The 57,502-nt window shown below is 45.3% G+C and overlaps 1 protein-coding gene across 13 annotated transcripts; it reads right to left on the bottom strand.

Annotated features, from left to right (window-relative positions):
* Positions 1 to 5,501: 5,501 nt before the first annotated feature.
* Positions 5,502 to 56,432, bottom strand: Ppp4r1 (protein phosphatase 4 regulatory subunit 1). Of its 13 annotated transcripts, none has more exons than XM_078030457.1 (20): positions 56,281 to 56,369; positions 55,663 to 55,707; positions 39,698 to 39,833; positions 38,822 to 38,928; positions 34,657 to 34,799; positions 34,064 to 34,210; positions 31,681 to 31,788; positions 31,475 to 31,540; positions 30,679 to 30,837; positions 28,038 to 28,165; positions 20,742 to 21,259; positions 15,491 to 15,663; positions 13,851 to 13,946; positions 13,124 to 13,309; positions 12,048 to 12,209; positions 9,871 to 9,971; positions 8,207 to 8,327; positions 7,989 to 8,123; positions 7,571 to 7,712; positions 5,502 to 6,401 (listed from the first exon to the last, which is right to left on the bottom strand). In XM_078030457.1, the coding sequence occupies exons 3-20, from the start codon at positions 39,754 to 39,756 to the stop codon at positions 6,238 to 6,240; spliced, it is 2,715 nt and encodes a 904-aa protein (XP_077886583.1). In that variant the 5' UTR covers positions 39,757 to 39,833; positions 55,663 to 55,707; positions 56,281 to 56,369; the 3' UTR covers positions 5,502 to 6,237. The 13 variants fall into 13 exon arrangements, with proteins under 13 accessions (XP_077886583.1, XP_077886584.1, XP_077886579.1 ...); XM_078030458.1 differs by having other exon boundaries at positions 39,698 to 39,782; positions 56,281 to 56,366; XM_078030453.1 differs by lacking the exon at positions 56,281 to 56,369 and adding an exon at positions 55,793 to 56,177.
* Between the last annotated feature and the right edge of the window lie 1,070 nt (positions 56,433 to 57,502).

Genomic DNA, 57,502 nt, shown 5'->3' with positions numbered 1-57,502 from the left:
GGCTCTGCCGCTGAGCCCAGCCCAGCCCAAGATTCCCCTTACTCTTAACAGCCTCAGCGTTACCCCAATGTCAAATCCCAAACCTCCTCAGACTCAAACTCTCAGCAGGAGCCTCTTTAAAAGTTGAAGGACAAGTCACATGTGCCTAATATACAAAGGCATAGAGTAAACCTCCATCCCGAAGGGGAGAAGCCAAGCATGGGGGGCTGGGATGGGACGAAGATTGAAACCAGCTGGCAAGCAAGTGTAGGGACAGCTGCACACCAGCCGGCTTCGCACCTGTGACCTGCTCCACTTCTCTCCAAGGTCGTGGGGTTTGTCCCTGTGGCCTTGGTGGTGGCCTGTGTGACCTATTTCCAGGTGGTTCCACAGCTTTGGTTTCCCTCCCACGTGTCCATGCATTGCCCTGTCAGCAGCAGCCACAGGACTCCAGCCCTCTGTGCCCTGCCTGGCCCCAGGCCTTCCTCTGAAGCTTGGTGGGAGCCTCCAGGACCCCTGCATCCAGCACCCTGTTTTCTTGCAGAACCAGCCACATGGTTGAGGCCACATGCTGCTGTGTGGAGCAGTAGCCGGGACCCAGCTGCAGTGCCTGAGCACCTGGTGGCTGAGCATTGTGAGACACTTTCCTAGCTGCTCTGCAAGCAGGGCACCCCGCTGGTCTTTTCTCAAAGGAACTTTTACTTTCACACCTTTGAGCCTGAGGTGGATGTGGTCTTGCCACTTTCTGCCTGATGTTTCTGGGTGAAGTGCTCAGCTTCTCTGTAACCCCTCTAATGACCATAACAACTACATCTTCCTCAGCCCAATTTTACTTGCACTTTTCTGGTCAAACTGCAAGTTTCTAAAACCCTTCTGCTCCTGATGACTGCAGTAAACATGGTTAAAAGTCACCAGCAATATCCAAGCCACCCCCTGAATGCTGAGCTACCTTGAAATTTCCTCTGTTAGTTCATCACTTTTTTTTTTTAATACCAAGGATTGAACCCAGGGGCATCCAATCACCTAACCACATCTCCAACCTTTTTTTTTTTTTTTTTTTTTTTCCATTTAGAGACAGGTTCTTGCTAACTTGCTTAGGGCCCTGCTAAGTTTCTGGGGCTGGCTTTGAATTTGCGATCTTCCTGCCTCAGCCTCCTGAGCCACTGGGATGACAGGTATGTGCCACCACGTGTCAGTCCATCACTTTTAAATTCAATCTCACAGAAAGTTGGACACAAAATGTAGACAACTTCTTTGCTAGAACATAATAGAGCTGTCCTCCTCTGAAACCTCATGAGCCCAGTCTTTACTGTCCATAGTCCTGTTGGCACTCTAATTTCTGAGCTTCCACCGGAATCACCCGTTAAGCTCTGCGTATAGCATTCCAAGATGGGACCTAGTGCCTGTGTGACTTTTTTTTCACTGCAACTTCTTCTCTGCTGTAGAATACATTTCTTTTTATTTGACAGTCTTTATTGAATCAGCACCAGGTACAATGAATACTAGAATACCTTAAAAGTAAACCCACCTTTGGAGCGTAGCCAGGCTGACCAGGCAGCAGAGACTTCAAAGCAAAGAAAAAGAGAAAGCAAAGACTTCAAAACAAAGTAGATGGACATTGTCCCAGCACGTATGATGAGAAACTTCTGTGAAGTGCCAGGAAGGGACCTGAAGGAGTCCTTAAGTCTTGTCCACGGCTCCTTTAGTGGAGCATAAAGACAGAGCTGCTGCTGTATTCCTCCCTCCCCCACACGCCTGCAACTTGATGGCTTCTCCCTCTTTAGTTTGGGGACTTCGCTGTTACATTAGCATGACACAAAAGAAGGTTTTCTAGTACAGCAGAGGCTGGAGGAGCATCAGGTGTATCCACAGTATCAAAGTCACATCTGCTGTCTATTGCGTCCTCTGGCGTCCCTGAATTTGCTGTGCCCACAGGCCCCAGGCATCCGTCCCGCCCCTCTTGGCTCCCACAGTGCTTGACTTGGGTGGCTGAGCCGACACTTGGCAGTGCTGCTAAGAGGCACTGAGCTGTGGGCAGTCTTCTGCCAGCAAATGGCTTCCAGAGAAGGGCCGCGTGTACGGCAGAGCCTGGGCCTTACGGGAACCATGTGCCCACCCTTCACAACCTCCCCAGCTGTTTAACAGGGCAGAGGTGTACACGTGTGTCCCCAGCGCAGGTTGTCGGCATTATCCTCAAGTCGTCCCCTGCGAGATGAGATGTCTGACTTATCACTGTATCACAATGTCTCAGAGCCAGTCAGAGAGAACAAGATGATGGTTCATTTGTCAGCCGCACCCAGGACAGCATGGCAGGGACACTGATGGCCTGCCATGGGCCATGGCCATCTCTGCAGTCACCACTAGCCATGAGGTCAGAGCAGGGAGATGGACAGGGATGACTGAATGCCAGCTATAAGCGGAGAGGGCCAGGGCCTCCTCTTTGAAAGGCTACCTTTCTGGAAAGCCCAGCCAACTCTGCTTCCCTCGTAGGGACTTTTAAAAACCTTGCCCCACATGACCGCCTGTGGTCAGGCCTTAGGGTGAAGAGAGGCTGCACAGCAGGCGCCGTCTGCTCTGGAGAGGAGGCTGGGAGGCGAGGCTGGTGACCCTGCAGGCTCAGCTAGGCCGTCCTGGGTGTCTGCCCCCTGGAGGGCCCCCGAGGAGGGCGTGGGGCGGGTTCTGGGCCTGAGCCTGCTCACCACGTCGCCCTTCCTAGGGGTGACCTGTCATGTGGATGCCCTGCACTGTGTTGGCATCTGCTGGGGACAAGTCTGACTCGAGGATCTCTGTTAAGAACTGTGAACTGTGCCCTATTTTCTCATGAACAGGTCAAAATGCTACTCGCAGCTGCCTGGCAGCCAATTAGTGACAATTACTGACATCCAGTGTGGAACAGTCACACAGCACAGGAACTGACTGAAGCTGGGGGTGGGTGGCGCACACCTGGGATCCCAGTGATTCTGAGGCCAAGGAAGGGGGATCTCAAGTTCAAGGCCAGCCTCAGCAACTCAGTGAGACCCCGTCTCAAAATTAAGGAAGGGGGCTGGGGTAGTGGCCCAGTGTGTGGCACTGGGATCCATTCTTAGCACTACATAAAACTAGCTAAATAAAGGTGCTATGTCCATCTACAACTAAAAATCATCAAAAAGAATTAAGAGGTGGCTCACTGAGAAGCCACCCCCAAACCCACGTTGAGCTTGGAGTTGCTCTTTTCCTCCCTTGCCTCATCATCAGTTCCATCCTGAACTGTCCACAGAAGCAGCCCTGCGCACCAGGGGCTGGGCCTGCCCGTGTTATCTCTCCTCAGCGGTCAGCACAGTCTTGATGAACACGCAGCCCCTGAACTGTTTGGGGACTTTTGCCCCGACCTTCCCAGGCCAGGCACAACCCGCTCCCCTGGACATAGACTGGCCCAATGTCAACCAAGAGAAGGGAGCAGTTGTCACACCAATGTCCAGAGAGGATGACAAGCCCCAAGGAGGCGTCCCTGCCCTGTGGCTGCAGACCCCCGAGGCAGGCATCCCTGCCAGAGGCAGGCACACTGACCACTGTACCACTCAGGCGTGGCTGACCCTGAGAGTCAGAGGGTTCTAGAAGAACCGCTGGGACTTCAGGACATAGCTCACGTGCCCCTCAAGCAGCCGAGCAGGTAGCCTGGCTTCCTGGGGGAGTCGGCAAGGGCCACAGGGAACCCGTCCAGGTGGACACACTTCCTCCTCCCAAACAAGGGGAGGGCAGGCGGGTGCTGCCAGGGGAGGCTGGGGGTGGGAAACTGCAGTCACACCAGTTCCTGGGGGACTGAAAGATGTGGCTGTCCTCTCCATCCCCAGAGTTTCTCAAAAGCCCCCAGTGGCTCAGGACGGTCTCAGATTAGCTCCCGCATTAGACCCTATTACGCATTCATTCCCATCTGTATTATTTACATGCTGGGTTTTTTTTTGGGGGGGTGGGGGTGACCCGGAGATTAAACCCAGAGCCCTCGACCCCTACACCCCAGCCCTGTTTTGGATTTGATTTAGAGACAGGCCCTCACTGAGTTGCTTAGGCCTCACTGTTGCTGAGGCTGGCTTTGAACTTGCCATGTTCCTGCCTCAGCCTCCCAAGTCCTGGGGTGACAGGCGTGGGCCACTGTGCCCGGGACTACATGCTATGTTTGTTGTCCTTGGTACTGGGGAGAGAACCCCGGGCCCTTTACCACTGAGCTACCACCCAGCCCGTATTTGAGACAGGGGCTGACTAGGCTGCCCAGACTGGCCTACAATTCGCTCTCCTGCCTTGGCCAAGTGGCTGTGATGACAAGTGTGGCCAAGTGGCTGTGATGACAGGTGTGGCCACCATGCCAGCGCAGACAACTGTTATGGGAATGTCACCTTTTTATGTTTGCTGGTTTTTCTGCATCCTGGATGAAGATTTCATGAGCTCTGGACACAGGTCCCCTCTCTGCACGGTTCCATGCTGCTTAGATGCCCAGTTTTCTCTCAGTAGAGCCTGTGCAGTGAGGGCTGCACAGTGGACAGGACCCAGCGCCCCTTCGTGAAGGAAGGCCATCCCTCAGCTCACCATGCACACCACAGCCACCAGCAGACGAGGGGAGGCCAGAGAGGGGCTCATCAGCTGGCCCAGCATGGGAGAACCTGGGACGCGCTGATGGGAGCTGCTAAATGATGCGGTGCCTGTGTCCACTCACGTGGGAACTGAGGTCACACGGGGAAACCAAGAGGGGACTGGAGGGCAGCAGCACCAAGCTAGAGAACCGGCCTGGGCACTCAGACACCCCAGGCATGAGCTCTCCACACAAGAGCACGTCCCCACTGCCACCTTCTAAAAGGCAGCTGTGCAGGACACAGTGCAGTGCACAGGGCCGAGTCCTGAGGGAAGAGGGCATCACGGTGGGAATAGCAGGAAGCCCGTACCTCGGATCTCGGCTAAGGGACATTGGGAGGCCCCACTGCGCTCTTGCTCTGACGCCCGCCCTGGGACCCAGTGGGACCCATCTGCTGGTTGGCATTCGCCTGGACGCCCCCCACCCCAAGGCCCATGATGCAAGAACAAACCAAGGCTGGTCACACAGGAGGCAGCCAGTACCTCCCCACCCCACCCAGGGTCCACTTCCTGGAGTCCCCACCGTGCGTAAGCAGCACTACTACCAGGGAGTGCTGGGCTTTCACCCTGGGCTCGGGGGACGCCAGGTATATACACGGCACCTTCTAGAAGCACCTCTGATGGCCTCCTGTGGGAAGGGCGGGTACTGACCCTACTTTATAGACGAGGCCGAGACGCCCGGGTTAGCATCCTGTTCTGGTCACCTGAGGCTGCGGAAGGAAGCTCAGGAGGCCTGGCCTCTGCCAAGAGGACACTCGAGCAGACAACACAGGCAGAGTCCAGACAGACCACCGCGCTATTTAAAAGACCAATATTTTAATCTAGTTTCCCCATTTATACTAAATCATTAATACAGGTCACAAATTGCATTTATTTGTAGATATCTAGAAAACAATCCAAAGTGTAAACGCCTCTCTGTATAGATCTTATTAATAAACTTTATTTGGACAAGAAACTTGTGCCTCGACAGTTCCAACAGCATGATTAAGACTGCAGCACTCCCAAGAGTGGTCACAGGTATGTACAGCATGTGAAGAAAAGTCGCCCCTCGGAGCTGACCATGATCAAGTTAAAAACCCCGACGTAACAATATGCGTGCTAAGAAATCTCCTTCAGTCATGACCAGCATGAGAAACTCCAGGACAGAGACATCAGCAAACGTCTGTAAGTGTGCACAGCAATATGCTGCATCTGAGTTAAAATCAGACTCCACTGCAGTGTCAGCCTCAGCCCTCGGGAGACCCGCCCACAGCCTCCTCCTCCTGCGCCCAGCGGGACTCTTGGCCCAGCGGCAGACAGCAATGCTGAAGGTCTTCCGCCTGGATGCGCGTGGCCTCTGGCTCCGAGGATCTCAGTGACCAGGGAGAGAGCAGCGCAGCTCTGGGGGAGCCAGTCCCGGCCACAGGGGAGATGCCTGTGGTTCAAGTGTCGTCAGTCAGGAAGACGAAGGAGTTAAGGCTTCGGTGACAGTTATAATCCTCTGAGAAGTTACTTCCCTTGAAGTCAAGATAGTCGTGTCTACTGGACTGCTCTTGACTCACCCTGCTCTCGGTGTGGGCCAGGCGCCTGCGGTGGAGTCTGCAAGGGGAGGGTCCATCCTCCCTCCCTCTGCCCCGCCCAGGGCGCAGCCTCGGGGAGGCAGGAGGACTCGGGCACCTAGTAGGTCGAGGAGGCTGTGCTCGCGGCATCTTGGGAGACTTTGGTAGTGGCAGGGTGGGTGCTGGCAAAGTACTTGACGTCGCTGTCCTGGTCCATCTGCAGGGCCATGATGGTCTGCTCCACCGCTTCCTGGTAGCAGCTGGCAGAGGCCAGGAAGTACTCTGCAAGGACAGGCGGGCATCGTGAGCCACCATCAGCAAGGAGGAAGTCCAGCTACCACCAACAGGGCCTGCCTACCAGTGTCGCACAGGCCGTGCCCGGTCACGCACGGCACTCACATGTCCTTATGACATGGGGCATCTCATTTAGAGCAGCTGGGGAGGATGGGGCAGAGAGAAGTGAAGGGAGGGGGTCCAGGGGTAGGAAGGACAGCAGAGTGAATCAGACATTGGCACCTGTGTTCACACTGACCACATGACCTGTGTGACTCTATAGCATGTTCCACCACAAGAAGGAGAAGCTATACTCCATGTACGTACAATGTGTCAAAATGCAGTCTACTGCCGGTTATGACTAATGACAACAAATTAGGGAAAAAAGGAGAAAAAGAACAGCTAAGGAATATGAAAACTAAGAAAGACATGAACACAATATACTCTTTGTAATCCCAGCAGCTCAGGAGGCTGACGCAGGAGGATCTCAAGTTCAAAGCCAACCTTAGCAAAAGTGAGGCCCTAAACAACTCAGTGAGACCATCTCTAAATCAAATCCAAAATAGGGCTGGGGAGGTGGCTCAGGGGTCAAGTGCCCTTGAGTTCAATTCCCTCCCCCACCGCCCAAAAAACTGCTTTTTAGCTATTAAAACACTGCCAACACGCCCCCCCCCAACACACACACATACATTCTCTCTAAAAACCAAGCCAAACCCTTCTTCTCTAGCCATTTTATCCTTTTACATTTTTATGTGTGTGTGTGGGGGGCGGGGTGCAATGTGTGGTACTGGGATTGAACCCAGGGGTGCTCTACACTAAGCTACATTCTCAACCCTTTTTTAAAAATTTTAATTTTTGAGACAGGGCCTGAGTTACTGGATTACAGGCGTGCACCACTGCATCCAGCTAGCCTGGCCCCACAGCCACACGGTGTGCACAGGCAGCAACTGGCACACAGCCACATGCCAGCACCCGCCCCCATCATTGTTTTCAGCTGTAAAAATGGTAAGTGCCCAAGATTTAAAAAAAAAAAAAAAAAAAAAAAAAAGCACAGAGCACTAATGAGGAGCCCGTTATGGCTGCGCCCCGTGCCTTGCTACCAGAGCACTCCTATACACGTGGGGCTCCTGGCCATCCTGAGCCTGTTCCCGCTGCACGCTCCAGCCCTCTCCACCTACCCTTCTCCAGCAGAGTCTGTCTCAGGGTCTTGGCGAGCAGCACTCGGACGTTGGGGACCCTGTCGTTCGCCAGGGTTAGCAAGTGTGGCATCAGGTGCACAGCAAACTGCTCCATGGGGAGGCAGTCGTCCTCGATGACAGTCTGGAGGAGGGCACAGGAGGGAGTCGGGGCAGGCTCTGGCGCACAGGGTGTGTGGGAGCACATGGACGTGGAGTGGCCCACGGCGCAACAGCGTGCGTACTATCATCAGGGAAGGTGCCCAGTTGGCAGGGAGGGAAGGACTGGCGGAGACCAGGAGCCACATAGAGGCCACTGGTGGGCTCTGTCCCCAGCAGTGAGGAGGCAGGGGTGAGGAAGATGGGGGTGGCCAGCTAGGGCGCCAGGCCGATCCCCAGGGGCACCCCTGGGCCTGCTCACCTGGCAGACGAAGACAAAGGCTTGTCGCCCAGACCATTTGGGGCACCTGCCAAAATTCTCCACCAGCTCATTGATGAGGTCCACGCCGAAGGTCGGGGGTGTGGCCATATGCAGCTTCTTCACCATCTCGCTGACCTGCAGGAAGCACGGACAGTGAGGCCAGCCTCTGCTGAGAGCCGGGGAGCGGAATCTGCCAGGAAGCCAGGGCGTGCACCCACCAGCTTGTAGGAGATCCAGCGGACCGAGGAGACCTTGTCCGCGCACAGACTCAGGGCTATAGGACGCAGGTAGTCGTAGACATCCCGGGGGCTGTACAGCTCCAGGAGCAAGGTCAGCTGCCTACAAAGATGGACACCAGGACATCAAGAGCCAGCCAATGTCCAGACACAGATGGCAAGTAAACACAGGCCACTCATCTCAGACTACACCACGGGACAGAGCCACGTGGGACACAGCAGGCCTCCCCACCCAGACCACCACAGCCTGCGGTCGCCAGGACGCACACTCCACACCGCGTAGACACACAAAATGCCAGGAGCACAAAGCAGTGGAATTCTGGGCCCTCTGTCCTGTGGCTTGTTCCCATAGGTCCACACTGGAAGCATGGCCCCTAAGTGACAGTGATGAGGTGGCGGCACCTCTGGGAGGTGGCACCAGGGGCAGGTGACCAGATCATGGTGCGCTGCCCCCACCAGTGGAGGCCCAATGTCTTGTGGGAATGGCCAGGTCTCCCTGGCCTGGTGAATTCCCAGAGGGTGGTCATCACAGGAGTGAGCCTGGCCCCTTGGCCTCTGGCTCAAATGGTGGCTCATTCCCTTGCTGTTCAGTGCCACGATGTGACAGAGCCAGGCAGCAGCACCTACCATTTACACTGACCAGCCTCCAGAATTCTGAGCACATAAACTCTCCTTTACATACTGGCCAGAATCCCATGTTTTGTGACAGCTACACAGGACAGACTAAGGCACTGAGAAAGCGCAAAGCCCTTCCCGGAGTATTCAGCTGGAGCCTGGCACATTTCCCACAGGACGAGCTGAGAAACCCGTTGGCAAACATGTGTGCTCAGTAGGAAGTTCAGCAGAACAGGGGGTCTATTGTGCTCCTGTCACAACAGGGGGCCACTATGCACCTGTTGGGACTCCAGCAGCCTCCAGGGATGACCGCAGAGGACCCCCCCCCCCGAAACTGCATATCTTGTCTGGGGGAACCTGAGGACCTCTAGGACATCAAAGAGCATTACTTCCCAGAATGACAAGTGGGACACACCAATAGTCTGGCCTGCGTAACGTGTGGGTGGAAGAGGTGCCTGCTGCCACAGGTGAGACGAAGCCACCGGAAAGGCAGCCGGCTTCCCAGGCCAGGTGTGGGCTTGCACAGTGGCTGGAAGGTGCCGGACACAGGTGCTTGCCTACTTGTAAACTGTCGCCTACAGGGTCCTCTCCCCTGGGTCAGGAGGGAGGTCCCTCAGGTGTCAACAACACTGGGTGGCATAGGGCACTCCAGGGCCTTTTCTCACATGTAGGGAAAGCCCCAGGCCCCTGAGGGAGGCCATGGGCATAGGCTTACAGGAAGCGCTAGGGAGGGCGGGCACATGCTGCAACCCAGTGGGGGTGGGAAGCCTTCCTGAGCAAAGGCCCCTGGCTCACGTCCAGCCAACGTCGCCTGCTGCAGGGAGAAGCCCCAGTTACCATGGGGTGGGGGTGGCATGCTAGCAAGAGAGGCCAACGCCACGGAAGGGTGACATGCCACAGCGAGCCTGGGGGCCAGGGCAGCTCGCACCTCTCTCACAGCAGATGGAGCCCTGCACCCTAAGAAGTGCCCAAGGAACTGCCAGAGACCTGGCCCTGCTCCAAGCGGGAGAGAGGAGGGCAGTCCGACTTACTCAGCCAGCTCCGCACGGAAGCGCCAGTTCCTGCTGTTGTCGGTCACCAGGAACTCCTGCAGCTGGTACAGGTACTCTCTCCTCTTGTCAATGTGAAGGAGCTGCGCACAAAACACAGCGTCTCACTCACCAGGATGAGGAGAGGTGCCGCCCCTGGCCTGCTGCAGAGTGGACTCGAGTGTGGCTGCCCAGTGGTCTAGAGATGCAGGGCTCACTGGCAGCGTGTAGCAGAGGTCCTCGACTCGATTTCCCAAGTGACCCACTTGGCCTACAGAGCCACTGTTGCTCTCGAAGAAGTCTTGGCTCCCTTGAGGCTGCGGCAGGCCTATACTACCCTTGGGCTCCCCTCACATGCACCCCGAAACAGTGACTGCCCCCACGTGTGCGACAAGGCCAGTGAATGCCCTGTCGCACAGAGTAGGTGCTTAATGAAGATTTGAGCAAAAAGATAAATGCACCCGACAACTGCTCTGCCCGTGTCTACGGGCCGACTAAGCACAGACACCTGCCCCACAGGGGCAAAGCTGGAGGACAGGTGGAGCCCGAGGAAACGCTGACGACACCTGTGGGCGTTGCTAGAGCCCCCTGACCAGGAGTCATTCCCAAACTATCCCACGAGTGTTGTAGGACACCGGAGCGACCAGCTGTCAGCATTGCACAGAATGAGCCTTCATGCCAGCCGAGGAAGCGATGTGGAAGTGGGAGAAGAAGGGCCAGAGCCAGGCCAAGCAGCTCTCCACCACCTTCCACATTTACAAGTACTGGACAATTCACTTCAATTTCAAAAGCAAACTCAATAATTCAGAGCAAAACAACTTCTTGGCTCCTGTCTCCTGAAAAAGCCCGACAGACAGGTGCCCAGGAGCACAGTGCACGGTGGGCTCGACGTACAGGCCTGCCCACAGACAGCTCCACACTCCGGCCCCCACTGCCCAGGCTCAGACAGACAAGGGCAACGAGACTCCGAGTAAGTGAATTCTAAGTCCGCGGCCACACTGGAGAGGGAGATGAAAGGGAGATGAAAGGACCGCGCATCTTTTCTAGGGAAAAAGATGTCAAGACTTCAACAGCATCCGCTCAGCAATTTCTTGCTGATCCCAAGGGTGAAAGGTTCATAATGCAGGAATCGAACCGATGCCATGACCAGACACGTCACCAGCAATACAATGCCTGTGAAAGCCCCGGCTTAATCAGAATCAAGCTGCATGGCAACACCTAGACAAATCCAAACCAGGGGGTAACATGCAGAACACCCAGCTGGACTCTCACAAAATGTCAGTGGCACTGAGAAGTCATGTGACCAGGCACAGAGGCATCCACCTGTCATCCAAGCAGCTGGGGGGGGGGGGGGCAAGGCAAGAGGATTCCAAGTTCAAGATCAGCCTCAGCAACTTAGCAAGGCCCTAAACAATTTCTCAAGACCTTCTCTCAAAATATAAATAAATAAATGGCTGGGTTTGTGGCTAAATGCCCCTGGGTGCAACCCTGGTACCCCACCAAAAAACAAAACAAAAAAATAGGGAAAATGTTTTGAGGAAGAGCTAAAACATTTAAGTTCAACATGTGCTTTCTAGTTGGACTTTGAATTAAAGGGATAAAAGCTATAAGGGACATTATTGAAACAAAAAAATTTCAGTCTGCTCTGTATAAAATAGTCTAACAAAGTCAGTTTTTCCCCCCCAAAAGCAGGATTATAATTTCTTCCATATACAATTACTTTTCTAATTCAAACTACTTTAAGATGGGTGGTGGCAGAGAGGCTAGCCCTGGGTTCCATCCCCAGGACAACTAGTTCAAGGTGACAGTCTGAGAAGCAGGCCATCTGTGAACCCAGGCCCTGGAAGGCCACAGAACACAAGCCCACGGTTCCTAAGAGGTTAAACGTTTATCTTATTCTACAATGCCAAAAAAGAAAATGGTACATGTTTGTACACATTTGTTTAAAAATGAATGTTGGCATAAATTTGAATGAAAAAAATTAAATGACACGAGCAAACTTTATCAGAATGAGGCTTTTTTTCCCCCTCAAGTCACATCTTACCACCAACTCAGGGGTATATTTCCTTATAAAGGAACACACAGAAATCCTGCTGATCACCAAAGACACAAAACATAAACAAAATTTTAGATTTATATTGGAATTTCATTATGTTTTATGTGAAAAGTTTTAAAGTTACCTTCAGAAAATCATGCAAGTGTTTAAGGACACCTATCCTGACTTCATCGAGGTCTTTTAAAAATCCATTAAAAATTGGAACCAGATCCGCAGCTGTCAACTGATCCCCAAGAATAACCGCAAGTTCATGGATGGAGAATGCTAAGGTTCTTCGGACTTTCCACTGCAGAACAAAAGCTACGTTAGCAAGTTAAATACAAGTGCACAGTACTTTGAATATTAATCTCAAAATATAAGAGCAAACACATAATAGTAGAAATAATGGATTCTAAATTTTAAACGTCTATTATGAGAATTAAAAAAAATATATATATTTTTGCTTTCCATTTCCCTTTCATTTATGAAGAAAACGATGCTTGGGGGAATCCCTAATGGACCAGTTTTGCCACTCTATGACCATTAGGTCCCTGATTTTCTGATGTCCACAGGACTCAAAGGCTACCTGGCTCCATCCCACTTGAATCTTCAGAAGTTGTTTCAAGTCTTAGATAAAAACCAATAAAATTTGTTTGTATGGAACTGACAACTTAAATACAAGAATAGGAAAATCTTTTGTGTACAGCCCTTGGAAAAGAACTCAACAGAAATCTCATTTGCTAGGAAACTAAGTTAAAAACATCTTTTCCTCCACATGGCCTTAATTTAAAAACTGACACTGTGACTTAAAACTTCACCTACAGAAGCATTTCCACCAATAGCTTCACAGCAGCCCCTACACTTGACTTATACCCATTCGCTCAGGTTCACACATAACAGGTGGAGACAGAGATGTCTGATGAGGAGAGGGGACAGGCGGGCACAGGAGCCCCGAGAATGTTGTGGAATGGAGACCATCAACTCCAAGGCAGAGGACCTAGTACTCTATGGAGATGGGGCCCCTGTGGTTCCATTCAAATGAAGACCTGCGATACACTCCAGAGGCCAGACGCTGGAATCCTGATGCAAAACACTCTCTGACATGACCTTTAAGCTCACTCATATAAGATTGACTGAAACAGAAACTCTCTAGGCTTTAAAAGCCAAAAAATGTGGGCCTTGTGTGTATAGGGTGCCTGGTCCCACCTCAGCCTCACCCACCTGCATGTCCGAGGCCAGGGTCTCATAGGTCTCTCGCAGGCAGTGCCAGTTCTGCCGGCCGAGGGTCAGGGCCACGCCCGGGAGGCTGTACGCACAGTGCTTAGCAATCTCAGTGTCAACCGTCTGTGCACGAGAGGGGTCCGTCATAGACAGATACTGATCTAGCAAAGCCTGAGGCACAACATCCTAATGAATAAAGAGGACAGTAACACATTTTGAGCAGTTTAGATATAAATCAGGTAAAAATTACTTATTTTTTTTAAAGTACTTTTTTGGTTGTCAACAGACCTTTATTTTATATGTGGTGTAGAGAATCAAACCTAGGACCTCACGTGTTAGGCAAGTGTTCTACCACGTCACTTTTAAACACCTGGATTTTAATGTTGAATTTTAGGCTATTAATAATTGCAAAGAGACAAGAAACACATACTAAGGAAAACATGTGTGTGTACAAAGCAAAACTAGAGCTAATTAAGATCTTAAACAATAAACAGCATAAAGACCAGTTAGAATTAATTACTAAATTTAAAAGCTAAGTTACAGATAAGGCCACACTGTGGTGGCCTGGGATGATCCTGCTTCTCTTGAGAGGTGAAAAGGGGTACCCGTGTGCTCACAGACCTGTGAAGGTCTGTGAGGGAACCTGGCGGGGATGGCCCTGGGCGAGGTTCCCTGCTGCGTGTCCTCGCCCAGCATGATCCCCCCAATCCCACCCAGCGGGGCTCACCTGCACTTTGGCCCGCCTCTCCTCCTCAGGGCTGAAGCCACTGCTGGTGCTCATGTCCGAGTCGTCATGGGCATAGTGAGGAGTGGAGTCCACGCCCTGTTGGGAAACAGACATGCTTAGAGAGCCCTTCTCCTCCAAGTTGTCCTCATTAAAACCATTTTACTAGGCTACTTACCTCTCAAGGCTGCCATACAGATAGGAACACATATCAACTCTTGAGGTTTTTAAGAGTCTCTACACACATGGCCTTGGGCTGGGTGCAGCTCAGCTCCGTGCAGAGCGCTTGCCTCGCACACCCAAGGCCCTGCTTGATCCCCAGCACCATGAGCACACACAAGCCCAGCCCCAGGCCCGTGAGAACCTCCTCTGCTTTAAAAGCAAGCTTGCTAAGAAGCTGTTCAATCTGTGAATGTTCACTCCAGGAAAATGAGAGTGATTAAAAAGTCCATCTGAGGGGCTGGGGCTGGGCTCAGTGGTAGAGCACTCTACCTAGCTTGTGTGAGGCACTGGGTTCCCTCCTCGGGATCACATTGAAAAAAATCAATAAACAAATAAAATAAAGGTATTGTGTCCATCTACAACTAAAAAAAAAATACTTTTTAAAGAAGCAGATTTGAAAATAGTTTTGCAATGGACTAAATATTTTGAATTAGCTCATTCATAAAACAGTACTCCGAGGCTTCTTTCAGTCAACTGTTCAAGAGGCCACTGGGTGTCATACACAGTGTCTCTTCTGTTTGTTCTTGGCTCTTTAATATCTAATTCAGAAACATCTACTTTTAACCACAGAACTCCTCTTCACACAAAGCCAACAAATAAAAAACCATCTAAAATGCAGATATAGCACAGCAGTCAAAACTCCAACAAACAGTTGGCATTTCCCTCCAGAGCACTGGTGTTCTGCAGATCTCTGACACAACAGACGTCACCCGACAAACACTAAAGCAAATGCACCAGAGCTCCAAGAACCTGCCGTCCCCAAAGAGTAAGAGCGCGCTTTCCTGAGCTTATCACTCGAGCCACTAGGACCTGGGGCCACTGGATTCTGGCAATGAGTGGCATGTTCCCTCTCTGCCTTTAAACCACCCAGGGAGAAGGGACAGAGCAACTGCCGCTGGCTGCTGGGGCTGTCGTGGGAGACCAGGGAAGGACCATGTGGATTCACAAGAGCGCAGTGACGACGAGGCTCGTAACAGTACCCACCCTCACACTCGAGTCCAGACAATGCCACTGGCCCTCCGCAACGTGGCCTCAAGTCCCGATCTTCTCAGAACACTGTGTTGCTTGCTGCAGTGAAATGGTCCGACCAGAAACAAAGCACCTCTCCAAAAAGAAAAGGGAAGAGTTAATTATTCTTAATAAAGGGCTTTGTTTCCAGTAAGACTATTTCACTGCAGTGAGCTACGTTAGCATGAAGCCCACCATATGGCCCCAGGCAGGACTGGGGCACTCCCCAGGCATTCACTACGGCACAGCGTCACAAGGACAGGACGTGGACAGTCGCTTTTACTCTGTGCAAGAGGACGTGGTAAACCGGCAGCCCCAGAACGTGCTAACTAGACGTGATTAGCCACAGCCATCCCCACCAAGGCCGCTGAGGCAAACCGCTGTCGCGCGGTCAACACCTCGTGGTTCGTTACCTCAACGGCATCGCAGATTAAAGGCACAGAATCATCTTGAGTTAGTTTACAATTTGGTAGCTCATTTATACCCGGTTCGTCTTGCAGGTCACTTCTCTTTTCCACGCTGCCGGTCTCCTCGTGAGCATCCAGACAGGAAGCGCGCAGTGCGGCCGACAGCACTTCCACTTGTGCTGCAGGCAGAAGAGGGAGACAGTGAGCGGGGCGGGCTCTGGCGTGCTCCTCCACGGCACAGCACGTGGCACCATCAAAGTTTTTACACTGCATCAAAAAGCTGAAAAAAATGTCTACTATCATAAATCATTAGTCCCTCCAGAGGAGACCACTAACATGCTAATAGGCCTCCACGGGTCAGACGCTCCACCCGCTACTGCACACCGCTCTGCATCAGGAGGAGAGATGCTACCTAGGTGCTAGAGGGACTGGAGTCTGACATGAAAGGAGTCAGTCGAGAGAGTGGACCACCTCTGGTAGTGCGTGAGCCCGCTGGCAGACTCTGCCAACGTTACAGCGGGCACTACACAGGCCCCTGCGCATGCTCCTCAGAACATTGAACACCTCTCCCATCTCATTCTGCTTCGCTCTGCTCTAGTTCTTCTTGACAATGAAAAAGAAGCCACATGTCCCAAGATCAGGGACCCTATAGAAACGCTGTCTTCCTCGCAGCGAACCAAGAGGACAACTCAGCAGCAGCGGTTCTTCAACCTGGCGACCGCAGTGCCTCCCTCAGCAAGGGATTCACAGCCACAGAAAAGCATCCTCACTAACCCCCCACTCTCGCGAGGGTCAGCAAATGCACTGCTCAGCACCTACTCCAAGTAGCACTCCACTTGAATACAAAGTTCATGTTCAAAAAAATGATCAACAAGCGCGTGACATGGCCTGCAGCACTTGGACAGTGCGCCCTGTCAGTACCTGGCAACGGGGATGCGAGGTGCGCTCAGAGGGAGCCCTGTTCTAGCAGGTTGTCATGGGCTAAGTTAATAAACCGTGGTGCTGACTCCTGCAAGTTCTGTGGGAGCATGCTCTCGCTCACTCTTCTCAGAATCTCAGTGGCAATTTGTAGGCTCTCTTTACAGACGTTTCTATTCCTCCTGGCATCTTTCAAGATTCCCCAGCTGAAGCACAACAGCAGCACAGCAGGCCACACCATATACCATTATACGGGTGGCCGCTACCAAGTGAGGCAGGCACATGCCTGGCCATCGCCAGCACCCTGGAAGTGAGTGTGACACCAGCCTCTTATGGAACATCCGACACAGGTCCCTTATCTAAGTGCTCTGCATCCTTCCCATTGTCATGTGCGTGTTGGTGCATTTTGTAAGTTTTTATGTTCATAAAAATGTAAATGAGTTACACTGTGAACTTATCTTTTTCAGAAAACTGAAATGGAACCTAGAGCTGCATCCTCAGAATTGAAGCTTAAATTCTCCAACCAGAGAAAAAGACAGAATCTTCAGCTTCGCTACTGCTGGGATTTTAGGAGGATCTAAAGGGCAATGGTGAGGAACTTAAGGAGACTTTCACCCAGGCTTGCCTCCCACTCGCAGTGCAGACTGAAACCCCAGGACCCAGAATTAGGGCCTCAGAACTAAGAGTCTGTGAGCAACACTGAAATCTATCTGTTGCTTGCTTTACCAAGAGTCTCAGGCTGCTGCTCTGAGAGAGAGCTGCTGGAACGGTGTCTCTCCCCCCAGGACTCTGGAGTTACTACAGGGACAGCCGATTCAGTGTTATGTGTCACCCACAGCCAACTACTGTCATTCCCAATGGAAATGATCATTCCAGACTATAAGGGTTTAGCACATCTAACTCCAATGACAAACATAGAGCACTCCGAGAGGGGAACGGGGCCATATAATCACACGCTCAGCAGGTTTTTAGGTGGCACGAACCATGAATCTATGAAGAAACACAATCCCCAGAGACACATCAAAGAGATGGGGACCACCTGAAACCTTCAAACTTTGGTCTTTTCCTGAAGGGACCGGCACAGCTGAGCTAACCCTTTGGGATCGCCCACTCTCCACAACCATGCTGTGATCATTAGAAGTTCCTAAGGCCAACAGTAATTTACTGATTTTAAACAGTGAACAACACAGCTTTTCTGATAAACTCTCAATGGGCCTAATTCTTCAGTTGGACCCAAACAAGAAAGAAATCAGTAGCTTTGTGAGCAGATCTTATGCAGTGTGTGGACCTCATTGTGGCAGGTCCAGCCAAGGGAGGCATTCTGCTCAGCGGCTGCTCCCTGTTCTACCTGGATCTGCCTAGCCACTCTGCAAGTCAGGTATCTCACCATGTGGGATCTACACGGAGATCTTCCCACAAGGATCTATCTGCTCTAACCAATAAAGGGTTCCCACAAAACAGGACTCCCAATGTTATCTAAGAAGACACAGCTAAATGTCATACCCCAAATCCACAAGGCAGCAAAAAATATCCGTGCTCACAGGAAGGCAAGATGGACATCAGCGAGACCGTGAAGTGAAAGCTGCCTTAGAAGAAATCCACTAAGTCTTGCTGTCCCCAGAGCACAGCTACAAGGAAAGGGATCAGATGGGACTGAAGCCAAGTGTCCATGAGTGTCCTGAAAGGGCTTCCCTGGCAGACAGTGGACAAGCTCTGTTGTGAGAGCCCCTACAAAGCCCAACAAGAAGAAATCCACGAGGCCACCAACTTTGTTGGTGTGCTCCCTGGTGAGAACTTTGTTTTCAATCTCAGATTAAGTTCTACCTTTGGAACACATCACTGTTTTCTGACAGTTTGAAGAAATGACTGCCCTACAAAGGCATAAGTAGAAAATAAAAAGCACCCCAAATTAACATCCATTCTTTTAAGGCATTATTTAACACAGAGTATGTGTGCCCTCAGATCTCAACAAAATCAAGCACTCAAAAATTCTGCACCCTGGAGCTGGGGTGCAGCTCAGTGGCTGAGCCTCTGTGCACTATCCAGCACACTCAGGCCCCGGTTCTACCCCCAGCACCACACCATCTGCTCCTCTGCCTCAAATCTCAGGATCGCTGTCTGGTTTGCAGCTGCCGTCTCCTAAGTCCTGATACAGTGACCATCTCAACAGGTGCTTGGTCAGTACTACTGAAGGAAGGACCAACCTGCCAAGGAAATATGTACAGCAATCCTTGCCACAGTGGACAGAACAACATGATAACTGTTAATCTACCAGGTTACAGAGCTGAATTAGATTAGATCACAAGACAGTATCTACACTGAAATCTCTCAGCTGTAGCTTATAAAGTTACAATGTAATGTTAAGTCAAAAAGTACAGTATTAGCCATCTTCAGAAATGTGGGTCATAAGCTAGGCTCAGGAGGCTGAGGCAGGACAGTCACAAGTCCAAAGCCAGCCTCAGCAACTTAGTGAGACCCTGTCTCAAAAAAAAAAAAAAAAAAAAAAAAAAAAAAGTGGGACAGGCCTGGGGTGTAGATCAATGGTAGAGCTCCCCTGGGTTCAACCCCTAGGATCAAAAAAGAAAGGAAACAAAGTCATATCCTAGAAGGTGCATTTACCCAAGTCTTTTATTTTAGTTTTTAAAAATATTTTCTTAGTTGTAGTTGGATACAATATCTTTATTTATTTTTATGTGGTGCTGAGGATCAAACCCAGTGCCTCACATGTGTGAGGCAGGTGCTCCACCACTGAGCTACAGCCCTAGCCCTTACACAAGTCTTTTATAAAAAGTGAACTATGGAAGAAGCTATTTTATTTGTTGAAAAATTAAAATTCATTCAACACTTCAATTAACAATTTAAAAGTGCCTGCAAGTGTCTGAAAGCCAACAGGCACTGTGATAAAACGAGAACTCCCAGGATAGGCTCGAGGACCAGCTGGCAATATTTTTTTCATAAAAATGGAGTTTAAGAAAATGAAATATGAGGTATCGAAGTTTAATACTTTATCAAATTTAAGTGGGTAATTAATAAAAAAAGACAAATGAAAAGCGGGAGAGAGTGAAGGCACTGGTGGCTCCCGCGGCCCTAGTCTGGGGTCTAATTCTGTGCTTGATTCTCACTGGGGTAGACCGGAAAGGAGGGGGACACAAGTGAGATCTGGGTCAGGATTTGTGTTTGGCAAACAAAATAAAATCCTCAGCCCTTGCTACATGGTGAAACTCCATAGCAGTAGCTGCGACTGAAGAAGGAAGCAAACAAAGTAAAGCCCCAAGGCTTCTGTGGAAATGAACTCCTGGAAGGGAAGACCATAGCACCCTGCTAACATTCAGTCTTCCGCTCGTGCCGGTTTCAGATAATAAGAGGAGTGAACTAGTGACATGCCACAGGGCTGATCCTGGTCAGACTCGAGGGCTCTGTGCCGACTTGGCAGCATTCTGGAAAGGGCAGAGCAGCACCCAGAGGGTGTGGAGGGAGCGAGACTCGCCGGGGTGTGGCGCTACCTGCCTGTGCTTCCCCATCTAACCCCATCCAATCAAAAGCATGACTTTTACTGATAGAAATCACACCCCCATAACTCTTTTAAAATAAATGTTAAAAAAAAGAAACTGATTACTTTTCAATTAATGTTCAACCACCAAGTGCAGGAGTTAGCCTTTAATCATATTCATTTTTCCCAAGTGTAAAATTATAATAGAAAGTTATTTAAAAAAATCACAATAAATGAAAATCAAATAAAGACAATTGCTAACTTGACCATGCCAATGCAATTTTTAAAGTTCAAACATAATGTTTTCTCCATTTTAAAAGGATACTGATGCTATCATTTTATCTACTTCAGAAATGGACATTTCTCAATATTGGGCAAACTGACAGTTTAGAAATTTTAGTTTTTGGAACAAACAAGGAAATAAAAAAATTCAGAAAGTAATATAAGATCTGAAGACTTGTACTTATGGGATCTTCCAAAATCACTTTTTGGTTTAAATAACATTTTGGCTTTCCCCAAAGGGCCCAGGAATCATCAGGAAGGCCATGTCTTCCCAGGGGCAGGGAGCGTGCCTCTTCCCTCACTGGCTGGGCCCACTTGCTCCACCCTCTTCCTACATTCCAACAGGCAGGGCAACCGGCAGAGCAACAAACCCTGCACACTCCAATAAAGAACACGGTGATGAGCCTACCTTACCTGAGAGCTTCATAACAAAAGAAAACAACAAGAACAACAAAACCCAAACACATCTATTGATCTTAAAAGGAGGGAATTATTCTAGAAAAAGGTTTTGAAAAGTCACATTTTACATCAATTTTAGAATAAAGAAGTAACCTAACACCTGCATACCTTTAACATCTGGATCATCTATATGGGGCTCCAGGTTTTCTATCATTTCTTCAAGTTCCCTCCTGGTGGCCATGGTGATATTTGGAGAACATGACACAGGGACTTCGGGTGCTGCTTCTGGGCTTGGGCTTTTCCCAGAGTCCTGCTCTAGCTCCGTATCAAGGTCTATTTCAGGAAGAGGAGTCCTCCAAAAATGGAAGGAGTTGTACAACTCCTGATCTAAGAGAGCAGAATCCTGCGAGCTGGTGCCAGGCTCTGGCCGGAAGGTGGATTTGTAGTGACCAGGCTTTCTGTCATTCTCATTACTAGCTGCTTCCTGATGAAGTTCTGAGGACAAAGTACAAAGTAAAGAGCTGTCCGCTGGAACACTGATTTCACCTGGAGGTTTCCTGGATGTTTCCGAAGCAGGACCTTCCAGCAAGTTTTCCAGGTTAATACTGGAATTAGTGACTCTGAGATCTGAAGGAACATCCTCTGGCCTGATTTGTACATCCTCTAGGACATCTTGATTTCTGATCCTTTTATTGTTTCATTTTTGGGGAAAAAACACACACAAAAACATGAAAGCATAAATAAAACAATTACTGGAAAACAAATCCAAGAAAGATATTACATATAGCCTTTTGACAAGTTAAATATTACAAATTATCATCCATACAAATTGAATTGTTCATGTCCATCACTTAGAATGCTTCTTTTTCCATTAGCTGTTCTTTGTTCAGAGATGTAAACACCTATTAAGCATAATTCTAGCTATTCAAGTACTACTAGTGGGAGAAGGTAACATTAAAGAATCCTGGGCACCAGGCACAGTGGCACACGCCTATAATCCCAGCAGCTTGGGAGGCTGAGACAGGAGGATCACAAGTTCAAAGCCACCCTCAGCAAAAGTGAGGTGGCTAAGCAACTCAGTGAGACCCAGTCTCTAAATAAAATACAAAATAGGCTGGGGATGTGGCTCAGTGGTCCAGTGCCCCCGAGTTCAATCCCTGGTAACCCCCCCAACAAAAAAATAATTCTAGGATTCTACAATACCATACTAATTTCAATAAGCAACTATAGAAAAATAATAAGAGGCAATTCCTACATGCATTTGATGATACACACGACTTTTAATTTATAGGATTTTTGGCATTATTTATATTGCCACTCTGCTCCAATGACATGCTGAAAGCTAAGAATTAAAAGCTTTTTTGCTTACACAAAAAAAGAAAAAGAGCTTTACATAAATAGTAGAAAATGTACTTATTAACTGTCTCATGAGATATATGAATCTACTTAAGTGCAAACAAAGAATTATTTTTATTTCTTCCATAATTTCCATCTCTACTCCCAAATTTTTCCAAATGGAAGGCAAGATTTAACTGGTAAGCAAAATTAACAGTTTCCCAACTGAAGTCCACTAACTACTGCCATCTGTCATCTAAACCAAAGTGCTATCTTAAGTTTTACTGTTTATTGCCTGTTTTATCTGTCTCAATTAAATTTAGTAAGCATTTACTGAGCACCTACTTAGAGTCAGGAAACAAAATGAGTTTTGAGGATCTGAATATTAATGTGATGTAGATCTTGCTCTTGAGATCATAGTTAGAAGCAAATAAAAGAAAGGATCACTGGACACCGTGGCAAATGCCTGTAATCCCAGAAGTTCGGGAGGCTGAGATAGGAGGATCTCAAGTTGGAGGCAAACCTCAACAACTCAGGAAGACCCTGTCTCAAAATGAAAAACAAAAAGGGATGGGAGTGTATCTCAGTGGTTAGGCACGCCTGGGTTCAATACCCAACACCAAAAAAAAGAAAAAAAAAATTAAAAAGATCAAATAAAGCAACAAGAGCCAGCTGTAAGCGGAGAAGCAGGCACACTTAGCACAGGAAGGGGCAGGGGAGGGCACCAGGAAGCCATGGAGGAAGCGGCAGGAGTACTGAGAAGAGCCAGTCAGTGCTTTTGAGACTAAGGAGGAAACGTCTTCAAAGAAGAACTGGCACACAAAGGCAGGAGCCGAGGAGAGGGGCAACAGCCAGGAAAACCACCAGACGGTTCTGACGTGGAGAGAGGAAACGGCGTTGGCAGGCTGAGGACGAGGACACTATCAGAAACGTTTCTCTCCTAAGGCCACTCTCAAAGAAGGAGGTCAGAAGGACACAGTGACTCCAGACCTGCCCCCAAGTGATGATGTGTTCTGAAGAAAGGTAGCATCTTTGGGGTGAGGGATGGATTAAACCCTAGGGCGGACTAATGGAGGAGAGCAGGACAGGGTGGATCAATGTGTGTGTGCATTTTTAAAGTGAAAAGGAGGGGGACAATAAGGGCATTTCCTTAGTACATCATGCGCTTTTAAATACACACAGTAAAAGACATCCCAACAGGAGGCTAAGGGAACCCTGCAAAAGGAGGGTCAACACCACACAAGGTCACAGTTCAATAGCCACCACCAGCGTCCTCGTGAGGTAGTGAAATTCCCTTTCATCATACTGCTCACCACGTTTAAAAAAACATATTTAAAAACACGACTATTGAAGATTTTTTAAAGAGAAAACAAAAATATATAAACGTTATCTGACCACACACCACACAATGATAGATATTTCTCTTCCATTCTGTATCTATAAACAGAGCATGCACATGGAGCCCAGCTGTGTCACAACTGAAGAACCCGGACTGCCTGTTTTGACCCGGTGCTGCTAACACATTGACATAAAGCCCCACAAGGCTCCTTCCTTACTTCTACTGCATCAGCATGAGGGACCTGCCCAGACGAGCCATGAGATCCTTTCCTTCTCAAAAGAGCTTCTGAAGCTTGTGCTATTATTAAAAAACAAGCATGTGTGCTGAATGTGTTCTTTGGTCATTTTGTTCTTATTAAAATGTGTTTTTTTTTCCTTTTGTTATTAAGAACTTTAGTAGGATAACTGGTGAAATCTGAATAAAGTCTACAGATTAGGTAATAGTGTTTTGTTAATTTCCTATGTTGGTCACTGAAGTTATGTATTAATCGTATGTGTGTTTGTGTGTATTGGTTTTGGGGTTATTTTGGTACTGGGGATTGAACCCAGGGGCACTGAGCCACATCCCCAGTCCTTTTTATTTTAAGGCAGGGTTCTCACTAAGTTGCTGAGGCTGGCTTTGAACTTGCGATCCTCCTGCCTAGCCTCCTGAGCCGGTGGGTTTACAAGCTTGTACCACTGTGCCCGGCAATGTGTGTGTTTTGAAAAAATACACAGTAAAGTGTTTAAAAAAAGTAAAAAGAATATCATGTCAAAATGAGTTCTAAAAATAACCAGCAGTAAGGCAAATATGGTAAAACATTAATATCCAGAGAATTTGGATGAAGGATATGTGGGATTCTTTGTGGTATTTGTATAATTTTTCTGAAATCATTCAAACCAAATTTTAAAATTTATATTAACAAGATATTTTTTCAGCAATTGAGACAGGAAGGAACAAACAGATAAACATAAAAAGCTCCTAATAAAAATGTCATTCAGAATGTGAAACTGTCCTAGGTCTGAAGTTCTCTGATCACTAAGATGAAATTTTAATATCTTCAACAACAAAATCAAATAAGGAACAATGGGCTGAACCATCTACTTGTCTAGCAAAATGTAAACTGAACAGTGCATCCTAGAGAGACTAGGAGACACAGGAGTTTTCCCTAGTATTAAATCCTGGGAGGAATTATTGTGAATGCAGTATAAACTCCCTAAATTCCTTTTTTCCTAGCTGGGTAACAAAACCACACTGCTCAACGCCACAATTCTGACACGCTCACTTGCCAGACTTTCACATGCTACTAAACAAAACAAACATGGTTTTGAAAACTGAGGAGACTGCTTCTGCACCATGGAGGGAGGGTCCCAGTTCCCAAGAGACTTGGGTACAAAAGTACCAGAGGGTGGGGCAGGAATCCATCTCTAAAGAATTTTAAAATTTCTTTTTATGCTCATGTAAGTTTGCAAGTGATATCCTTAGAGTTCCTCAGCATGGGATATGGGGCCTGGAAAACTGTGAGACATCTGGTTAAGGAGCACTGGGTCCCACAGAAAGAGGAAGGAGAACCCTCCAGAACACACCTTCCAAAGACTGTGCTGTGCATACACTTCACTAACCGGAGTGAGTTCTAACATTAGAGAAATATTCCCAACGGCGCCAACAACAACCCGTCTCACGTTTACACAGCTGACCTTAAGCTAAACCAACACGTGGCAAAAGCAGTTAGGGAAGATTTCTGAGATCAAACCCATGTTTCCTTAGAACAATTCATTCAAGCTTTCCTCTGCATAAAATATGTACCAGCCCAGGGAAGGCACCAGCACAAAGGACAGACCACTCCACTGGAGGCTTGCAGCCACTATATGTAGGTGAACACATAGTTAAGATGCAATTAAAGTTTAGTGCTCCAGCGTACAAGCAGAGATATGGAAATCTGCTCTACAAGTGTGATGGAAAAAAAATAAAGATGAGTGCTCCAACTCCAGTGCTACTAACGGCAGATACACAAAGCTCTGAGTTTCCTGGAAAAGGTCAAGAAGGGGTTCTTGCTGGTTCTGAGGCTGGGGACAGTGTGCATCACGATGCTCACTCTGTTAGAAGAAGGTTAAGGGGGACAGATGGTTTCCCACGCAGAGAGCAGCCAGCAAGAAAGCAGGGAGAAGCACCAGGACCCACTTCATTCACAGGACAACGAAACATAAAAGAATCCTGTATTACATACTTTTAAGCGTACACGTAAATGTTTAATTCTGCTCTGGAAGGAGACTTAACAGCACTTTCAGAGAAGCACAAATGCTTCAAAGAAGCCTGATGAGGTGAGTGAAAGACAAAGCCAATGAAGTCACACTTTAGTCATCAATGAGCCTTCACAGTACCATGTGGCAGTGAATGTTTCCAGAGCTACTACACAAAACACATTATTTAAAAAAAAAGAAAGAAAAAACAGCATTGGAAAGAGTTAAATACTTCATAAGATGTTGTGTAAGAAATCAGGATTTTCAAAGCCAGCCTCAGCCACTCAATGAGGCCCTAAGCAATTTAAAAAAAAAATATTTAAAAGGGGCTGGGGATGTGGTTCAGTGCCCTTGGGTACCAAAAAAAAAAAAAAAAAAAAAAAAAAAAAAAGAAAGAAAAAGAAAAAGAAAGAAACAAAGACATCCAAATTCTCAGTAACCGAGAGAACTAAGTTCTATATTTCCATTTATAGCATGTGGATCACAGTAGGTGCTCAGTTAATTTTTGCTTATTAATCTTAACGGCATAACAATTTTAAAATGGCTTAAAAATAAGCCAGCACAGTATTTAAGAGGAGCAAGCAAGTTAATGGTTCTCAGACTTAATACTTCTCTACAGAGCTAGGAAGTCAAACTATGCAAAAGTATTTACATTATTTGACAGAACTCCCTCCTCAGCCAGGGGAGTCTCTTCTCTCCACCATACCATTACCATAATTTAACATCTAGCAATGCAGTGAAAAGCTGATGCTACAAGTAGTACTGACTTGACGATAAGACGTACCTCATCACAATGGAAGAAGAATCCATGAATTAAACTGTCTTTACATGGCTCTTCCAATAATGCCACATACTAGCAGTCAGCAAACATGGCCGTGAGAGGCACAACAGCTGCTTTTATCAGCAAGAGTGCCCTGACACAGCCGAGGCACATGGCTGCAAAGGCAGAGCTGAGCAATGTGATAGGGAAGGACATTTACTAACTGGCCTCTCACAGGAAGTATGCCCTTCAGCACTGGGTGCAGGGGTGCATGCCGGTAATCCCAGCAGCTTGGGAGGCAGGGGCAGGAGGATCAAGAGTTCAAAGCCAGCCTCAGCAAAAGCAAAGCACTAAGCAACTCAGTGAGACCCTGTCTATAAACAATAAATACAAAAAATGGGACTGGGGATGTGGCTCAATGGTTGAGCGCTCCCAAGTTCAATCCCTACCACCAAAAAAGGAAAAAAACAAAGACAAAAAGAAAGAAAAAACAAAAGTGTGTTGTCCCACCCAATTCAATTTTTATAAATGCACACCTGCACTTACTAGACTCCTTCCAGATTTTAAAGTAAATGAAAGCTATGTAATAGTCTTCAGTACGTTCAGGTCGACAGTGAGAGAGCTTGCAGTGGACATCTCCACCCCGTCAGTCATTTTGTCACACTCCTCCCAGAAGCTCTTTTCAAAAGAACGAACAGGCTTTGCATGCTAGGAGACAGGTTCAGAGTGATTTTTCTTCCTTTACCTCGGGTTTGTTTGGCTACTCAGCAGGACAGTAGGAGAACGGGCAAGAGGTAAAACAAGGCGGCAGAGAAGAAAGAAGAACTGCCAAAGCAAAACACCAAGAAAGCAACACCACAGTACCAAGACCTATAGAAGAAAAGGCCCGTTAGCACCATGACCAGGAAGACAGACCTGCGGTGACTCGGCCCACTGCAGGACTGCCTCTAGCACACCTCCCAGGCACCAGTGGGGCTGGGCAGCCCCCCAGCATATAGCATGATAAATTCTAAAAACTAAAACTCAATTGAGCTTTATAATGCAAAAAAAAAAAATCTTAATAAAAATCAAGAGTTGATTCTTTAAGATTTTAAAAATTGGTTAGCCTATTAGGCTAATACATTTAAAAACTGACAATCTAGTACTAAGTACACTAGTTTAGGATTAATCATTAAAATGCTTTCCCCTCAATTCAGAGTTTATAATTATTGCTCTGTTGTAAGAGAATCCAAGATCCATGAAAGGAAAAATAGTCAGAAATGGACTATATATATATAAAAAAAAGTATTCTGTATTTTTTTTTACTTATTAGTTCTGGTTGGTCATATACCTTTTTTTACTTATTTATTTTCATGTGGTGCTGACGACTGAACCCAGCACCTCGCATGTGCTAGGAGAGTACTCTACCGCTGAGCCACAACCCCAGCCTCAAAACAGATATACTCTTAAATTAGGTTTTACTCCTTGAAAACTCATTAAAAGAAACAAAAAGCAAACTCTTTATACTGCACAACCATCACGCTATATATTCTAAATATCAACAGTTTACTAAGAAAATTATTTACTAAATAAACTTATTTAAAAATATTAAAATCTTTTAGTTTTCTATGTGCCAGGTAAGCTAAGTGTGATATATACATCTTCTCATTTAATATGTACTAAACTGATGTTTAAATAATATAACAGATACATACACTTGAAATAAAACTATTATTTTTTTAGTAAATGCTCTAAAATGAATGTGTATTATAAAATATTGGAAATGATATTCACAAACAGTAAAACTGGAAAACTAAGTTTTAAAATCATACCTGTTTTTGTCTTCTACTGAAACATCTTCTGAACTTTTGTTTTCTTCTTTAAAATACTGGCCTGAGCTAGATGGATTAGCAAAAGTAGATATGAAAGGTCCCAGGGACTGAAAAGCTGCTTGGCGAACCTAGGAAAGAAACCAGGTGGTGAGCCATAGGAATGAGAAGGAGCTTTTGCCACAGGCACATCTGACGGCCTGCTTTCCCAGAGGATGAACTATAAAAAATCACTCTTCAGCTAGGATTCTGGAATTTTGTAGATTAATTTCTCCTTTTTACTTCCAGTTTCTTCTTTTCTATTCAAACCAAGATAATCTGAATATGAGAACCTATATTTGCGTAGAATATGTCTTTAAAAAGTCTTGTTAAGGGGCTGAGTTGTGGCTCAGAAGTAACACACTCTTCTGGCATGTGTGAGGCACTGATCCTCAGCAACACATTAAAAAAAAAAAAGTTAAATAAATAAAGATATTGTATCCATCTACAACTAAAAATATATATATATATTTTAAAAAGCCTTATTAAATTTTCAACAACAAAAAGAATAAAGAAAATCAAGAGTACCAAAAAAATTATAAAGTAATAACGTCAACAAAATGTAACAAATACATTTAATGTTTTCAGGTAGGAAAGGCTGTATAACTTGTTTACTACAAGGAGGCAGGACAGATGTACCACAGCTGTATACAGACCCAGTAGAAGACAATACTGGGACATAGTCCACAAAGACCTGAAAGCAAACACTCGTGTTCTTTCACTACACGCTTATCAGTGCATTATGGCTGGGCTCACTCAGACATGACCACATGGTGAACCTTCCTTTGCTCCAGGTCAGTCCTGGCACCTCCTTTTCCCCTACCCCCATTCCCGTCCGCTACTGTACTACACTTCTTTATGTCACTTGTGTGTGGGGTTACAGAATTTTACCTCATGGATTTCTGCATTATTTTTCAAAATCGGGAGTTTTGAAAACACAACATTTGAAAAGAAGAGTTTCATGGGAGGAAGGATGGATGAACACAATCCAACAAAGGCAATGCGACAGCAGAGGAGGTGTGTCATACCCTCGATGGCACCACAGACCCAACTCTCTCAGGATGGCATCCTTTTTCTAGAGAGTTTTCCAGAAGGTTTTGCAAGTTTTAAAGTGAGGACTATATGATTATATGGATTTTACAAAGGCAAATAAATGTAAGGTGTTTCTATTAGTATTTACCTACTTGGAGAACCCATACAAGAAAAGGGTTTAGCTGGTTTTCCTAAAGGCTGGAATTATATGCTTCATGGGAAAATGTATGTATGTGTGTGTGTGTATGTGTGTGTGAACTCAGTGTGTTCCTCTTCGTAAGACAGTAAGCATTATTTCCATAAAAACATAAGATGTTATTTAAAAAATTATATGTCAAGAGTTTACCTTTTCTGGATATTGTGAAATCTCTAAACTTGCTCCCAATAAATGTCACAGAAAATTTATTTAGTAATTTTAAAACTACCTACAAAGAAAAGACCAGACCCAAAAGGTTTCTCCACTGAATTCTACCAAACATTTAAAGAATTAATACCAACTCTTCACAAACTTTCTGAAACAAAAAACAAACATAGAAGAGGAAGGACCATTTCTCCAACTTAAATTATAATAAAATTAAACAATGATATTACAAGAAACCTACAGACCAGTGTTTTTTTTACAATATGGATACAAAGCACCTCAACATAACATTAGCAAATGAAATCCAGCAACACATCAAAAGTAGTATATAGCCAGGTATAAGGGTGCATGCCTGTCATCCCAGTGACTCAGTAGGCTGAGACAGGAGGATAGCAAGTTTGAGGCCAGACTCAGTAACTTAGATCCTTGCCTCAAAATTATAGAAAAAACAAAAATTTAAAAACTGGTGGTGGGAGTTGAGGTTGTGGCTCAATGGTAGAATGTTCGCCTAGCACATATGAGGCCCCGCATTTGATCCTCAGCACCATATAAAAACAAACAAACAAACAAACAAATAAATAAATAAATAAAGGTATTATGTCAAACTGCAACTAATTAACTATACACACACACACACACACACAAAAATATATATATATATAGTTTTTATATATATAAACAAAACGGGATGTAGCTCAGTGGGAAAGCACCCCTGGATTCAATCCCCGGTACAGGAGAAGAGGTGGGTTGTATATGCTACAACCAAGTGGTCATATCTGATCACATTTAACCTATTACTTACAGAACACAAGGTTCTAAAAAACAAAAATCAATGAATGTTATACATCATTGTCAAGTGAATGAAAACCAACATGATTTTTATTTGTAAAGAAACACTGTACAGTTAAGAAAAGTGCATTCATTTCTTTTTTAAAATATTTTTTCATTGTAAATGGATACAATACCTTTATTTTATTTATTTATTTTTATGCGGTGCTGAGAATCGAGCTCAGTGCCCCTCACATGCCAGGCAAGCGCTCTGCCACTGAACCACAGCTCCCGCCTGAAAAGCATATTCTTAACGTAGTAGTCTTTTTATTGCCTACTCTTAGAAGTATGAATAACGTTATAAATTGTTTCTTAAATTATAAAATCAAGTTTATTTAAAAACAGGCTCAAATATATTTTTTTCCCAAAATGATAAAGCCATACCCAACGTGAAGGATCACTGATCAAATTAATAAACAGTGCTGACAATTTGGTCCGTCGGATCTCTTGACAGGTTGCACAGGACACGGCCATGAAGCACTCAGCACACGCCTTCCGGACGCCCCACACATTGTCAGAGCAAAGCTGGAAAAACCTGGGCAGCTGTGCAAGAAGGGTAGGTTTTAGGCAAACTGAGGAGGGCGCTATGTCACTTTTCTCCCATTTTCTGCTTTCATAGTGTTTTAAACACTGGATTTTCTTAAAAAGTACCAATTTTTTAATATTAATACTCAGTAATTTTCAATAAATCACATCTAATTCATAACTGACTATGCAAACCCCAAAACACTCGACAAATGCAGCTATTATCTCAGGGCTTGTTCTGCACGATAGATCCTTCCAGAAATAAGCCACGTGAACCTGGAGCACACACATCTCGCATACTACTGTCTAAAACTAATCTGTAGATTTAAGATGCCATCAAAATATTGGAGGACCATAATAAAATTAATTCAACGGAATAAACTAGAATTGATTTACTTCATAGAAATGGGAATGGTAACAATGAATTGAAGACTGTCACATGTATTTAAATTTTTTAACAAACTATTCTTACCAAAACACAATTTAAGTGCCCAGATTCTAGGAGGGAAGACATCTAAACTCAAAGTCATGATCATCTTCCTGGTTTACATTCATGGGATTGTGTTAATAAAATTTTGGGACAAATGCTTCCATTTCAAGTTTCACATGCTACTCTGTAACACACCATTTACTCTTCTATATTTGTGATACTTACCAACATTTCCTCGGTAGCTTGTTGGCCAACTACACTGCAGATATCTCCAAAATTGGCAGCACAGACCTGACAACAAAAGCATTGGTGACATTTCAATATACCGCAGACAGAGTTCCCTAAAAATAATCCATTAAATTTCACATATCAATATGTTAACCGCTAAAACTATGCATTCTTAAACAGAAAACAACTGACTATAAAGCTACCTTCCGCACATGGAACATCCTGCAATCACAGCACATCTCACAGAACCTGGGGAGGATGAGACGTTCCGTAATGTCCTTCCCAACCATGGGCGCCATCTTGCACATTATCTATAAAGTAAGAAAAGACACACTGGAAATATCTATAAAAAGAAAGACTTTCTCAGTTAAGTTTGATAACCAAAAAAAAGAAATGATGTAAGAAAATATAAAATGATGTGACATCATTATACTGATTACATCATAAAGAATATTCAAAGCAAATGATAATTCCAATCTATTTATCCAAAAGGAAACAGAAAAACAGGTATTAACCATTATTGATAAAATTAACCAACAAATACTAAATATACAATAATCCCATAGAAAATTTTAAAACTTTAATTTTCATCCATATTACTTCATCATTGTTATTTAAATACCTAATCATTTTAATCTTTACAAGTTTAAAAAATAAAACACCCTACATTTTCCTAGTAAAAACAAGGGTGACTGTCCAACAGGGAGACTGTCCCAGCAGGACTGGGTGCTAAGCACCTGTGTGTTACTAAGGAAGGCTGAGAGGCAGCTCTCGCGCTGCCAAGCACTGTGTTCACAGAGGGTCTTGGATGCTGGACTCATCATTGTTCTGCAATGTGTGCTTCAAGGAAAGCCAGGACAGTCCCAATATGCATGTTTCAGTTGACACAGAACACCAACCAAAGTGAGGCCTGATTCAAAAATGGGCTTTCTGGGCTGGGGCTGGGGCTCAGTGGTAGGGTGCTTGCCTACCATGTGTGAGGGACTGGGTTCGATCCTCAGCACCACATAAAAAAATAAATAAAATAAAGATTTTTTTAAAAAGAAAGAAAATGAACTTTCCACTATAGAAGTTGACACCGAAAGAAACTTGATGGTCTATCATCATTTAGCAATGAAATCCCCTCTGACACTACAAACATGACAAAAAGTAAAAGGTAGATATTGGAAAGACAGAAAACTCTTTATTCATATGATAGTTGTCATGTATGACAACTATGCACCTCTGCCTAGACGGAAACAAGCACCACTCACACCACTTAAGGCGTGGTTTGTAGGACACATGTCAGAATACAAACATCTATTGTATTTCTTCTACAAATTACAAAGAATGACTGGGCACCTTTAAAACATCATCTTTCACAATGTTAAAAAGACATGAAATCTAACAAAATACAAGATCTTCTGCTGATAACTATATTGACCAGGTCAATCAAATGCTTCAGTAAATTGACAGATCTATCATATTCATGGATTGTTAGGCTAGCAATTCTTCCCAAACTGATCTATATGAAATAATTCCTGTGTCAAAATCCCAATATCATCAGAACTGGAGATAATGCCTGCGACTCCTAGAGGCCACGGCCAGCTTTGTTTCTCAAACAAGAATCACCAACCCAAACTTTGGATAGAAACCCCAGGTTACACTGTATCACTACTCATCTAGGACAAATGAATTTGTTAGAATGAATCATTCCTAAAAGAGAATAACTGGGAGCCAGGAAATGTAAAACCTGACAACTAAGCAGGAGTGAGTGAGTCTGAAGAGGCCAGCGCAGGATTCCTACCAGTGCTGGAGACAGTCCTCAAATCATAATGATCTCCTGATTCTAGATCCCATCAAAAATCATGACTCAGTACACCTGCTCATGTGAGCCAATAGTCACACCAAGACTGATGTCCTTCACTGAGGAACTCTGAAGGAAGGAAAAAAATGCTTTGGAATAGGTAGTGGTGGATGTTGTGTGACACTGTGAATGTACTAAATGCTACTGCATTACACATGTACTAAATGCTACTGCTACACACATGTACTAAATGCTACTGCTACACACATGTACTAAATGCTACTGCTACTGTATTACACACTTTAAAATGATTATTATGTGAATAAATATAATTGAGAAAAAATGAGTTCATTACTAGCTGGTGAGTATTTAAAAACAAAATAATGAGATGCAGCAACCACGGCATAGAAGTAGCACTAGCCAGGGACGGCATGCATCCCAGCCAAGGCCCGGGCAGGCTGTCCTTCCCTGACGGGTAGGAGCCAAGCACGTCCTTATAGAGTGCCTGGAGAAAGGCTCCCAGCAAGGGAGGGCTCCCTGTGTTTCTTCCTTTACTACTTTTTTTTTAAAAATTTAACTGCACTCTGTGATAACCATCTTATTTTCCCATTTGACACAACGAGTTTACGGTAACTTACTACTTTACTGTATGAAGATACACCTGTTTCCTCAGTCATTATATATGTCCCTTAGCAGTTGGCAGCTACTTTAATAATCATGTATTAAATGAGACAAAGCAGCCAAGGTCTGATGGGCACTCTACAGGTACCTCTGCCTAGACGGAAACAAGTACCACTTACAGCCACGGCCTCCGTCTTCACGTCGTCATTGCTGTCTGGGGCAGTCAGCTCTATCAGCACCGGGCATACTCTGGTCTCCACATCAAATCGCTCAATCAGCTCCTGCTCCAGCAGAGCCAGCAGCGCTGCCTGGCTTGTCTTCCTCACCTGGGCAAACCATAAAGACAAACATGTGCCTGATGTGACAAAACTTGACCACTCCACGTTTACAAATGTGAAGACTTCTCATAAACTTAAAGGAAGACATACTCGCAAAAAAAATTTTTAGCTATTTTCTTCAACTATTACAAAGACGATGTGATAGACTATGTTGTAACAGTGGAACACAAAAGCCATCCTTGTAAAGATGTCACAAAGGTGCACTGACAAACACCTGGGAAGGTACCAAGTGAGAACAAGTACTAGGCAGAAGGGCATTCAAGAGACCTAACGCACTCTGACTCTCAACAATGTCTTATCTAAAATAACTGGGCATTTCTGAAACACAAATAATAAAATTAGGAAAAATAATCCAATGAAAACCCAGGCTGAGCTATTCTACATACATTAAGCTACATAAAATTCCTTTAAGATCAAATAAATGGAACTCTTACCTGATTATTCTGATCTGCAAGATATCTGACCACAATAGGTAGTAAGTATTTGGAAAAAGCATATGGTATGGAAGGGCGATTTTCTTGACAAAACAATGCAATATGAGGCACCTGTTCCATCAGCTCTGCTCGCACTGTTGGTTCTGTTGAAATAACAGCAAGGTGAACAAGTGAGCTGTCTTTGCACTTTCATCCTTAGCAAGGAAAGGACTTACAAAATCATCTTTTCACCCTGCAGTCCTCCTCCAACCACTAGCAGGTCCACTGAGAATAAAGGAGGGATCTACCCAGACCCAGGTGCTACATTTCATAGCATGTACCAAGCATACAATAATTCCTTTCTTTTTCAGTACTGGGTATTGAACCCAGTGGTGTTCAAACACTGAGCCACATCCCTAGACCTTTGTATTTTTTATTCTGAGACATGGTCTTCTTGCTAAGTTGCTCAGGGCTTCAATAAATTGGTAAGGCTGGCCTTGAACTTGTGGTCCTCCTGCCTCAGCCTCCTGAGCCACCGGAATGACAGGCATGCGCCACTATGCCTGTTAGATTCCTACTCTTTCTGCACACTACACATAAACTCCAGATGAAATACAAGTTTCAAACTTGGGAGGGAAGAAAACTCAAAGGACTAAAAGATAATATTAGAAGAAACGTACAGTCTTAAGGTGGAGAAGCAAACACTACCAAAGAACTAACTAAAAAATCAACTAATTCACTTTATAAAAACTTCATTACAGCTGAGTGCAATGGTACACACCTGTTATCCCAGTGACTTGGGAGGCTGAGGCAGGAGGATTGCAAATTCAAAGCCAGCCTCAGCAACTTAGTGAGGCTTTAAGCAACTAGAAAAGACCCTGACTCAAAATAAAATATTTTTAAAAAGGGCTGGGGATGGATGTGGCTCAGGGTTTAAGCATCCCTGAGTTCAGTCCGGTACCCAAACCAACAACGATAAAACAAAGTTTGTTCTCTGTTTCCTAAAATACATAAAAATAAACACTGTATTTACGTGATAAATACTATACATGATAAACATGTCAAAAAGAGTAAATTACATGTGGAATATGAATCTAAGTATCAAAGGCAAAAAAAAAAAGGTAAAGTTTCTGTATTAGACAACATAGGAAAATATTCTCATGACTTTGGAGTCAGGATAAGCTTCTCAAAGAGCACATAAATAGAAAGCCCATAAAAAAGAACTTTTTCTTCCCCAGTACCCTGGATTGAACCCCAGGCCTCATGCAGGCGAGGCAAGCCTAGGACTTCTCTTCTTTAAGAGGCACTATTTAAGAGTAAAAGGTCAGCCAGAGGAGAAAAGATACCTCTAAGACACATAAATGGCCTAAGGATACATAATGGGTATAAAGAATTTCAGGACTGGGGATGTGGCTTGTGTTAGAGCACTTGCCTAGCATGTATGAGGCTCTGGGTTCCATCCCCAGCACTGAAGGAAAAAGATTCACTTTATAAATCTATAAGGAAAAAATCTATAAGAAAAATCCTGCCAATTTAAATAAAGGGGAAGAGACTTTATATTACAAAAATCAAGGTGTCCAACTAGCCAGTAAGCACATAACCAGCACTCAACTTCACAGGTCACTAAAGAAATGCAAGTTAAAGCATGCCCTCACACACCCGAACTCTGCGCAAACAGGTGATGCTGCAGGCTCAGACTGAACACATGCCCAGCAATCTGTAGACAGCTATGCTACTCTGGAAAACACCAGGGCACTTCCATCAGGGTGAGGCTATGCATGTCTTATGACCCAGTGACTCCGTTTCTATGTATCTACGGAGATGTGTGCCTGTGTTCAAAGTAGCACTAACCTATTCTGGAGGCAACCCACGCGCCCACTCCAACCACAGTGGCACTTAGCTGCAGTGTACTCGCAGAGCACACCACTGGTTAAAAAAAATCCACAACAGTCACAAGCAGCAACATGGAGGAGCTTCAGAAACAGAGGCCAGACACAAAATAATCAATGCCCTTAGTGGTCAGATGGTGCCTATCTTTAGGAAAGTGGGCAAAACAGAAATTAGCAGGATACACTGAGGCAGTTTCTAGGATACTAACAGTTTTTTTCTTTTGGTAGTGTGTTACTCTAGGTATTGAAAAAAACAACAACAACAAAAATCTGCTTTAAACGTGTTATTTCTAAAACCCTGGACATGTGCTTTGGACTGGTCTGGATTCCAGATTCATACATGCAGGCACAGAATGAGAACTGCTGCTCCCCACCCAGAATAAACATATATATCTCATACACACAACACCACAGAATCAGTGCAGAGTGATTCCTAGCTGCTAAGGACCCTGGGCCTGGCAGCACAGCTCTGAACCATGAGTGACAATGCCACAATGAAGGTCAAACCACAGCACCAGATCCCTACAAAGACCCATTAATGAGGAACTCACAATCAGAAACTATAAAAACAAAATGATCCCTCAATGGCAAAGCGATGAAGACACAACAGAAGGATAGTAGCACCAAGCACTGCAGCTACACAAGCAACCTGCAGAGGCCTTCACCATTTCAAACACTCGGCTAACATGATGAAAGGAAGTGTAACTGAAAAGAGAATGTAATCAATAGGACAAGAAAAACAGGGTCCTGAGAAGAAGTACCAAGTCTCCTGAAAATGAGAAAATGGAATTAACAGCAATGAAACATTCCAATTGGACAGCAATTGGAAGAGACTCTGCTGAAAGACGTTGTCACAGTGCAGATGGGAGACACAGGACTAAAAAGTCAAACAGTCAGAACCCATGGGAAAGCAACACACTGAACTACGTAGAGTGTTACATCCTCAACCATGTGGAAAACACCTATGCAAACCAGAAACTAAAAAATAAAATCACACACACAAAACTAAGGGAGGCAGCCTGGGAAACACTCCCAGCACTGCATCTTTTCTGACCACTTACCCAATTAGTGCTCCCTTCCTCCCACTCTTCCACCAGCTGGGCTCCAACTCCCTCTGAACAGCCTCCCCTGCTGGCTGCAGACTAGCAAGCTCCTCCTTGGGGACCAGGGGCTACCACCTCCACTTTTCAAAACTCTGCACCCCTTCCCCTCTCTGTATCTCAGCTTTCTATCAAAGTCAACACAACCTGTCTCAAAACTATTTCATTTCAGTGAAAATTATAACTAAAAATGACACTTAATGAGAGCCTCCTAACACCACCCTAAGGCAAGCACATAAGAACAATCTATACACAGATTATTAATAAGCTTAAAAATGTTCTTTCCACCCAATAAGACAATTTTTTAATGTAATACTTATGTAAATAGTTAAAATATCCTCATTAAGTAGAGCTCATCTAAAAATTAAAAGATGAAACTTTTAAGACACCAAAAAAGTTTGTCAGAAATTAAAAATGATAGCATAGTTTTTTTTAAGTTTTAAAATTTACTTTTGGATTGTTTGTAAAATCAAATATAAAAACTACTTAAAACTAAGTATTTACTTAAAATGGTAAGCTTTATGTTATGTATATCTTATCACAATACAAAACATATTTTGAAAAATTTCAGCATCACTATTTTCTAAAGCTCCAATCAAATTCGCCTCTTGTGCAAACTCCTGTCTTTACCGTAAAATACACCAGCCTTAGTTTTACGAAGGGTATTTTACATTTGCCCAAAAATTTTACAGCACCTTCTATCTCTTTTAATTTATTCTAAATTATTTTTTAACATTTCATTAATTTAAAAATATTAAGACATGATGCAAAATAATATTCTTGGGGCTGGGGATGTGGCTCAAGTGGTAGCGCGCTCGCCTGGCATGTGTGCGGCCCGGGTTCGATCCTCAGCACCACATACAAACAAAGATGTTGTGTCCGCTGAAAACTAAAGAATATTAAAAAAATTCTCTCTCTCTCTCTCAGAAAAAAAAAAAAAAAAGAGAGACACACTCTTGAAAAAAAAAAAATTCTTATTTTGATAAGAAATGTCCAAAGTTAAGTAAATGGGTCCAGTATGAACTTAGTAATGGACTTTTTTTTCTTGTTACTGGTGGGTTTGATAATTTACTTAGGAAATCTTCTAACGAAATCTCATATCACTTTAACTTTTCCATTAGTTTTAGAAACACAAATTTGGTAAAAGAAACCTTTCTAGATAACCTATGTCTGTTTCCTCTGCATACACAAACATACCTGAGTCGTCAGCTAATCTGTTAATCCTTTCCAAGACAGCAATGCAATCTCTTTCATCATCACACACTTCCCTCAGTGTATCCAGCAGGCTCCGGGCCACCATTTGTCTACACAGAAAAAGAGAAGCACATAGTGTTCAGGCATCAATAGTTATTATTTAGAATCTTAAAAGACAGAATCCGTATGGTTTCAATAAGCAATTTTTTCTTACTACATTTTAGAACATATGAAACCTGTAATTTCCTAAGTGGTAAATACCAGTATTCATTTCATAGATGAGAATGAATATTTCCCAATATTTTTCATCTTTAACAGAATGGCAAATTTCTAAAGTCAACTGAAAATTCACTTCAGCTATCCTTCGATTATCCTAACAATAAGAAAATATATTCAGTCTTCATTACGTAAAATAATATCTTTACTAGCATGGATTTTGTACATCTATGTTCAAAAATTTGGACAAGGACTTCTTCATTTCCCAGAAAAGTTTGGCGAAGCGGTCTGGACAGCACAGGTAGACAAAGCAAGTGCAAGAAAGAGTGCTCGCTGGCAGTCAGGGCTAGGCCGGTGCCCTGAGTACCAACTGGCACAGAGCAGGCTACGTGGTCTGGTGATGATGACTCCCAGTAAGCAACCTGCAGGATTCCAGAGCATGCCAGCGGCAAGCCGGTCTGGTCTTGGCAAAAAGCAAAGCAAGAGCACTGTGTGTGTCCCAGGATCAAGAGTAACACCTACAGCACAGGTCAGGACAATGTGATCCCTGTAGCCTGGTGGCTCGGACTGTGCACATTATACTGCAGGCTGGGTGTGCTGTCCTCCCTGCTGACACAACCCCCCACCTCCACTTTCAGGTTAATGGAAAGAAGGTGCACACACCTGTTGAACACGTTCTCACTTGCAGCATACTTGTCCAGTCTCCCCAGTGGCGTCAACATCTCATCTTGTGAGACAAAGTCCAGGGCTGAAGGTATAATAATCACATCAGACTCTGAGCTGTAGTCATCCACACCAACTATCAGAGACATCAGAAATACTCCTTACACACTCGGAAACCACAAGCACCCCTCACCTGTGTGCAGCACACACACCGCTGGAGTGGTGAGGAGGATCCCAAGGGACCCTCGGCATCAAGCCAGCAGCACCAGAAGCTGAAGGGTACCCCTTCTTTCTCCAGATGCCATCTCACCACTGCAGCCACAGGGAATACAAGGCCAACAGCTACAGATCACGGGAGGGAACAGGGACCACAGGTGTAAGGACTTACATGCTCGATGGGAACATGTGTACTTGGAAGTGATACACACACAGTCAAACGGGATATGGTGGATTCCATAGCCAAAGGTACAGCTGAGGACTTCGCTCACTAGAGGTAAGCTAAAACCAGCAGTGTACTTACTGTCACTAAACAAGAGCTCACTGAACAGCCTATGCCCAGGACCAGGTTTACGCTGAGGAAATGACCATGGAAACACCATAGCTTCTGCCCTCAAGCACTGATGTGCCTCTGAGAAGACAACCTACTTTAAAATGCATCACAAAGAAGGCAGGTACTGACTGCAAGGCCAGAAACTGCTTACACTGCCAGAAGAGGAGGGAGAACCAGAAGAGAATGGATGAAACTAGCAGAAGGTAAGGGCTTCAAAGACACCAGGCAGACAGAATCTGAAGGCACGACTAACTGGCACCTGCCCATTGAATATGGTACTGTCACCTATCAGGTGTGATTCTTGTGCTATCAAAGTGGAGGAGCCAGACCACAGTCATGGCTGAGAAAAACAATATACAGAGGAAGACAACCAGCTCAAAAGGTGCCCTGCGGAACTGTAGCTATAGAACAATTAGCCAGGACACCCAAGGCTCAACGAAGATTACTTTTTATTTTGTTTAGTTTCTAATATTTTAAAAAGAGAAAGATTTGAAACATGCTTATATGATAAAAGTAAATAGTCAACAAATAAATATAAATCCAAGTGCTGGGGAAAAGGGAATATAACTGATGGGAGAATCTTGAGGCTGAAGGAGATGGAAGCTCGAGATTCCAGTAAGAGCTCCCAACACCAGGTCGTCAGGCCCTGCCTGAAGCACAAGCGCTCCCAGACATCCCCCTCCACGGTGATTAACACCCTCCATTCCTGCCTGTCACCACCTCCGATGTGCTAGCTTGCCTTAACTTTCCATCTGTCTCTGCAGAGCTAGATATGGGCTCCAGGAGGACAGGAATTTTCACCTTATTCACTGCTTTATCTCCAAGAATATTTCCTGGCACAAAGAAACACTTAAGCTTTTCTGCAACCAATCTGTTCATCACTCACAACCAGATTTTATCTTTGCTCCAGGTCTTTGCTCAGGAAAGCAAAAACACCACAACATGAGAAGCACCACAATGCTGCCACATGAGGAATAGAAAAGGCCTCTCATGTCCCAATTAGACCCCACTGTCACTGCTCCGACTGGGCACACCCTCAGTGAGTGATGGAGTGCGGCCCATCGGTTCAATCCCCAGTATGGCCCAAAAAAGGCCTCTTTAAAATGTGAGTGAGTACATGGAATGGGCCCATCTTGTGGCACTGTACTCTGAGCAGTGCACTAAAAGAAGTATTCCACCCCCAAGAAAATGCCATCAGAAAGCCACTACAAAAGGCAGCACTGCCACTTCCAACTATTCCAGTTTGCTAAAATGAAGACAGCTTTTGTATTTAAAGAAACACCCAAACATGCTCTTCTACTTCTGACTAAGGTGGATCATCTAGGACCAAACTGACCCTAACACTTTAAATGGTTTATACAAACAAACAAACAAACAAAACTAGCCATAAGAAAATAGTTTTTGATACTTTTAATCAACGAGGGGAAAACTCACTTTATTTATAGAACAAAGAATGACAGATTACTTATTGATAAGCCAGATGGCAGAGCAACAGACAACAGGCCAGGTGCAGTGGCACACACCTGTAATCCTAGCGGCTAGGGAGGCTGGGGCAGGAGGAACACGGAGTTCAGAGCCAGCCTCAGCAACTTAGGAAGGCCCTAAGCAACTTAGTGAGACCCTGCCTCTAAATAAAATATGAAAAAAGGCTGGGGATGTGGCTCAGTGGTTAAGCACCTCTGGGTTCAATCCCTGATACCAAATATATATATATATTACTAGACAATACCAACTTCCCCATTCTATACCCAACAAACAGAAACCTTTCAAATACAAAATTGACTCTTCTCAGACATGCAAAAGCTGATGTCCTCAATGACAGACATACACCATTAGACACATTTAAATTCTTTAAGCAAAAGGAAAATAATATCACAAGGAAATCTGGATCTACTTAAAGGAGCAAAGAGTATCAGAAATGGTTAATATGTGGGTAATTAAAAATAATAAAAAGCTTCTTTATTTTTGAAATCTCTTAAATTAAGATAAGCGTTTAAGGCAAAAATATGTACTGTCAAGTAAACAGATAGAAATGCCCTGTGGAGCTCAAGGCCAGTGGAGGTAAAGCAGCTCCAGCAGGGGAAGGGCAGCAGCGGGGTGAAGCAGAGCACCATTCGCCTCTGTGAAGAGCAGTGCCCCGGGAAGGCAGATGGTCAAGTTAAGGACCCGTGCCAGTCACAAACTCCAAACAAAATCAACAAAGACAACAGCTAACCAGTCAATAACGACTGTAAAAACTCAACCCAAAAGAAAAAAAGGATAAAGGAAAGAAGTAAGAGAGGGACAAACAGGGGAGCAAGATGAGAGATTTAAGCCCAATCTTAGCATTAAGTACGTTAAGTACAAATGGTCTAAATACCCCAATGAAAAAACAGTGATTGTCACACTGGGTTATGAATAATCCCTAACTGTGTTCATCATTACTTACGGTAAATTTTACACAGCTTCTGATCTGCAACTCACAGCAAAGTACCAGCATTATGAATCAGAGTTGTAAAGGCCACTCAGACACACTCATTCAGGTAAGTTTCCTCCTTTGTACCTAAGACTGTGGAGCCAGCATGACGTCAAAGGCACCTTTATGCAGGCTCTAGAATTCTATGACTATGACCAAATTGTTTCATCAGAGTCTCACATGTGTTAAAGACAAACATTAATAACACTGATTCTGGTCATAAGCCGGGACGGGGGGTGGTGGTGGTGGTGGCAGTGAGGAAGCCGCCTCCAGCAACCACTGTCAGCATCACTGTGTTTAAATGCAGATTCTGAGACCCACACACTGATTGTGTGGCTTCACAGTGAGGCCCTGAGCATTTATTTTTAATAAATACCCCATTAAATTCAAATGTGAACTGCTCAACTACATTTGAGAAACACACTCCTAGATGTAACAGAATTGTGCTTTGCTTCAACCTTTTTGTCACAGTCTGTCAATCATGGTTGACCACTCTTCTATACAGGAGCGTTCCACTCTGGCACAGACCCTGGTGACAAAGGTCTACTTCTACTTCCCAATACATTGCCCCTGCCAACATCCACAGAATCACAGAATCACCCTGGCTTGACATCCTTCCTGTCCTAGGTCAAGCTGACTAAGACTATGGACCTCACCCCTATGGAGTCCACAGGCTTTGATCACCACTGCTACAGAATGTACCTGTAAGTCTTACCCAGCCTCAATCAAACATCTGCCCCAGGTTACAAAGAGAAATTCAGAAATAAGCAATTTAAAAACTATCGTCACCACTGAAAAAACTCTGCAGCACACATGCCTTAAGGAAGGAAGGAAGCCTTGTGTAGCACAGAGGGAAGACACCATTTGTAGTAAGGTCCCTGCAGCTTATTCAAAGTATATGTTAATTTCAATGAATTAGAGATGCAGATTGCAATCTTAGGACTAATCTCTAAAACATGCAAGAAGTACAACTAGAAAGCCAACAGAGGAATTAAAATGAATACTGAGTTAGAGAAGGTTTCCAAGTCAAGACAATTCTTGGAAGATACACTAGAGCTTGCCAAACAGGACAGAGGGCAGGAGGAAAACATTCTAAACAGAGAAAGTCCAAGAAAGTCGAGGAGAACCATTTCATGTTTGAAAAATTACAAGGAATTTGGTATAGATTTTTTTTTCTTTCTTTTTTAACATTCCCTATACAAGTTGGTATAGATTTTTTCTAAGCAACAACTTAACTAATGTCAACCTTTTTTGAGCAATAGACAATTCTGGATAACACATGTATTCAATTAAGATAAAATTTCACTAAAATCACCACTTTTTTCAGTTGCATTATTTTTATTTGTTCTTTTTAGTTACACAAGACAGTAGAATCTATTTTGATACATTAATACAAGCCTGAAGAGTCTTGCTTGATATCTTATATCTTACTAGGATCCTAGTCTTGTGGATATAAATGTTGGTGATCCTCTGTGGTGGATTCATATATGTACACAGGAAAGTTATCAGATTGATTCCACTGTCCTTCCTGATCCTAACTCTCCTCTCCTTCCCTTCATCTCTTATTTTTTAAAAATTAAACAAAGATTATGTATTTTCCAAGCCAGATGACTGTCTTTCCACCACATTCCAAAAGGATTCCAGGCCTCATTTCCCAACACTCCTTTCCAACGGCCTTGCCAAGCAGCAGAGGGCGGAAGGCAGGACCTCAGGAAGGCCTGACTCCCCCACCACCCTCCCACCCCCGCGGAACACACACCATCAGCAGCACCACAGCTCTGCATGAGCATGCCTCTTTCTCTCCCTTGCCAAACGTGCCCAGATAGATGACAAATTCAAACTGGTGCTATGCTCACTCAGTGAAAAATTTCAACCCACCATTTTTAAATCTTAAGAGTTCTTTTAGAAGATGGTTCCAATCCATTCTGTTAAAAGTGCCCAGAGCTGCATCAACAAATCCACTTTCCTTCCTACCACACACACACTTTGTGTACTCCACAATGCCAAGTGGGGGAGAAGGGATGCCAGCTACCATGAGAACAAAGGAGAAAATGGGACACTTGCCCCATCTCACTAATGGTGCATGTGCTTAGGAGCAAGAGGAGCACGGGTGCCAAAGGGGGTCTGCCCTCACAGCTTCAGTCCCTGCAGTCTCCTCATCTGGCATGACGGGCTTCTGTCCAACACTCACGGCTCTTACGTCTCACCTACTTCATCCACTATTTCTGACTCAACTACAGAAACAGTGCTACAGAGGTGACATGAAAAATGGGCACAGCACTCATGAACACTGCCATCTATGCTACACTTGGAGCAACAGAGGGCACAGGGCTTTTTCCTGTCACACTGAACTTATAGCCCAAGCTACTGGTCCTTGAAGCAACTGCGCAAAGGTGCCAAGACAGCTCTACTCTGCCCCGTTCTCTCTTGCTCCTATGTGTGGGTATGTGGGTGGGAGGGAGATGAACCTAAAAGTGCCCTATCTGTGAGCTACATTTTGGGTTGTCTTTTTTTTTGGTACTGAGGATTGAGCCCAGGGGTGCTTAACTGCTGAGTCAAATCTTCAGTCTCTTTTTATGTTTTATTTAGAGACAGGGTCTTGCTTGCATTGCTAAGGGCCTCACTAAGTTGCTGAGGCTGACCTGAATCCATGATCCTCCTGCTTCAGCCTCCCAAGCTGCTGGGATTACAGGAGTGCACCACAGTGCCCAACCTTTCTAAAAATTTTTTGAGACAGGGTCTTGAGAAGTTGCCAAGGCTGGTTCTGAACTTGTAATCCCTCTGTTTTGGCCTCCCAAACTGCTGGGATCCCTCTTACGTGAGTCTCTTCTCAAAATTATTATTCACCAAAGTTAGAGGTTCAAAAAAGCCCTTCCCATTCCCATCACATTATTTATATCAATACAATTTCTCAGTGCTTATAACCCTTAAAATGTGAAGTTAAAAACTGATGCTAAATATTGTCTCATTCTAAACAGTAAATCCTATTCATCTATCAATTCATAATTAATTTTTTAAAAATCTTATCCATTAGATGACTTTTCAATAAAATTTTGCTTTCAACAAAATTATGTGTAATTTGTATATGTTCTGGATGATCAACTTAGTAGTAATGGAAGCTTAATAAAAAGAAATTTTAAGTTCAATGGCTACAAGGACATTCAAATGTTAAATTTTCCTCTGTATACCTATTTTTGGTACAAATAAACATGGTAGGCAATCACAAGTCTCGGCCTAAGCAGATTAGGGTCAGAGTGTGAGTGGGTGGGAAGGGGTCAAGAAGAAAGAGAACAACGGGAGGTGGCAAAGCAGGGAGTGTGCTGGGGACGGTAAACACGGTAGGCAGAAATGTTCCTGAACCCGCTCTGGAGTTTACATCCCGTTTCAAAGGGACACTACTGTTATTTTTACAATATCAATATTTGAAATACACTGAAAATTACATACTTTGTGAATATAACCTTGGAAAATCCTGGGTATCAACTTGACAATGTATGTGTGACACAGAGTTTTCAGATGGTTTAGGAAACATGCGGTAACGTTTGGAGACCACTGTCCTAGGACAGCAAGTGCCTGCTCCACCCATCTCCGGGCGCTCCTCATGCCAACCCCACTCACTCCCACATTCCTGCACTCCCCAGCCCTCCATCCTACCCACTGGCCGAGTAGGACAGGCCTCCTCAAGCTCTCTCTCCTGCTGGCGTCAACTGCCTTCTGGCTTTGTGTGGTGTCATCCATCCTGCTCTGGCCGCTCTAGCCTCTTCTGTTTAAATGTACCTATTACAAATACCTCACAGGACATTCCTACTCCAATTAAGACTTTTCCTCTGGGGCTGGGGATGTGGCTCAAGCGATAGCATGCTCGCCTGGCATGCGTGTGGCCGGGGTTCGATCCTCAGCACCACATACAAACAAAGATGTTGTATCTGCCGAAAACTAAAAAATAAATATTAAAATTTCTCTCTCTCTCTCTTTGAAAAAAAAAAAAAAGACTTTCCCTCTCCATTCCTGCAGCCTTGAGAGCCCTTGAGGTTTATTTTGCCAGCCACAGCAGTGTTTAGTTTGTTTTCTCTTTTTCTTCTGCCACCACTAACCCACTCCTCAATACAATTCCCTAAAAAAATCCAATTTAATGTTTATTACAAAGGCAGCAGATTCATTTAATATCAATGGAAGATGCCCACAGAGGTGCTTGGAGAGTCAGGGTCTCTCTAACACACTTTAACCCTCCTGTCACTCACAAGTGCATCAGCACATTATGCCTTTGACAAGTACCACATCGAAGGAAACCGAGGAATCTGTACACGTCACTTTCACCATGCTTGATCAGAACACCCTTTTATCCCCCACATAATGGCTGATGATATCCTATCAAACAGGAAAAGGTTGAGGCTCTGTCCTCCCCTTCAATTTTTTTGCCTTGATACTGATAAGACCACAATCAATCCATCAAATGTTCTCTTTCTGAAGTCTTTACAAATAAACATACCAAGAAATGAATAGGGAGGAAGGACAAGCTCTCCTGCAAAGCAGAAGGACTGGGGCAAGATTCACTGTAGGAACAGGGTAGTCCCCAGTGTTGGAACCTTCACAGGGGAGAAGGGTGGCATACATCACCTCAACGTCGCCAGTAACAGAGAAGCAGCCCTTAGTGCCTCTGACCAAGGGAGACTACTGAGAAACAACTACAACACTTATACCTGTGCTGTCAAAAAGTGAAAAGAGGCACAGCCTAAATCAAATCTGGAGGAAACACATAAACCCAGTGGACTTCAAACATATCAGTATGAGTCAGGCATGGTGGCACAGGCCCGTCATCAGGCTCCTCAGGAGGCGGATGCAGGGGGATCTTAAGTTCAAGGCCAGCCAGGGCAACTGAGGGAAAACCTAAGAGTGGGGATGTACTTCAGTGGAAGAGTGCTCACCTAGCAAGCGAGGCCCTGGTGCCCACCCCTGGTACTGCCAAAATAAGTGAATACATTTTTAAAAAATTAAAATTTCATTATTTAAAATTAAGTTTATGGCCTTACCTAATGTGGCCAGAAAAAAACAAGATTCATTGAAGCAAATGTGTACTGAAAGTTCACTGTTTGCCGGGCACTGTGCTGTGGGTAAAATGAAACGTGGAGGCCTGGATTCTCCAGTATAGGAAGAGGGGGTAGATCTCGGACAGCAGGACAGCTGGCCTCCTGTTCTTATGAATAAAGTCTGACCAGAAGACACGCAGGCTACTCATTTACATACTGCCCAGAGCTGCTCTGGCCATTCGGCAGATCTGAGTAGTTACAACATAAACCATGTGGCCCACAAAACTGAACTATTCATTCTCTGTCCCTTTATAGAACTTTCCAACGCTGGTCTAGTGTTATAGCAGAGACCCAATTGAGTCTTTGCTGGGGGAAGAAAAATTAATAGAAAAGACAAAAATGTGAAGACCAGTTCAGTCCTCACCAAACACAGCCTTAAGCAACAGGCATGTCAAATTTAGTTTGTACTTTGGAACAAATAATGTTTACTGGAATTCCTTCCTTCAAATATAAATGCTAAAAGTTACTAAATCCTTAGAAATTATCTTTATAAGCAAGTACAAAATTGTCCTTTATGTTCAATCTCACAAGTAAATTTACAGCAGGAATCTTTTTTTTTTTTTTTGATTGAACTCAGGACACTTAACAACTGAGCCATATCCTTTTTATTTTTTTATTTTGAGACAGGATCTTGCTAAGTTTTTTTTTTTTTTTTTTGGTGGTGCTGGGGTTTGAACCCATGCATGCTAAGCAAGCACTCTACCAACTGAGCTATATCCCCAGTCCAAAGGACCTTGCTAAGTTGCTGAGGCTGGTCTTGAACTTGCGATCCTCCTGCCTCTGCCTCACAAAATAGTTTCCTATGGTATAGTTTACCTCCTTGTCCAGATGTTCTGAAGTATGATTTAGTCAAATATTAAGTCAACCTCAGATCCAAAGTGCTAAAAACAAACAAAAAAAAAACTGGCCTGTGTACTAAACCACACAGATTTCATTATTTCCCAAATAATACAGCCTAACAACTATTTACATAGCATTTACATTGTATTGGGCATCTGGAAATGATTGAAGTCATACAGGAGGATGTGCACAGATAATGGGCAAATCTGGCATTTGATAAAAGGGGCCTGAGCATTCACAGACTTGGTATCCAAGGGGGTCCTGGAAACAATCCTGATAGATTCTGAGGGACAAACATACAATAAGTAAATATAAAGGGCAGTGGCATGTTTATTTTCCAACTGGTTACCAAGGTCATGTTTTCTAAACCCTGTGATACAGAAGTATGCAGCCTATCAAAGGCCTGTACGTGTGGATTTTACAAGCATGTCCTTCGTTCCCTTCAGAGAGAATGGTTTCCTTATAGTCTTAATAATCCAATCATTTTGGTTACAAAGACTCTTTCTTCTTTACCTTTTTGTTGTTGTTCTGGAGAACCGAGGGCACTTTATCACTGAGCTACATCCCCAGCCCTTTCTATTTTTTATTCTGAGACAGGGTCTTGCTAAGTTGCCAGGCTGGCCTTGAACTTGTGAACCTCCTGCATCAACCTCCCAGGTTTCTGGGGATTACAGGTATGTGCCACCACATAAACCCTTTCTTCCCTAGTAGTTCAAATATAAAATTTGAACTATTCAGGACCAAATTACCATCAATCCCCAATAAATAAAGTCTTGAAAAAAATGAGTTATTTCTACCAAAACAAATTTTATATTTAAAGAAAAGATGATAATGAATCTTAATTTAAATTCAGATCCTAGCAGTAACATTTTGGCATGATCACTTAAAGTAAGTACCCTACCTGCCTCTTCTTTCCCCTGAAAGTTCATGTTTGAGGGCTGAATGAAGCTGCAGTGTTGCGGGGTGGGTATGCACAGGATGCTGTACCTGCTGTGGTGGCTGATGAATAATTAATAATACTTATTCAAAAAGCCACTGTAACTCATCAAACTGAAAAACTAAAAGAGAAAAAAAAACATCGAATCCTCTCAATAAACATAGAATAAAGTATTCAACAAGTATTCATTCCTACTTTCCTTAAGCTATCAACAAAGACAGGGAAACTTCTCAGCCTAATAAAGGGCCTCTGTGATAAAACAATAAGTTAAAACAGAAAACTCAAAACTTCTGCTCTTCTAACTGCACCATTAAGACAATGAAAAGACAAGTCGCAGATATGGAACTTGTCTGAGTATCTGAGAAAGGGCTTGTATCTGGATATATAAACAACTCTAAAACTTGGGAAGGTGTTCCAACAAAACCAGGAGCTAAAGATGTGGAAAGGCACTTTACCAAAGCAACAGACAGCAAATGAGCACATGAGAAGACAGACATCATTAGCCATTAATGAGAAGCAAATTCAAACCTCAAAGAAACCTCGCACTGAGCAGAAGGGCTGGAATGAAGGCTGCCGGAGAGAGCAGCCAGGGAGGGAGGACCTGCACACTGCCCTGCGGATGGAACCTGACGTGACCATCATGGAAACAGTCGGACAACTTCCTAAGATACTCCTGGATACAAACCCAAGAGAAGGAACACACACATCTACGTAAAAAACTGGACATGAAATGTGTACAACAGCTTGATCTGTAATAGTCAAAAACCAAAGCCAATCCAAAATCCATCAATATTTCATGACATAAAACAGCTGGGGAACATTAAGCACCTTGTTCAGGATTATAAGAGATTACACAGCAGGGCCAGAATGTGACTCCCAGGTCTAAAGGTCTAAAAAGCCAGTGCCTTTTCCTTCCACAGACCCAAACTGCGATAGCGCCACAATTACTGCCTGGAAGACGCTCACCGCCAATCTTGGTATCAATCAGGCCAGCCATCAAGCTTGTTCCCAAGTCCAGGGAGCTAAGAAGCCAAGACACTGAAGATAGCAGAGTCAGGACACGACTGTGGGAGGAAGAACAGTCAGGTGATCAGCCCACTCAACGACCTCTGCTAAAAGCAGGCAGGTGCCAGGCGCTCCTAAGAAGCTATAGGGAATACTGATCTTTCACTGTGCAGGTCCAAAAGCCATGTGTCAACCTCCTTTGTGCGTCCGACATCACATTAGGGTCATTCTCAGATACAAGGGAAAAGCAAAGCAATTTACAGCAATTAAAAAAAAAAAGATGTAGCCAGGTAAGCAGGTACATGCCTGTAACCCTAGCTACCTGGGAGGCTGAGATGGGAAGATCACAAAGTCAAGGTCAACCTGGGCAATTTAGCAAATCCCTGACTCAAAATAAAAATTAAAAAGGACTGGGGATATGTTGTAGCTCAACAGTAGAGCACCCCTGGGTTCAATTCTCAATACTGCAAAATAAAAGAAAAAAAAAAAGAAAGGTTAATGTAAATGTAGATATAAGGTAATATCAGTTTAATTAAAAAAAATACAAATTCTCTGTTTCGATGAAAGACTGAGGCAAAAGAACCAGAAATAATAAACCAGTAACCAAAGAAATGTGGCGACTTCTGAACTTCACCTACAAGATTGTTCATTCACAGGCAAGAACAAAAACTCTACGTGTAGTTTCAGTATTTTCTTTATTGTTTTTGGTTATATAGCTACAAACCCATGTATAGTTACAAAAGTTTCCCCTCCTTTTTTAAAAATTTTATGTCAGGAATTATTAGCCCTTTAAAGCATCATTAATGATTTTATACACAGATGGTCACCACTAAACCATTTTTAAATTTTTTTTTAGGTGAAAATGAACCCAATAACTTTATTTATTTTTATGTGGTTCTGAGGATGGAACCCAGTGCCTCACATGGGAAAGGCAAGTGCTCTACCACTTGAGCCCAGCTCCAGCCCCCACCACCACTAGACCATTTTTAGAGCACTCTTTCCTAGGCCATCAATCATATTACCTCTAAGACTTCTCCTGTCTCATCTTTTAGCAGCAAACAAAACATGTCACCAAGTCTCATTGCTCACTCTCTCAAATCCCTGCTTAAGAACACCTAAACATCATCATGCTCAAGAGCACCTCTGGGAGTTTTGGTGATTCTCTGGCCACTACTGGACACAGTCACATTTTTCTACTTCTCAGCTCCCCCAGTGGCAAGGACTGTAGGAAGTTCTTTGGAACTGTTTTCTAAAAGTAGCTGGAGGGCTAGCCAGGCATGCTGGCGCAGGCCTGTAATCCCAGGGACTCAGGAGGCTGAGACACAAGGATCATAAGTTCAAAAGCCAGCCTCAGCAACTTGGCGAGGCCCTAAGCAACTGAGACCCTGTCTCTAAATAAAATACAAAAAGAGAATGGGATATGACTCTGGTTGAGTGCCCCTGAGTTCAATCCCTGGGGGGGTGCAGGGAGTAGCTAGAGGGCTAAAGACCAGGCACTGGATCAGAGCAGTGACCTTCAGTAATCTGTCATTACTGAAGGTAATGACCTCGGGATTTGTCATTCCTGTACTCCAACATTGCCCTCAAACAAGAAAATCAGAGCAATATAAAGAGATTCCAAAACTTCAACAATAAAACAGTCTGTGGGATGGCATGTTTCATAAACAGCTTCAAAAGCTCATCAACATCATGCCTAGTTACTCTAACATAAAAGTTAAGAAGGACTAAATAAGCTGTATTATTCTCAACCTCCATTGACTCTCTTCTCTCTAGGTAACTAAACTAAACCCCACACAGCATCTTGGAATACTTCATAAGGGCCTTTAAAATATGGCCTCAAGCAAACTGCCTATGTGACAGGTTGGGCTGCTCAATGTTGTAAAATGTGAAACTTGAGAAGAGATAATATTTTAGATACAATATTTAAAATCAGAAGGCCTGGATTACAATCATCTGAATTTAGGAGTTTTGTTCCTTGAGAAAATATTGTAGTCCCTTTGGGTATTAATTGATGTATTTACCAATATTAGAATACCACAGTCTATACATCACAAGATGGCGGGAAAAAATAATCTGTGCTTGAAAGTCTCCATAACTACTAAGTGTTAATATGACCATTCTTCTAAAGTTTTAATTTTAATCAGACTCCTTCAATGAGATTATTTTATAAACATCAGCTCATCAAATCTTACTGTATGTTAAGTCCTTGCTCTATCACTTTAGACATCTAGCAACTTCAATATAAACTGAAATTGAATTTTGAAAAGCTGACAATATAAAATTTGAGTATCTTTTCTTAAAAGTCTATCTACAAATTTGTATTGCTTCCTATTATTCAAGGAACAAAAATCATAAAAATGACATTTTATCCAACACTGAAATTTGCTGAGACATGTACTTAAATGAAGTCTCTGGCCTGCTTTCACTTTGAAATTCAAAGTACATTTCATGATACAGTACTGAAAATAATCACTTTAGGGTTTTGGGTTTTTTTTGTTTTGTTTCATTTGTTGTTTTTCTTCGATGCTAAGAACTGAATACCCAGTGTCTCAAGCATGGTAGGCTAGTGCTCTACCACTGAGCCATACCCTCAGTGAAAAATATCACTTTTCAACTTAAAAAAACCCTAATTTTACTATGCCTAATGATAATTTTATGGCTTTTTGGAGGCTGGGGATATAGTTCGGTGGTACAGCATTTGCCTACACCTGTTAGGTGGAGTTCCATTTCCAGAACCACCAAACCACAAAAAACAAAACAAAACTTCATGGCTTTTTGCTATATAATACAATACATCCATTTTTTGATTCTTAGGATTGGGGGACTTTTTTCTTCACAGCTATCAACCAAGCCAGTCTTTAACCAACCCTCTTCCCCACTCCAGACTTTAGAGACTTTAGAAACAAATCAAAACACCTGACCTGAGGCTAACTCAGGCCTAGCAATGCTTCCCCTGTCAAGATCTGGACTCCACCACGTCCTTTTGGGATCCACAGCTACAGTAACCTGTACAACAGAAGTGTTCTCTTCCACTTGCATTTAAGGCAGGTGACCAGGCTCTAGAACTGGATCAGACAATCATTTCTTTCCAATCCAAGGGTCAACTTAGAACAGGCCTGGCTGGATGGAAGAGTGAAACACATGCTACCTTGGAGGCTGGCCTTCCCCCTGGCACTGGCGGAGAGAAACTCACCCATGGGCTCCAAGCCAACTCCACTCTCCACTCTCTGCCTCTGCTTTCTATGGCTCCTCTGGGTTCCCAAGCTGTTTTATCCCCTTACCAACCATCGTGCCCTCTATGCAGACACTATGGCCTCTTTCTATCCCCTCACAACAGGAGGCAAGGAGTCCTGTAAACCTCCTTAGGCTCAAAGATCCTCTGCCCCCGAGTATTCTGGGTAAAGGTATTACCTGTAAGAATTTTAGCAACTGAGAAAAATGAGCAATTTCTCTAAAACAATTTTCAACAAAATTGTAAATATGCAAATAATTCGTGCCTTCCAACAAATACCTAAATTTTTATCCTGAATTAAAGTGAACATAAAACAGAACCTAAAAAAAGTTCAGTGCAAGCTGTGGCAGCATTTATATCAATTCTGTTAAGTTTGACATCAGTAACTCCTTCTCTGCTTTTCCTCTATGCTAACCTTGCTCTTTACTCAGAATGGCAAACACAAGAGTCGCTATTTACCCAGGTAGTTCTAAGTGCCAAAGGCGTTAAGTCCAGTCCTGTCGTGAGGACTCTTACAAATTAGGGGATATTTTTCATGCCCACTTACAAGAGTGAAATCTAAGTACTGTGAGGTTGCCTGAGCTGCCCAGTCTGCCCAAAGTAGCACGGCTCAGACTGCAACAAGGCTGTCTGGCTCTAGTCTGTGTGGTCACTGCACAGCCTCTGGGGCCTTCCTGACAACCGTTTATAACCCACTAGGGGCTCAGGCCGTGGCCATCCTGTTCAGGGCCCATGTTTCCCAGGACAGCCTTCCCCTCTAGGCTGGGTGGAACTGCACCTCATCCTTCAAAGGGTGCATGACCATGACCCCTGAGGTCAAATGAACACTGGGAAGTTCTGCTAGTGTCAGTCTTAAATACCTGTTGAATGAATGAATCTTTCATTTATAAGGTCTCAACACGAGACTAAAAAGCCCTGTCTTGAGGCAACATAACGCGGGCCCCCTCTCCAGTCCCCACCTTGCAAGATACCTGAGAGCATATCTGCCTGGGCTCACCCGCAGGTGAGTGACCAGGGAGAACAGCACCGGACCGGTCCCTCCGCTCCCTGTAAGAGGCCATCAGGGAAAGGCCCACCCACCAGCGGCTTAGCACGGGATGTTCGGATAGGATTCCCTTTCTTCAAAAAAAAAAAAAAATACCAACTCTTTGCTGGGGTCTCTCTAGACCGTAAAGCTCTCCCTTACCGCACTTTGACAACCAGAGTCTCAGGAGCCACGGCTAATGGAGGCCAGGGAAGCCCAGGAAGGCCAGGGCCGACCCGGGCACCGAGGGCGCGGCAGGACGGCGACCTCTTTGGCCTCGGTGCGGGCGCGGCCTCGGGGACCCGCACGGCGACGCCGGGCGTCCCCTGGCCCCCATCTATCGCGGACCTCGACGGCAACTAGAACGCCCTGCGACAGCGCGGCCGGCCCTTCTTTGTCCCCGCTGTCATCAATCCGGACACGTCGCGCGGCTCGGAGAGCACGAAGGGCGGCGGCGCCCTCGGCCGGCTTCGCCGTGGCCCGGAAGCCGCGTCGGGACCCGGACCCTCCCCACACGGAAAGCCACCCTCAAGCCCGAGCCCTGAGGGGACGGCGACCGGGCCAGGCCGCGCTGCGGGCGACAGGGCCAGGCCGCGCTCCAGGCCCGACCCAGGCTGAGGCGGCGGCGGGGAGGCGGCGCCGGCCGCGGCGGGCGGAAGCGAGCGCGGCGTCTCCGGTCTCCCGCCGCTGCCCCGGCGTCCCAGTCCCCCGCGGTCCCCGCGTCCCCGCCGCCGTCCCCGCCACCCCGCGTCCCCCCGCGTCCCCTCCCGCCCGCCGGCCGCCCGCCGGCCGCCCGCCCGCCGCGCTCCCCGTCCCCGCGGGCCGCGCCACTCACACGCGTCCGCGTCCTCCGGCAGGTCCTCCTGGAGCAGCGAGAGGTCTGCGAGGAGAGAGAAGCCGGTCAGCGCCGCCCGCCGCCCGCCCCCGGCCGCGGCCCCGGGACCCGCCCGCCCGCCGGCACGTACCCGCCATCTTGCTCGCTCCGCGGCCGCCCGGGGCCCGCGACGCGGCGGCGCGAGCCGGAGCCGGTGGGCGCGGGCAGCCAGGCGGCGGCGGGGACGGCGCGCGAGGCGGGCTCGGGCTCGGGACGCCGCGCCGCCGCCTCCCGCCCGCTCGCACTTGTGTGCGCGCTCCCGCTCGCTCGCTCCCGCCCGCGGCGGCGCGCACCCTCTGCCTGGCGGCGCGCGCACAGCTGCGAGCGCGCGAGCTGCCGCCCGGCGTGCGCGCCCTCCGCCCGCTGCCCTGCGCCCCGCCGCGCGGGCTTTGTTGGGTCACGGCCGCGCCGTCCCCGGGCCCTGCGGCGGCTCCCGGGCGGCTTCGGTCTGCGGGCCCAGGAGGCGCCGCCCTGTTAGTCCGCCCCCGACCCCTCCGCCGGCCGGCCCCTCCCCGCGGAGCCCCTCCCCGGCCACCCCAGCTCCCTGCCTTCCGGAGCCCCCTTCCTCGATTTCCCTACTGAGCCTGGGTCCTTGAGGCCCGGCCGCACGCGTCTGCCAGGCCTGCGGGAGAGCGCAGGCGTGCTGCCCAGTGCTGCCCAGTGCTGCCCGTGGGCCCCGCGAACCTGCTCACCTCTGCTGCCCCGGAGTTGCGCATGGAGCTGTGATTCGCTTTTTTTTTTTTTTTTTTTTTTTTTTTTTTTGGTCTTTTAAGTCATTTTGGCAGCACTTTCTCAGCTGAAACCTGTGTCCTACACTTTATTATTCCTATCGTTTTAAAGGAGCTAAGCTAAGCGACTGGCTTACACTTAGTGGCACAAAGGAGGCTATAGCCAGGTTTGCTGACTCCTTTTCACTGCCCTTTCTTTGACTCTAGTCTAAATCCGGCTCCGGAGGTTTCCAGAATGGTACTCCGCCAGAGTGGAGCACAAACCCCTGCCCGCCCTTCAGGGGGCCTGTTCTCTTTTTTAAAAGAGAGAATTCTAAATCATCAGTGTGCGCTTTTCTGCACTGTAGCCTTAACTAAGGACAGTGCATTGGGATTTAGTGGCATTGAGGCATCAGATACTAAGGAACCAGATCCTTTGAAATGCATAAAAATCTGTCTAATAAAAAAGGGGTTCCGCACAGCTATTTCAACAGATTTCCTCTCAGCTGTCGCAAGATAGAACACAGATTGTATGGTATAAAAGTTCAGAGTGATAAAAATGAAAATGGACTCAACTCCAAGTATAGAATAATTAAAACTAAAGGCCAAACTTTCATATTTCTCTCCTTCCTTACAGAATGTCCTTATTGAATTCAGCTGACGCTAACTCAAAATGGCAAGGACTTGGAAATTCAGGAACTGTCCACAGCAGCCACCGGAGGGGGACTCAATCCCTGAGAGTTCCCTGCTACCTAGGAGAGACCAGGGAGAAGGAGAGGCCACCTGGCTCTTGACACTACCTAGTGATCTTGCATAACACAAACTCCACAGCCTACTCTGCTTCAGCCACCAGGTGGTCAGGAGACCACCACACAGTCTTGATATTCTCCCCAGCTAAGCCAGACTTAGAATTCTCAGTGATCAAGAGAAAATAGAAACTCTATGCCAAGTGCTAGCCCAGGATGTGGGGTGGCTGGCTCTGCTGTGGGAGCTAGGCCTCAGCAAGTCTGGCCTTGGTGACCTCCAGTAAGGGGGCAGCAAAGGCAGAAAACAGGGGTTACTTCCCTGTCCCTTGAAAGCTCTGTGTTCCATTG

This window comes from Ictidomys tridecemlineatus, chromosome 13 (assembly GCF_052094955.1).
Source record: "Ictidomys tridecemlineatus isolate mIctTri1 chromosome 13, mIctTri1.hap1, whole genome shotgun sequence".
Classification (NCBI taxonomy): Eukaryota; Metazoa; Chordata; class Mammalia; order Rodentia; family Sciuridae; genus Ictidomys; species Ictidomys tridecemlineatus.
Note: the sequence above shows the minus strand (reverse complement) of the source record. Positions and strands in the feature narration are given on the sequence as shown.

What these genes read in the sequence shown, in the direction of transcription:
- Ppp4r1 (XM_078030453.1), bottom strand. An exon ending in GCCGGAGGACGCGGACGCGT is followed by an intron (nt 39,834 to 55,662) that starts GTGAGTGGCGCG and finishes TGTCTCTGATAG; the next exon opens with TTGGTGTGGATGACTACAGC. An exon ending in CAGATTAGCTGACGACTCAG is followed by an intron (nt 34,800 to 38,821) that starts GTATGTTTGTGT and finishes TTATTTCAACAG; the next exon opens with AACCAACAGTGCGAGCAGAG.